The sequence below is a fragment of the Oncorhynchus clarkii genome, chromosome 4 (genome assembly GCF_045791955.1).
Source record: "Oncorhynchus clarkii lewisi isolate Uvic-CL-2024 chromosome 4, UVic_Ocla_1.0, whole genome shotgun sequence".
In the NCBI taxonomy this organism is placed as follows: Eukaryota; Metazoa; Chordata; class Actinopteri; order Salmoniformes; family Salmonidae; genus Oncorhynchus; species Oncorhynchus clarkii.
The window spans coordinates 27,107,263-27,167,076 of record NC_092150.1 but is presented as its reverse complement, the minus strand read 5'-3'; the positions used below and the strand labels follow the sequence as shown (position 1 = coordinate 27,167,076).

Sequence of the window (59,814 nt, the reverse complement as noted above, 5' to 3'; positions counted from 1 at the left end):
CTAGTCCAGACCTACTACACTACTGTAACAGCCCTGAAATAGTATGTTCTGGTGTTTGTAAACATGGAAAAGAATCAATGAAAGAATTAAGAGAATTTGTAGAATGGCACACCAGAGGCCCTGATGAGAGCAACAGATGACCCCGCGCCCAAGAGTGACTCCAGAGCTGGAGCAAGGCGGATGAAGGAATGGAGATGGGTATGCTAGAGGAGGATGAGGAGAGGAGGAAGGAGGTTGGATGGTGAGAGGAAGATGTAGAGAGTGTGGTGAAGATGGTGAGAGATTCCTAAAGAGTAAAAGTAACATATGACCATATATATACTTTGTTGTTTGTTGTATCTACTATAGATGATACTTGACATCTCGTTTTGAGATTAGATTGAGATGGTGTAGATTATTGTAGGTTTATAATTTGAAATGTACAAATGTTGAAAACGCACAGAAACCTATCGAAGTATGAATGTTTATTTTTGTACAATATAGATGTGGCTGCCCATGAATTTCTAGAATCACATTGTATTTATCAAATCAAATCCAATTTTATTTGTCACATACACATGGTTAGCAGATGTTAATGCGAGTGTAGCGAAATGCTTGTGCTTCTAGTTCTGACCATGCAGTTATATCTAACAAGTAATCTAACCTAACAATTTCACAACAACTACCTTATACACACAAGTGTAAAGGAATGAATAAGAATATGTACATAAAAATATATGAATGAGTAATGGCCGAACGGCACAGGCAAGATGCAGTAGATGGTATAGAGTACAGTATTTACATATGAGATGAGTAATGTAGGGTATGTAAACATTATATAAAGTGGCATTGTTTAAAGTGGCTAGTGATACATTTATAACTATTTAATATGATTATTTATAAGGACATTTCTAAGTGACCCCAAACCTTTGAACGGTAGTGTATATATATAGATAGATAAATAGATGTACTTTTACCCCCTTTTCTCCCCAATTTCATGATATCCCATTGGTAGTTACATTCTTGCCCCATCACTGCAACTCCCCTACGGACTCGGGAGAGGCGAAGGTCGAGGGCCATGCCTCCCCTGAAACACGACCCTACCGAGCCGCACTGCTTCTTGACACACTGCTTGCTTATCCCGGAAGCCAGCAGCACCAATGTGTCGGGGGAAACACCGTCCAGCTGGCAACCCGAAGTCAGCATGCAACCGTCCCGCCATAAGGAGTTGCTAGAGTGCAATGCGACAAGGTCATCCCGGCTGGCCAAACCCTCCTCTAACCCGGACAATTGGGCGCCGCCTCATGGGTCTCCCGGTTACGGCCGGCTGTGACACAGCCTGAGATTGAACCTGGGTCTGTAGTGATGCCTCATGCACTACAATGCAGTACCTTAGACTGCTGTACCACTCGGGAGGCTAAACAGGCGGATTTTATGGGGATTTTTAAATTATGTTAATTATGTTAATTCAATTTTCTTCGATTTGATTTCATCAAAGCTGGGACCGAGATATAAACAGCTTCTATCTCAAGGCCATCACTGTCAAATAGCCATCAAGAGCCAGCCTCCACCCAGTACCCTGCCCTGAACTTAGCCACTGTCACTAGCCAGCCTCCACCCAGTACCCTGCCCTGAACTTAGCCACTGTCACTAGCCAGCCTCCACCCAGTACCCTGCCCTGAACTTAGCCACTGTCACTAGCCAGCCTTCACCCAGTACCCTGCCCTGAACTTAGCCACTGTCACTAGCCAGCCTCCGACCAGTACCCTGCCCTGAACTTAGCCACTGTCACTAGCCATCTATCACCCAGGTACTCAACCCTGTACCTTAGAGGCTGCTGCCCCATGTACTGTACATAGACATGGAATCACTGGTCACTTTACAAGATAACTGGGACATTTCCTCCTGACCTGGAGGTCAGCAGAGGTCAAAGCCATATCCCTCTGAAGCGCACTTTATCACTAGCCCTCCTATCTCTCCTTTAGCCCTGTTATATACCTAGCCCCCCTCCCAGTGGTGTTATACCCCTAGCCCCCTATCAATTCAAGGGGCTTTATTGGCATGGGAACATGATACCCCCCCTATCTCCAGCCCTGTTATGGCCCCAGTGTGTGAGGCTATGGCCGATGCTAGAGCACTCACAGGTCCTCTCACAGCCTAGCGGCTCTGAGTAGGATACTCAATATGAAATTATGTCCTTACTTAAGACTGCTATGTACCAAAACACATTCCCATTCTAAATCTGAAAAAAGTCTGTCAATGATAATCACTAACAGTAAAATGGAAGGTGTTGAGGGAAATAAAACTTTCCATTTGACTTTTTTCATCATGGGTTATTGTCTGTTAATTCATTTATCCGGTGGTGTGTTTTTTCAGTCACAACATGGCTGTAAACAGATCGTCTCTTTAATTGGAGAAGTAGTCATATATTCTACTCTATGCCAAAACACACACCAAACAAAACAATGTACTGTATATATTTTTTACAGTCTATGATAAACACACAGTAAACAACGTTTAAAGTAATTGTCCAGTGAAAATCTCACTTTTAAAAGTTCATAAATGCTTAATTTCCTTATAGACTATGATGTCATACTCCTTTAGGAGGATGAGCTGGCCAATCAGCGGTCTACTAGCACTCATATTTTTAATGAACTGGATACGCCCACACCATTTCACTCATAATGTAATTAATTATAAGTCATATTTCATAGAAATCTGGACAGTTACTTTAATTTCAGGTATTTATGTAGACAGGCAGATGTGACACACTCACTCAAGCATGCACGTGCGCACAAACACACACACAGATGTTAACATAGGCTGGATGTGTCTGTGTGGCTTGCCTAATGTAAGTCCAGTGATTACATTGTGTTTAACAGGATTCTCTACCTTTACTAGCCTCCTCACAGAGATATTTATATGGACTGAGGCTCATAATGTTTACAGAGTTCCATGAAAGCCATTGCCCTCCCAATTCCTAGAATGCTCTCTCCACATAGCAGTACCTGGATAGATGTTGTGTAACTAACTTGACTGGAGCATTTTCTCAATTATTGTTGGCTGACAGCTGAATCAATGCATGGTGTTATAACAGTGTTATCATCATCACTCATCTTTGTCGTAGCTGTTAAACAGCAGGGAATGGGATGCAGTGTGAAAGTCCCTCCAGTCAGTCATTCCTGGTATGTGTAAGTGACCAGACTTGTGTGTCTGATGGCTGGTTCCTCATCAGGAAGGAGAGGCATGATTTCTCATGCCTCAGCCTTCAGAAGCAGACATCATCAATAACATGTTTACCGGTACCTCTCCAAACATACACGTGGGTGGACGGGAGACAGAAGTATTTCCACTGAATCAGGAAATGAGGAATGCTGTTGTGTTTAATTGTAAGGAGAGAGGTAGAGGAATGAGAGCGATACCACCCGTCTTCATGGGTTCTCTTCATCGTTAGGCCACCGGGGGTGCAGAGAGAGTTTGACGTGGTGTAGAGGTGAGTCTGTCCTAGCCTCCTGAATAATTCCCCTCTTTCTGGGGTTGGCTTCCTAACATACCAGACCTTACCCTGCCTGCTGCTAATTTACACCTGACTCTTACAATGGCGCTTTCTCAAATTACACCCATTCCCTACTTATGTCCAGAGCCCTTTGAGTAAAATAGTTTTAATTGACAGCTTCAAAAATATTGTGATGAATAAAAGCTTTGGTTTAACCCAACATTGTCTCATAAACCTCATGTTTTAGTAAAAGGGACTCCTGAATGAAGCGGGTCCAGACTGTTGGAGAATCACTTCAACATGAGGCAATATTAGGACTGAAATGGGGAAAAACAGTTGAGATCATCCACATTCCTACTAAATCCTGGCCTCTGGGTTTTCCTCCCTCCCTGGGATGCAAAGTGTATGTGAGCAGTGTTGTTTCTGCCTGAGAAAGAGGATGAAGTCCCCAACCAACCTGGTCTCAGAGCATTTCGTATTATTCGGTACTTAAAACCAATCCACTCCTCATGCACAGTATGATATGTTACGTTTCGCATGTATTGTATATAACATACAATACATAACATTCATTTGTGGATGACCAAGATTTACAATTCATATGACGTTACGAATTGCAATTCGTACGATATGTTATAAATTTGCGAAACGTATGTGTTACGTTACTTTTTCCAATTTGTTGTCGCCAACGTTGGCTAGGTGGCTAATGTGAGCTAGTTGGCTAATGTTATCTGGACTAGGGGTTAGCTAACATGCTAATTAGCTAAAATTGTCCATGATAAGGGTCGAACACGCAACCTTTGGGTTGCTAGGCATTCACGTTATACAACCATCCTCCTTTCGTATTTGCCTTAAGTAACCATACCAAACGTAACAAATACTAATTTGAGTGTCCCGGATTTACATTTACTATGTTACGTCTAGGCTATTTTTTATTTAACCAGGCAAGTCGGTTAAGAACAAATTGTTATTTACAACGGCCTACCGGAGAAAAGTGGATGAATTGCCTTGTTCAGGGGCAGAATGACAGATTTTTACCTTGTCAGCTCGGGGATTTGATCTTGCAACCTTTCACTCTAACCACTAGGCTACCTGCCACTATGAGATAAGGCTGCCTCAACAGTCCACATTAATCTTAGGTAAATCTAAGACACTGGTAACTATCCCAAGATATCTCATTGGTGTTGTTTCCAACGGTAGCAAATTAAGCATAGTGGGCAGAACAAGCAAGGAGGGCAGAGACGAGCACAAGCTAGTGAGATACTGTTAGCATGTATTTGCATATTTCCGTTAGGGAACGCCTTCTCGGTGAAGTGCGCACATGCAATACAAATTTCCCTTGCACTCCTAAACTATTTTTGGAGGGAAACTTTGGCAAAGGGTAAAGTCTACACAACTTTGTGCAGTGTTCTTAACAAACTCTAGTTTTGGGAACCATTGATGAGAAAACGTGTTGAATGTCGGGAAGATTTATCAAGCTCCATTCTTCTCCCACTTCCCGCCACTGGACTTCCCCTCCTCACTAAACAGATGCGTCAGATGTATGCATCCTGAGAGACATCTGGCTCCCATCTGTGGGTAAATGTTGTGTTTTCCCTCCTACGGTATTAATCTTGATATTCACATCTTGATACTGACATCTAGTGGTGCCATCTGCAACAACACGTTGGTTCTTTGGACTGAATTATGAGTTAAGACCGAAGAATAAACTACCAGTCACAGGTTCACTTTTTAACAGCATATTATTTTATTAGTTTCTTTAACCAAACCAAGAATGTAAATAAGACCGTACATATTTTAATACAGCGATGTACCCCTGTACAAGTAAAACTAAACTAATTATCATCATGATCACACCCTCCACCACTCCCTCCTACACAATTCTCATTCCATGTTCTGGTTAGAGTGGGGTGGGGCAACTGGCTCCATAGCCCCCTACCCACTAGGGGAGCATACTACTGTACATTTCTGAAGGACCCTTCTCACCATGGTAAACCCGAGATGAGTGAGCGGTGTAGGCTTGAGTGAGACTGAGTGAGTTGGAGAGACAGGAGAAGACAGGGTAGGGGCGAGCTCTCCTCTCAACACTAACACCTGTCCTTCTGCCCGGAACACAGCAGAACCATAGACTACAGTTCAACTCTGGAGGCTTTTTTCTCATGCTGTTCTCTTCCTCCCCCTCTCGGTCAGTCTTGTTTCCTCTTGGTGAGGGTTACACTGAATGATTTTCTGTTTCTACAGTTTTTAAAATTAAACCCCCACTCTCTAGCCCTCTCCTGATGTGTGTTCTGGCTAAGGGCACCAGTACTCACTCTCTCTTTCTGTCAGTAGCAGCAGGGTAGGGTGCCCGACAGTAAAGTGTGTGTATGAGAGACACTGGGGATGGGTGTGTGAACGGTGGTAGAGGAGTGTATTATAGGTGTATTCTACTCTCCTTACTCTTGAGGGAGGCAGGGAGGGAAATGGAAGAGGGGAGTGTGTGAGACTTATCCCTAGACTGGATTCAGGGTTTACCGACAACCCATAATAACTCCCCTTCCACTCTGCTGCCATAGAAACAGGGATTTCCAAAGGCTCTGTGACATCTTTGCGCTGTTCAACCTTTGGCTAAAGATACAGAGAACCGGGCAATAGCCTGCCCATGTGTGCAACACGCAAAACACAAAAACACACACACCCCCATACACCACCATGTCAGGCAAAGAAATGAGAGCAGAAAGCAGGAGGGAAGGCAGACTTATCAATAACTCAATCGATCAAGCAATCAACTGCTGCATCTTACATTTCCTCTCTAGGAAAACAAAAAAAAAAACTGAATTACTTCATAGTTTCTCTTGAAGTAATATTGGTGAAACCTTTGAGCACTAAGGGGAAGGTGTGTGGTGATCATGCAGAGATTGTACACACTCACATAGCTCTGTGTTAGTAATGATGGGAGGAGGACAGACAGGGGAATAGAACGTGTCTGTGCTTCACTAAAAGACATCGCTTTAAATAAGATTGTTCAACTACAAAAACAAAAGATTGATACATTCTTTTGTTAACAAAAAGGAGAGCCCTGTCTTCATGTGATTCAACTGAGAAAAGGAAAGGAACTGAAATCATGGAGCTATAAAAAATGGCAAAATCAGCAGCGAATCTCATATCTTTTCTTTTTTCGCTCCCTCTTTTTCTACCATCGCGGTAGACATTTGAAGTACAGCTTACGGCGCTGTCTTCCGCCGAAAACACACAGACCCCCAATAGTGGAGGACAGGAGAGAAGGAGAGGGGAAGAGAGAGGTGGGAGGTTTGAGCACACACAGTAGCCCTCTCATTCAGACTTATACACCCCACCTCTCCTCCCTTTCTCTCCCTCCCCCTCTCCAACAACAGCACGGGTGATGTGTGAGAGCGAGTGATTGTGTGAATGAGTGGAGCAGCTGGATTATTTCTCCACCTCTCCTTCTGTGGAGAATGTTGAGGCTCTACTTCCCCTCCTCTGGTTTGATGGCCTGGGGCTTGATAGGGCCGGTCCGGATGGGCTTGCCCACCGACAGAGAGGATTTGTCAGGCTCAGGGCGCTCCACGACTCCTACGGTCTGGTGGTTGGGGGGCAGGATGTCGAGGGGGGGTTTGCATCCCCCCTGGTCGAGACGAGAGGGTTTGGAGACTGACGGAGCCTTGAGCTGCTGCTCTGAGAAGAACTTATGAGTCGACTGGAGCACCTCGGCTCGCTGCTTCGCCTGAGGAACCGACAGGAGATCAACCAGTTAATACAGCTATCAAATCAATCACGTCGTACTGCTGGATTCATTTAGGATACATCAGGATTTCACCACCAGGCACATTCAGGTTCAACCAGTCAACTAATCAGCAAGCAGGACTAGAGCAAAAATGTGTCACATTGGGGTTACTCAAGGGCCGAAGAAACACGCTTGTACAGAGATCACCACACATGTAGAGCTCAAAGACATCTGCACTACAGTACCCATAACCCTTCAGTACTATACCTTGAGGTCCTGCTCTGCCTGGTTGCCTCTGGGTCCTGGTGGTCCTCGAGGTGCGAGGGGGGGAGGAGGCCCTCTGGGGGGGTGGGAGAGGTGCTGCTGGGAGAACTGCTGCTGCTGCGGTAGCGGCCGGGGGTGAGGCATCAGCCCTCCTCCCAGAGAGGGAGACATGGGTGGTGGGCCCATTGGCGAACGCTGCATCCCTCCACCAAACGAGTTAGCATGTTGGGTGTGGGGGGGAGGGCGCACCAGAGGAGAGACCATGTTGGGCTGAGACAGAATCTGAAAGGAGAGAGAGAAGGAGAAAGTGTTAATGTCAAGCACTTTTTCCTTGGATTTCTTTCTAATAAAATGGGTCAGTATTAGGCTCTGGTCTATCCCTCTCCAGTGTGTGTGTGTGTGTGTGTGTGTGTGTCTAATACCTGTGGGTTGAACTGTCCAGGGAAGTGCTGTGTGACCCTCATGGCAGCAGAGCTGGGCTGGAACTGTTTCTGGTACAGCATGCTGTTCATCTTACTGGACTGGCTGCTGGGAGATGTAGAGCTGGCCCTGACCAGACACAACAAAACATCAGCTCTTGGCACACTCATAAACAGGTGTGTGTGTTACCTGTAAGGATAGATGTAGGAGTAGTGTGTGTGTTACCTGTAAGGACTAGATGTAGGAGTAGTGTGTGTGTTACCTGTAAGGACTAGATGTAGGAGTAGTGCTCCTAGCGCTGTGAGGAGGAGTTCCAGGCTTCATGTCCATCCCACTGCCAAACAGCTTCAGGTCCATCTCACACATCTGGATAGAAACACACAGAGCAGACACATTACGTCATGTACTGCTAGCATCTCACCAACACAATGCTCACACACAGAACACAGGCAGCTGCAATATAATAAGGCTTGAAGACATACAAACAAGCATCTCTCTCTCTCTCTCTCTCTCTCACATAAGCAGAGCTTTTGATTGGTTCCCTGGTGTACCTTGCTGGAAGGAGGCTGCATCATGCTGTGTGTGGGTCCGGGCCCGAATGGACCCCTGTAGGGCTGGGAGATGGGGGGCTGGCGGCTGAGGCTGGGGGGCTGAGCCTGGGGAGGGGTGGGGGGCAGCGCCAGGAGGGGTTGGCCACCCCCAGAACCATAGTTAGGAAGACCTAGCTGGGAGCCCGGCAGAGAGACTTGCACCTAGAGAGGAGAGCGCGCGAGAGGTGAGTTAGTCCCAATGTCATGATTGTCTGTTTTGACAATCATCTGTTTGAAAGTGTGTAAATAAATGTGTATACCTGCTGCATGGCAGAGCTAGGAGACTGTGTGTTACTATAGTAACTGCTCTGTCCGTGTTGCTGCACCTGCCCCGAGTACAGGTTAGAATGCTGACTCATCCCCTGACGCTGGAGAGGGAACAGGGGGGGGGGGTTGTTAAGACAATATTCCTTACAAAGCTCTTGTATAGTCACATAGAACTCAAGCATTTACCAGGATAACATGAGTTCTCCCACTCAACAGTTATAAGAACATTGCTGCTACGTTGTGTACCTTTTCCCATACCTGCAGTAGGTGTGTGTCTATCAGCTGGGATCCTCCCATGCCAGAGGGCTGGTTGAGCTGTGGTTCAAACAGGATCGGGATGTGTGTGTTGGAGGGCTGCTGGTAGGCCAGGCTGGACTGAGGCTTGCCCAGGTCAGGGCCCCCAACCCCAGGGTAGCTGTGGAGAGACGGCCCTGATAACATCATGGGGCTGGGCTGGGACAGGCTGCTCTGCATAAAGGCCTGCTGAGACCTACAGGACAGAGAAGTGAGTTGAAATAGTGTGTGATCAAACACACATACACCTCTTACCAGTCAGTGACTACACATCCCCCAAACAGTATTGTTGGATAAATACACAAACATCAACATATCCTGCTGAGTGTGTGTTACCTGTAAGGCTGCAGTGAAGAGCTGAAGAGGTCCTGTGGCTGGGAGACGGGAGGTCCGGTGCTGAGGCCTAGCTGGGCCTGGTGAGAGTGTGTGTGTTGGTGTGTGTGTTGGTGCTGGCCCTGCAGGGGAGCATAGATGGGGATTGGAATCTGCTGCACCGCTGCCTGCTGGAGGGGAGAAAATAAGGCCTTATAAGGCTTCACAAGGGAAGAATAAGGTTTTATAAGGGGAGAGTAAGGCTACATAAGGGCAGTTTAAGCTTTAAGGCAAATTAAAGAGATCCTTGTAGTGTTTACCTGTGAGAGTCTAGGCTGGTAGCCCTGCTGCTGTGCCAGAGAGGGAGGTGCCAGGCGGGGGTTGCTGAACAGGTGACTGGTGTCCATGTAGAACGCTGGAATCTGGGCTGTAGAACCCACAGAGACAGAACGAGAGAGAGAGAGACAGAACGAGAACGAAAGAGACAGAATGAGAGAGCGACAGAACGAGAGCGTCAGAACGAGAGAGAGCGAGAACGAGAGAGAGCGAGAAAGAGAGAGAACGAGAGAGAACGAGAGAACGAGAAAACGAGAATGAGAGAGAACGAGAGAGAGAACGAGAACGAGAGAGAGAACGAGAGAGAGAACGAGAGAGAGAACGAGAGAGAGAACGAGAACGAACGAGAACGAACGAGAACGAGAGAGAGAACGAAAACGAGAGAGAACGAAAACGAGAGAGAACGAAAACGAGAGAGAACGAAAACGAGAGAGAACGAGAACGAGAGAGAACGAGAACGAGAGAGAGAATGAGAACGAGAAAAAGAACGAGAATGAGAACGAGAGAGAGAACGAGAATGAGAACGAGAGAGAGAACGAGAGAGAGAATATAATCAGGGAGAGAGAGAGAAAGAGAAAAGGGATCAAAACTCCTAAATTCACACTCACAAGAGAACATTTGAATCACTAGCATTACCTTCAGTAATAGCAGAGCTGTCTCCATCTCAGATCACATAAGGATTGTGAATGCAGTGACCTTTCTCTGTTCCTGTGGGCTCAGCTCTCTCTCTGATAGACGCTAATAGCTGACCTCCCTATGGGGCCTACTGTACTGCACTGTAGTCAGTTCTATAGCTAGCATACCAACGGGAGGGTCACTCAGCAGTCACTGATACGACAAGAGAGGAGCACAACACTCAATGGCTGTCTCGTCATAAAAAGCTAATAAGCCTCCATACCCACTCAACAGAACTGTTTTCATTCAGGTTTAGTAGTATCTGCTACATTAACTAACTAGGTACACACTTTTTCCTGGTGAGGTCACCTAGTTAGGTAAAAACCTCAGCCCTAGTCATTACCTCTAAGTGCATAAAAGCTTCAGATGTGTTGGAGGTCTCACCTGCTGCAGATTGGGAGACGTAGACCTGTGGAGTCTGTTGCTGCTGGGGCAGCAAGGGGGCCACACAGCTCAGCTGGGAGAAGCTGGTCCCGCTCATGGATCCAGTCTGCAGCTGCTGGGGTTTCACCTTGCAGATGTTGGGGGGGTCAGAGGCCGTGGTGGTCTTAGTGCTCAGAGAGGACGTGGTGTAGGTCCCAGCACCTGGGCGGGGGGGGGGGGGGGGGAGAAGATGTCACTACACCCGGTTGCTGTTGCAGTTTATGCGGGTGATGTTGCCCACCAATCCATTTATTAGACGGAAAACTATTTTTGTTTAAAAAAGTATTAATGTAACAAATACTTGTGTAAAAGCATTGTATAAAAAGCATTAAATCAGACAGAAAAATAAACACAGTACCTGTCAGAGAGGTGCTTGGCGTAACGGAGGCCACTGGTATCTGAGGCATGGAGGCGGAGGAGAAGGAGGAGTAGGAGGAGGAAGTGCAGGAGGTGATGGGAGAAGAGGAGGTGACAGGAGAGCTCTTCTCTACCAGGCTGGGGGAGTTCTCCCACGCTTTACGAGCTGACTCCATCTAAACAGAGAGAAGGTCAAATTAATTCATTAGAAGACCTTCTGTCTGAGGTGTGGTTCAATGTTTTCTCTGTTTTCCATGACTGAAACGTAAGTCGATCTCAGATCAACGGGGAAACTTTTTGGCTGGAGCGCCACACATTTCTTTATGACCGATTTGTCAAAAACTATTTGCGGGCATGAAAAAGGGCAGTTATTTAGAAATATATAGGTCCATTATAATTTCGACACACTTTCTATCTAGTTTAGACGTTCATAGTGTGGCCTGGAGTGTTTTTTAACCAATTTACTCAAACCTCACATGTTATCCATATGAGGGAAATCCGTTGCAGTGACAGAACTTTAACCTCTGACATCTGAATGTGCACCACTGCACCGTAGGGAGATGATGGGGAGAAAGTGGTAGCCGTGTGCTCGTGGCTATAATTTGCACATCACTGCTTGCTCTGTTTGATACTAATACACGTGGTAAGTCAGAGGTTCCCAAACCTTTCTGGCTCATGACCCCATTTCAATATTTTTTTATTTTTTAAAATCACGACCCCACTGTGTAATCAAAAGTGATGTCAATGAACAGCCAATGTTATCTTTCTTATTTGCAGCAAGGACAGTCTACTGCAAATCGGTCTGACAGTACTTCAATCTGAAGCGAGTATGGTTTGAAGTGAGTGAAACTGCAACAGAACGGAATTGGGAAGTTCAGAAAACCAGGCAATAATTGTGTATGATGTTTTTTTCCGCCCAGTCTGATTTGGTGATGGGTCCTGTCCACTCTGTTCTAATGAGTCCTGCACAGCTAGTGAGCACAGCTTGTCACAACCACATTTATGAGACCAAGCATATAAACTCCCACCAGTCCCGATACGAGACCAAGCATATTAACCCCCACCAGTCCCGATACGAGACCAAGCATATTAACCCCCACCAGTCCCGATACGAGACCAAGCATATTAACCCCCACCAGTCCCGATACGAGACCAAGCATTTAAACCCCCACCAGTCCTGATACGAGACCAAGCATATAAACCCCCACCAGTCCCCAATACGAGACCAAGCATTTAAACCCCCATTAGTCCCGATATGAGACCAAGCATATAAACCCCCACCAGTCCCCAATACGAGACCAAGCATTTAAACCCCCACTAGTCCCGATATGAGACCAAGCATATAAACCCCCACCAGTCCCGATACGAGACCAAGCATATTAACCCCCACCAGTCCCGATACGAGACCAAGCATATTAACCCCCACCAGTCCCGATACGAGACCAAGCATTTAAACCCCCACCAGTCCTGATACGAGACCAAGCATATAAACCCCCACCAGTCCCCAATACGAGACCAAGCATTTAAACCCCCATTAGTCCCGATATGAGACCAAGCATATAAACCCCCACCAGTCCCCAATACGAGACCAAGCATTTAAACCCCCACTAGTCCCGATATGAGACCAAGCATATAAACCCCCACCAGTCCCGATACGAGACCAAGCATATAAACCCCCACCAGTCCCGATACGAGACCAAGCATATAATCCCCCACTAGTCCCGATATGAGACCAAGCATTTAAACCCCCACTAGTCCCGATATGAGACCAAGCATTTAAACCCCCACTAGTCCCGATACGAGACCAAGCATATAAACCCCCACCAGTCCCGATACGAGACCAAGCATATAAACCCCCACCAGTCCCGATATGAGACCAAGCATATAATCCCCCACTAGTCCCGATATGAGACCAAGCATTTAAACCCCCACTAGTCCCGATATGAGACCAAGCATATAAACCCCCACTAGTCCCGATACGAGACCAAGCATATAAACCCCCACCAGTCCCGATACGAGACCAAGCATATAAACCCCCACCAGTCCCGATATGAGACCAAGCATATAATCCCCCACTAGTCCCGATATGAGACCAAGCATTTAAACCCCCACTAGTCCCGATATGAGACCAAGCATATAAACCCCCACTAGTCCCGATATGAGACCAAGCATATAATCCCCCACTAGTCCCGATATGAGACCAAGCATATAAACCCCCACTAGTCCCGATATGAGACCAAGCATATAATCCCCCACTAGTCCCGATATGAGACCAAGCATTTAAACCCCCACTAGTCCCGATATGAGACCAAGCATTTAAACCCCCACTAGTCCCGATATGAGACCAAGCATATAAACCCCCACTAGTCCCGATATGAGACCAAGCATATAAACCCCCACTAGTCCCGATATGAGACCAAGCATATAAACCCCCACTAGTCCCGATATGAGACCAAGCATATAAACCCCCACTAGTCCCGATATGAGACCAAGCATTTAAACCCCCACTAGTCCCGATATGAGACCAAGCATTTAAACCCCACTAGTCCCGATATGAGACCAAGCATTTAAACCCCCACTAGTCCCGATATGAGACCAAGCATTTAAACCCCCACCAGTCCCGATATGAGACCAAGCATATAAACCCCACTAGATCATGTAGAAGATATGGGAGGTTACTATTTTGATTATTTACAGATGGTTGGACGTCTATGAACACGATGTCATACATCAATGCAACGAGCCATCACATTGATGAGAAATGAAACATGAAGCCCCATGTACTGACAACTGAGAACATGGAGAAGCATAGAGACCCTAAAACAACATTAATAACATCGTTGCTGAGTTGGTGGGGGACAGCAGTAAGGTGAGTGCCGTCTGGTAGGTTGCCAGGACTGCAGCAGACTGAACTGCATTGCCCCATAGTAATCACACGCAGGAGCATGTCTGAATTACATCATTTTATGATATCCTTTAAAGAATACATTTTTGGGGCGGTTTAAAAGTTAACATTTTAACATTTGTCACATCCCTAGTAACTAAGCCTTGGACCCCTAGTGAGCGCAACATTATCCGTAGGCTAGTTATGGGTTTCGTAACATTACCTTCAGTGTGAGGTCAACGCTAGCAGGAGAGACAGTACTGAGGCTGGAGCTCTGCTGTAGCGCCTCTCTACGAGGGAGAGGCAGAGAGTGGGGCAGGGGCACGTTGGCTACCAGGCTCTCCTCCATCTTACTCCCTCCAGTAGGAACGCTGTCAGCCAGAGACGACGAAGGGGTGGTGTAATCAGTCACTGACTCCTGACGTGGGGTGAGAAACAACATTTCGTCAATATAATCGCAATGCAAGGTAACTGCCAAAATAATGGAAACACTTGATTATTTGAGGGATACACAGTATATTGAAAGCAGGTGCTTCCACACTGGTTAAGCAATCATCATCCCATCATGTATACAAATGCTGGGCAGGCCGTTATTTTGGCTACGGTAATTATGCCCCCATAGGATGACAAAGCCCCCATCCACAGGGCACGAGTGGTCACTGAATGGTTTGATAAACATGAAAACGAAGGAAACCATATGCCTCGGTCACCAGATCTCACAACCCAATTGAACACTTATGGGAGATTCTGCAGCGATGCCTGAGACAGCATTTTCCACCATCAAATACACCAAATTATGGACATTCTCGAGGAAGAATGGTGTCACATCCCTCCTATAGAGTTCCAGACTCTTGTAGAATCAATGCCAAGGCATATTGAAGCTGTTCTGGCTCATGGCTTTATGTTGGTGTTTCCTTTATTTTGGCAGTTACCTGTACATTCCTATTTAAAGCAGAGTTCTGAGGTGGAAAGACTGGTTGCCATATCGGGTATACCATTTCAACCAACCAACCCCATCCCCTCTCACCTTGGAACTGCTGCCATACTCCGCAGAAGCTATGGTGATCATCACCTCGATGTCACCCCCCAGCTCAGGAACAGAGGTGTCAGTGTTGGTGGGGCTGGAGTCCACCGCTCTGCTGGCCCCTCGTCCTGGTACGATCCCCCCATCCAGACTCTCTCCCTCCCCCCCGTGGATGTCCTTAGCCTTGCGGTTACGGAGGGAGCGTTCTTTACCGATAGGGCCAGGCTTGTACTCCTTAGGCTCCATGTCAGGGAGCTGGGGAGGGAGAGGGGAGAGATACAGTTAGAGTTTATAAAAAACTATGAAGAACCATAACGTATCAATCTATTGATTTTCTGAGGATTTCAGTCAGTGTGTGTGCACACACACATGTAATACCCTACCTTCTGTGTTTTGATAGGTCCAGCACGGGGCTGTTTCTGTCTCTGTTCTTTAGGAGCAGGTAGTTTGTTGTCAGGTCCAGTCTCTAGCATGGCTGGTACACCATCGCTGTCTGTACTGCCAGCTGAGGACGGGGCTCCAAACTGGATCCTGTCCATCCCCAGATCCACACTGCCTTCTGAGCCAGGTTTGACTCCCTACAACACACAATACTTTCTTTAGATCCACAGTGAAACAGAACAGACCCAGAGCTGGTCAGTCTGTTGTACAAAAGGTTGGCTACCAGGCAAAGAAAGAGGGAGGTTTGTACCTCAGGAGTGACGGCCCCAGTGAAAGTGGTGAGAGGTTTGTTCCAGGCACTGACTGAAGGAGGCTGAGGAGGGCTGATAGGTCCAACTGAAACACACACAACATATTACACAAAGCCTATATATGAAACACTAGCCTACCTAGTCATAAGTTGGAACGTTTTCACTAATACAATGCAATCTCTGGTGAAATATGACTGTGTCTTGAGGTTGTGTGACTCACGTTTCTTGACGTCGGGCAGGACGGTGGATCCGGCCACCTTGTTTTCCCAGAGTTCCGTACCCAGAGTGCTGTGGGGCTGCGTGGCCAGGGCCACAGGTGGCAGGGAGGTCTTAGAGCTGAAGTCCACGATGGTAGGGGTCAGGGCGGAGGGTAGGGGGGTTAAAGAGCCCTCCAGAGTCTGAGGAGAGGCAGCAGGCTGGGAAGGGGGAGGGAACTGGGGGGCAGAGAGATGGGGCTTGTTTTTTTTTGGGGGGGGTGGAGGCTGTGGCTGTGAGGCTTGCTGTTGTAGCGATGCTTGTTGCTGCTGCTGCTTTTTGGCGAATCTGGGAGGCAGCTTGCCTCCTCCTCCTCTCCCCTTCTCCCCTGATCCTTTCTTCCCATAGTGCTGTAAACAGACACACAATGCAACATACAGGTTAGGGATGTCAGATGTTATGGTCCTCAGTTTGAGGGGGTCCAGTCTTGTGTCAATGTGTCCCTACTCAATAAATTAGCAACTGCCTCCCAGTGGTGAAGTGCACACTCCCTCTCTCCCTCCTCCTTCTCACCTGTGTAGTCTGTTCTTCTTTCTTCCTCCTCTCCTCGTCCTGTAGTCGTTTCTGTTGTTTACGTGAGACCACCTCAGTGAAGCCGTCGTCTGCAGTGTTAGACTGGGTGTCCTCTAAGGTAGTCACCTCTGGATGGTCATCTATGATCACCACACCTACAGGACAGCACACAGGAAGTGACATCACATCAGTTCCACGGACATGGTACAAGTTCTAGAACAATAGAATTGGAAGAATTCTGTATTGGGCCAATATGATATTACAGTACTCGTGGCATATTGGGAAAAAAAAACATTTCAAGATGGACACTAGATAGCCTCAATGGGTATGAGCAGGTGTGTGTGACAGGTGTGTATAGGAGACGTGTGTGTGTGTGTGTGTGTGTGTGTGTGTGTGTGTGTCTCTCTCTCACTGGCGTAGTTGTTGAGGTCAAACTGCAACAAAGCATTCTCCTTCTCCTTGGGTTTCTGTTTGGTCTGTTTGGCCTCGTCCTTCCTGCGTCCAGATGGATCTTTACCCCCGGGGCGCACTGCTCCCCCACCTGGGGCGGAGTCTGGGTTAGGGGCAGCTCTGGAGGAGAGAAATGTTAGACACACAAGGCCACTGTACAGAGAAGCAGCAGCTTCATAAAAAAAGGGTGTCTAAAGACTACAGGATCATCAGTGGTCTACAGTCCAGGACGTAGTGATGTAACGGAGGACATTGCTTTCACATCAGTGCACGTGAAGGAGAGGAGACGAGGAAAGGAAACCACTTTAGACTACTGTGATGCAACCAGAAAGGGAGCAATGATGAGTACCCAGTGTATTTCTCCCCCAGAGGCCACAGTAGAGGGTAGCAGTCTGAAAATACACCCTGACTCGCTTCAACAATTAAAACAGGACACGAAAGGAGATGAAACATTTGTCCTTCAGGAAGATCATGTTTCCACACCTCTCACTCTCTCCCACACACACACGGCCTATGGGTTGTATAATATAATATTGTTCAATATGTTAACCGTGAGTAGATCTAACATGCAAACAGTCAAGGCATAAGACTTAAGGCCAAACCAAATCAGTGTGTATGACTCACCCTCTGCGTCCAGCCTTGGCACCTCCTCTCCTCTCTCCCTTCCCCCCTGTGTAGCCGCGGCCTGGTTTGGGTCCGCTGTTCCCCCTGCGGTTCTGCCGCTCCACCGGACGCTGACTGGAGAAACTCCTCCTGGCCCAGGCAGGCCCTGCTGCTTCGCGTTTGGGCGTCATCCCTCCCTCAGTGGGGGTCCTACTGGGGGGTGCTGAGCCTTGAGGGGGTAGCGGGGCTGGGGCCGAGGGCTGGGTAGCTGCGTTAGCAGCCTCCAGCGCTCCCCTCCTCTCCTCTCGTTCTCTCCGTTCGTTAAAGTCACTGCTCTCTGACGCCGTCTCCCACTCCTCGTTGGCCTGGTCAGAAGAGTTCTGGTTGGAAAAGTCAGGTGACTTGGTGCCCATGGCAGAGGTGGTGGGAGGGGTGGCATCAGGCAGGGCTGGGTCAGAGGCCAGGTGCAGGTCAACAGCTGTGGGTCCCCCCTCTACAGGCATGGTGACAGGGGTCCCTGAAGCTCTGGAGAGGGTAGGGGACAGGGAGACAGGGCCAGGCCCAGAGGCACGCACTAAGGCTGGGAGGGAGGCAGTGGAGGTGGGTCCAGGTCCTGTCTCTCCTCCAGCTAAGACTGCAGCCTCTCTTTCCTTCAGTCTCCGGAAGCGGGGGGGTTTGTCCTGTCTGGGGGGTCGGGCTGGGCGAGGACGACGGGGCCTCTCTCTGTCTCTGCTACTCTGGGGTCCCCCCTCCCCAAACTTCTTCACCTCGAAAGGACGGTCTCTGTCCCCTCGTACAGGCCGTCGGTCAGAGTGGGTGTCCCGATTGTCGTAGCGTGACGAGGGTTCTGTGTCCTCAGGGCGGAAGGTCTCCATGGGTTTAGAGGGCCACTGGGAGGACAACTCTCTGGTTCCTGGTCGTCTGAGAGGAGCTGACCTAGGACCTCCTCTCTCCCTGGCTCCCCCTCGCCTGCTGTACAGGCCCCCTCTCCCCCGCCGTGACGGCTCTCCTTTGGGCAGGAAGCCTGGCTTGGGCCTACCCTCCTCGTCTCCCCCCCTGAGCCCTCCTTTCTCTCCCAGGTGAGGGGGTCCAAAGCCAGGTTTGTGTGGTCCGGAGCGGGGCTCTCCTGGTAGTTCCCTGCGGAGCGGTCGGGGTGGTTTAGCGCTGGGCTCACGGTCTGAAGCCCCAGTGTCGCTAGCGGACTCCCGTCCTCCTTCACTCTCCGATTCGGTATTGGAGCCACGGCGCCTCCTGCGTTTGGGCATCACCTCGAAGTCAGAGCTCTCGCTGCGCGTCTCGCTCTCTTCACGGCAGCCGCGGAAGGCAATGCCGCCACCGGTGGTTGGGAGGTCTGAGCGCGAGCGCGGCTCCCGGTAAGGGTACTCCCCTCGACTACGACCCCGGCCACCTCTATTTCGACCACTGTAAGTCCCCCGGAAACTCCGTCCTCGCGAGTAGTACTCCCCTCTGCCTCTGGCTCGAAAACCATCAGCCGGCCAGTCTCTCTCTCTGTCCCGCTCCATCTCTCTTTCCCGATCCCTTTCTCTTTCTCGCTCCCTCTCCCTCTCTCTCTCCTCACGGCGGTAGGCCCTTGGAGGAAGGTTGGACTCCTTCCTACAGGATAGTTTAGGTTCGGGGTGTTTATCATTGGTCGTTGGTTTGTCTGTCTTGTTGTCCTGGGAGGCTGGTGCCTGTGCTCCTGATAGGGCTTGTGTGTCTCTGGATCTCTGGGGGCCATTCACAGGCCCTTCCTCAGTCTCAGGGGCCTCCCTCTTCCCATCCCTCTCCCTGTCTCTTTCTCCCTGGGGCCTGTCCCTGGGGCCCCCAGACACAGCAGCAGCTGCGAAGGCAGCTTTTACTCCTCCTCGCTCCTCCTTCTTGGGTCTCTCCCCTCTTTCCCCTCTCTCTCTGTGTCGCTCTCTCTCCTCCCGCTGCTCTCTCTCTTCCTTCATGTCTCGGAGTACAGGTTTCTTAATGGGTCCAGACCTGCGTACAGGCCTCTCACTCCCTGGCCCTTCCCTCCGGCCGGCCACTGACCTCCCTCCCAAACGCAACTCAGCCTTCTGCTTGCTAGGGACTGACAAGGGCAGCTTCTCTGGCTTGTGGAGGCTGTCGGATGGAGGGGTGGGCCTGTTGTTGGTCACAGCAGCCTGGGAGAAAGGCTCTTTCCTAGGCTTCAGTTCGTCTGGGCCTGGCCTCTCCCCTGCATCCTGGAGCTCAAGTGTCTTTGTGCCCAGGAGGAGGCTGTCGAACCTAGGCTCGTCCAGTTTGAGTGAGTGGCTGGAGCCCTGGGAGATGGTTCTCTGTAGCATGGCCTGTCCCAGAGCCTCAACTTCCTCTCCAGTGGGCAGGCCAGGCTCCTCTGGCTCAAAGGGGGACTCACCAGGCCCTCTCTCTGTCTGCAGGGATCCTGGAGCCTCCTCGGGGCCCGGGCCAAACCCTGACAGGGGTTCTGTGGGATTTCTGAATAAGTCAGTCTTGCTGCGGGGTTCAAGAGGACTAATATCCTGGCTGGGGTAAATAACTGGTAAACCCCGGTCCAGCTCCAACCCAGAGTCCAACCTGGGGAAAAGCGAGAGAGATGTTTTAATCAAAAACTCTGCAAACAACAGAAGTGGCTGCCTCTCATTCATATGCCCTGTGGAGGTGAGGAAACCAGGTGTGTACTGAGATGTAGCCTGATTGGTGTGTTGTCCCCTCACCTGGTGTCCTTGTCCTCCCATCCTTTAGGGGGAGTGGCAGAGGTTAGGGGATCAGTTTGTGCGTACGGGTCAGACCCCCACACTGTACGTGGTTCAGAGGGGAGACTGTGGTCCCGTATGGGCCTGGTCAGGTGGTCAAATGAGTCAGAACTGGAGCTGGACTTGTCCCCTGCTTCTCTACGAACTATCTGCTTAGGACCCATCCGCCCTGGAGACAAGATAGATAAGGGGACCGCCGGTCAAAATGATTACCTTTTACAGTTTATATACACTATTATAAATATATGTCTACTTACACCAAAACACACACAGGGCAACAACACCCACAGAAGACAAGCAAAACTAAACTCTGAAAACACACACGTATCAGTATATCATTATCTCCGTACCAGGGCCAGGGTGCATGTTTGGCATGTCGAGCGGTGGTCTTCCAGACATTATGCGGGGGTCCATGTATGACTGCATCATGAGCCAGCGGGGGTCAAAGCCCATGTTAGCCAGGTGCTGCTGATGGTGAGGGGGGCCGATGGGCTGGTACAGGGAGCGGTGCTGCTGCTGGGGGGCAGCTACACTTCCTCCTCCACCCGCACCTCCTCCTGATGGGGACACAGTCCCACCACCACCTCCTCCTCCTCCACCACCCTGCTGCTGTTGCTGCTGCCACTGCTGCTGCTTCATCTGCTCCTGCAAGGAGAGAGAGGTAAGAGTTGGATTCAGGGCATTTCTCTTCAAAATAACATGGACAACATTAAAAGTTCAGGATTCCATAGTCCAGAGATGGACTTGAACTTCATTTGGTAACTTGACTTTTCCCAAGAGGAACTTTGGATGTGACATTGGGTATAAAAAAAATCTAAGCAACACCAGTCCAATACCTGCTGCCTGAGGAAGCGTGGGGGCAGAGACTTCTGGAATTGTTTGGAGTATCCCGAGGTGAGAGAGGGGCGTATGGCAGCCCCTGCCTCTCCCTCCTGGTCTGGGGGGGCCACCGGGGTGTCCTCTCCAATGGGGGGGTCCATACGGGGCAGAGACAGGGGCACACGCCCCTCCACTAGAGAGAGAGACAGTAGTCAGTCACACTGTAAACCTTCATTGAAATATATAGAAAGTGTTGCTTTGCTGGGAGTGAAACTGTGGGAGGTAAAGCAACTGGTTCATTTATGTTGGTGCAAACACAGGGCTCTGACAGGGGGCTCACCTCTACTCTCATCGGTGCTGAAGTACTCTCGGATAGGCATGGGAATCAGTCTCTCAGTCTGGCTCTCATCCACCAGGGGGCTTACCTCGCTCAGGGGGCCCACCTCACCTAGGGTGCCCTCTCCGAGCTGAGGCTCTGGGGGTATGGACTCTGGTCTTTGAACCGGAGGGCTGGGCTGGCGAGGCACAAACTGACTCTCCTCCGCACTACGCTCTACTCTTTCCATCCTCTTGTTCTCGCTCTCCATCCTCTCTCTTTCCATCCTCTCTCTCTCCATCCTCTCTCTCTCCATCCTCTCTCTCTCCATCCTCTCTCTTTCCATCCTCTCTCTGTCTTGGAGAGGGACTGGTATGGTCAGGGGCTGTGGGAGAGGGTCAGTCTGAGAAGGTGCAGGGCTAGAGATGGGGGGAGGAACAGACAAAGGGGGTGTGTCTTCACACACAGCTCCCATCTCTTCATTGGTTGTCTCTCCGGCAGGGACGGACGTGGCCTCTGTTGCTGGGCGGAGTTTCTCGTTAAGGCGCTTGAGTTTCTCTGCGCAGGCGGCGAGTCTCTGCTCTTCCATCCTCTTCTCCTCCTCTTCTCTCCTCCGCCTGGCTCTTTCTACTGCTTCCGACAAGTCCTGCTTCTTGCGTTGCTGGCGCCAGGCCTCTGACTCCTCCTCGCCAGAGGGAGCTGCGGTGGGGGATTTGGCCACGCGAGGGGCTCTGCTGCCTACCAAGCGCACACCTGGCTGACCCTGGAGAGACGGAAAGAGATATGACATAAGTTCTCTAACATCCAAAAGGAACTTGTATAGTAAAGCTCTTGATGGCGCATCAGTCCAGGACTCCCTCATCAAGCCAAAGATACTCAGCCTCACCTGGTAGTCCTGTGGTGGGCCGGTCTTGTACTGCCCTATACTGCCTGGGGAGGGCGCCCTGGGGTCCCTTCCATCTACCCATGAGCCTTTGCTGCCCTCCTGGCCATCTGAGGGGCGCAGCGACCTCATCCGCTCCACTTTACCGATCCACTCCCTGAGAGAGCAAGCATGATGGTTAGTCGTTTGTTAGCGCTACATGGTAATGCCTAGGCTTAAGCTCAGTGGGCTAACAGTCTCAAGGAGTACAGATAACCCAGGACAAACCCAGTCTGTCACATCCAGATAGTGAGGCAGAAAAGGAAGCACCTTCGTCAGTGAGACTCACCAGTTTTCTCCTTTCTCCTTGGCGGCTTGGTTCTCCTCATCGTCACTGAAGTTGAGTTTCTCTGTGTAGTCTACCTCCATCTGAGCTCCTGGATAACAGACCGGGAGAGATGAGGGTTACCATTACATGCCGTTTAAATTAAATTCTATTAAAACATCATGTAAAAAATGGTTTTGTATAAATACAGATAAGTATTACCAGCCCAGCCCTCGTCAGCTTCAGTGTCCAGGTTGTCAAGCTCTTTGAGCTCTGTGGCGCTGATGATGGAGGGTCTGTCTGGATCCTTGAGCCAGGCCTGGGGGGGCCCCTGCTGGGGACGGACCCTCCTGGGGACACAACACACACAGGAGCGTCAGTCCACTGGGGACTGGATGAAGAGAGGTCTATGAACTCAAAGTGATGTGGTAATAATGATGAGTGTGTAGGGATGTAGCAGTGTGTGTGTGTGTGTGTGTGTACTCACCTGGTTCCATCCTGTGGAACAGGGTATCTTATGTTCCCTGGCACTGGAGCAAAGGGCATTCTGGGGTACGCGTGGACCATCTAGAACAGGAACACAAGGCCATTACCAGGAGAATCCTACTCTGCAAAGTCAGACATTTCTGGCAAACTAGCAACTACTGTCAAGACAACATCCCATATCAGGTAAGTAATTCCATGTTTCTTTATACCCCAAGTAAAATCAATAACCCTAGAAATCAATACAGCATTCGTTCCATCACTTACATAGGGTGGCATCATGCCCCTGAACTGGGGGTGGAACTGGGGAGGCATCCCGGCAGAGGCCTGCTGGCCCCCGTTGAGTTTAGGCTGGGCAGGCACAGAAGAGGAGGATTGTAGCTGGGGCTGGGAGGAGAGGGGTGCAGGCTGGACAGACAGGGGCAGCCTCTCCCTGACTTCTCCCTTTTCATTAGGGGGCACCCTGCCCCCCTCCTCCGTCTCCCCAGGGGGTGAGGGGGTGCTGAAAGCTGACCCTCCCTCCTCTGGCCCACGGCTGTCCATCTCAGAAGGGCTGGCTCCTGTGGTCAGATTCCTGCCCCCGCCCTCTCGCCAACTACCAACATCTAGGAGAGGAGAGCACGGTGGAAAATTTACTTTTTGTTCCACCAGCCACTTAGATTTTTTTACCAGGTAAAATATTAAATATTTCTCGCCATAATTACACACAACAAAAAAGAAACCCACAAATCGACAGATGAAGACGCTTTGTAATATTGATTTTTTTGTTTATGCTTTAGAATGTTCCTACAACAGGAAATGTATTACTAGTAATAAGTAGTGTGATATATAGCTCAATTCAATAAAATGTTTGTGACCCAAGTCTTTTAACCCATAACAGTCTAAGCCGGGGTAGAGTTATATGGAATTGTTTTACGAAGGTTATACCCATTTGATTTAGAATTTTAAGACCCCTTGAAGTATACAAAAAATAAATGCTTTGCAAAAAAACAAAAAAAACAAACAAACAGATTCACTGCAACGGAACCAAAATGTTTTGAAGTGTCTGTCCTATATCTGAGACCGTGTCAAGACTTGACAGTTTATGCAGCTTTAGTATTTTGATCAGAGTTCTGATCATGGAATTTCAAACGCGTCATGCATCTACACCTACTTCTAAATGCGTCTACAGTGTGTCCGGAGTCCCTATTCCCACGCTATACTCAAATGCCAGTAGGTATTCTACAAATGGTGGAATAGGCTAAATATGATAACACAACTGATGGCAGTAGCTAACTAGCCAGCTAATCTCTGTAGCTAGCTAGCAACGCTAAAGGGATTGCAAACAGGTTAGCATAACTTTAGCCAAACCCCAATTATTATTTTGTAAATTAGCTAGCTGGCTAGCATTTATGAGGAGGCCAGCAAACACGTTCCTCACACACTAGGAACGCATTTCCTCCAACATTATAATGAAAAAAGTGTTCTGGAGACTGGTGGAAGGAGTGCTGATGACGTAGCCCAATTGATCCAGACTGAGGAGAAATCTGCACAATGCATCCCTGAACACCTGAAGTTGTCAGCCAGATCTGAACACAATAAGACAAAAAAAGCGAGATTTGTGTGTATAGACACGTCTTTTCAATTTGATCTTTGTATTTTTGATAGCAGAAGTCGCATGTACATGTCAAGTGTAGACACAACCTGAGAGGTATAAGCAAGATCAGGAAACGTTTGATGAAACATTTACATTTGGCTTTACTGCTATTAGCCCATTCAAATGCATTGAATAACAGATTCACAACATGGAACAAAAAGACAGTCCTCCCCCCAAAAAATCTAAAGGAAGTCTGTTCTGAAGTGTCTGTCCTATATCTGAGAGATAAGAAATATCAGGAAGACCATGCATACATATCAATATATATACACTGCTCAAAAAAATAAAGGGAACACTTAAACAACACAATGCAACTCCAAGTCAATCACACTTCTGTGAAATCAAACTGTCCACTTAGGAAGCAACACTGATTGACAAATTTCACATGCTGTTGTGCAAATGGAATAAACCACAGGTGGAAATTATAGGCAATTAGCGAGACCCAATACAGGAGTGGTTCTGCAGGTGGTGACCACAGACCACTTCTCAGTTCCTATGCTTCCTGGCTGATGTTTTGGTCACTTTTGAATGCTGGCGGTGCTTTCACTCTAGTGGTAGCATGAGACGGAGTCTACAACCCACACAAGTGGCTCAGGTAGTGCAGCTTATCCAGGATGGCACATCAATGCGAGCTGTGGCAAGAAGGTTTGCTGTGTCTGTCAGCGTAGTGTCCAGAGCATGGAGGCGCTACCAGGAGACAGGTCAGTACATCAGGAGACGTGGAGGAGGCCGTAGGAGGGCAACAACCCAGCAGCAGGACCGCTACCTCCGCCTTTGTGCAAGGAGGAGCACTGCCAGAGCCCTGCAAAATGGCCTCCAGCAGGCCACAAATGTGCATGTGTCTGCTCAAACGGTCAGAAACAGACTCCATGAGGGTGGTATGAGGGCCCGACGTCCACATGTGGGGGTTGTGCTTATAGCCCAACACCGTGCAGGACGGCATTTGGCATTTGCCAGAGAACACCAAGATTGGCAAATTCGTCACTGGCGCCCTGTGCTCTTCACAGATGAAAGCAGGTTCACACTGAGCACGTGACAGACGTGACAGAGTCTGGAGACGCCGTGGAGAACGTTCTGCTGCCTGCAACATCCTCCAGCATGACCGGTTTGGCGGTGGGTCAGTCATGGTGTGGGGTGGCATTTCTTTGGGGGGCCTCCATGTGCTCGCCAGAGGTAGCCTGACTGCCATTAGGTACCGAGATGAGATCCTCAGACCCCTTGTGAGACCATATGCTGGTGCGGTTGGCCCTGGGTTCCTCCTAATGCAAGACAATGCTAGACCTCATGTGGCTGGAGTGGGTCAGCAGTTCCTGCAAGAGGAAGGCATTGATGCTATGGACTGGCCCGCCCGGTCCCCAGACCTGAATCCAATTGAGCACATCTGGGACATCATGTCTCGCTCCATCCACCAACGCCACGTTGCACCACAGACTGTCCAGGAGTTGGCGGATGCTTTAGTCCAGGTCTGGGAGGAGATCCCTCAGGAGGCCATCCGCCACCTCATCAGGAGCATGCCCAGGCGTTGTAGGGAGGTCATACAGGCACGTGGAGGCCACACACACTACTGAGCCTCATTTTGACTTGTTTTAAGGACATTACATCAAAGTTGGATCAGCATGTAGTGTAGTTTTCCACTTTAATTTTGAGTGTGACTCCAAATCCAGACCTCCATGGGTTGATAAATTTGATTTCCATTGATAATTTGTGTGTGATTTTGTTGTCAGCACATTCAACTATGTAAAGAAAAAAGTATTTAAGAAGAATATTTCATTCATTCAGATCTAGGATGTGTTATTTTAGTGTTCCCTTTATTTTTTGGAGAAGTGTATATATTTTCTTATACATGTATTGAACCCCTTATTTTTGGCACTTAAGTCTCTACATATACTTCCATAAATTTTTTCAACTGGTACCGGGGGCCCTTCAGACAAGTCACGAGGCCTGTGGCCTCCTTTAGCAAAGTCTCACCTTTCCACAGAGGGGTCATAATAGTTTGTAGGCCAAACAGATGCTACAGATGATTCTGTGAGAAGACCGATTTTCGGGATGTCTCAATCTGACAAACAACGCTCTAGCTCTGTCACCTTTCAACGCAGATACGGAAGTGAAACGTCGGCGATACGATGGATTGAGACTCATCCAATGCAACTGACTGACAGATTTCAATGGGGATTACTCTAGGGCTGGTATTCCCAAACGGGGGTACGCCAAATAAAAACGTGATTCACATTTAAAAACTAAAATAAAAAACAGAAAAAAATAAAAACAAAAAAGTTTCTTCACATTTTCAAACAGTCCATTTATATTTTACAACAGCCTCGTTTCACTGCCAAAAATAAAATCCATCTAGTGTTCAGCGAAATAACACAATGTCAAATAATGAACATCCAATCACATTAACCGTTACTCTCTTGCGGGAATTCCACTAACGGTCCGTATGTAGCCAAACGTAGCTGCTGCTCATTCCGTTTGCTCGTTAATTGATAAATGGCAAAAAAGGGCCCGCGTCCATAGAGACACATACCAGCTCTACTGGTAGTACTGCTACTACCTGCAGTACTACACCTGCAGCTGTCGATGACACAAGTTGTTCTGCATCCACGAGCACATCCAATGCTAGCATCAGTAATTCTACATTTGTTGTTAGACAGTATAGCTTCCGTCCCTCTCCATGCCCCTACCTGGGCTCGAACCAGGAACACATCGACAACAGCCACCCTCAAAGCAGCGTTACCACCCATGCAGAGCAAGGGGAACAACCACTCCAAGTCTCAGAGCGAGTTACGTTTGAAACGCTATTAGCGTGCACCCCGCTAACTAGCTAGCCATTTCACATCGGTTACACCAGCCTAATCTCGGGAGTTGATAGACAAAGTCATAAACAGCTCAATGCTTGAAGCACAGTGACGAGCTGCTGGCAAAATGCACGAAAGTGCTGTTTGAATGAATGCTTACGAGTCTGCTGGTTCCTACCATCGCTCAGTCAGACTGCTCTATCAAATCATAGACTTAATTATAACATAATAACACACAGAAATACGAGCCTTAGGTCATTAATATGGTCGACTCCGGAAGCTATCATCTCGAAAACAAGACGTTTATTCTTTCAGTGAAATACGGAACCGTTACGTATTTTATCTAACGGGTGGCATCCATAAGTCTAAATATTCCTGTTACATTCCACAACCTTTAATGTTTCAGAATTCTGTAAAATTCTGGCAAATTAGGCGGCCCAAACTGTTGCATATACACAGACTCTGCGTGCAATGAACGCAAGTGACACAATTTTACCTGGTTAATATTGCCTGCTAACCTGGATTTCTTTTAGCAAAATATTCAGGTTTAAAAATATATACTTGATTTTAAGAAAGGCATTGATGTTTATGGTTAGGTACAGAAGTGCAACGATTGTGCATTTTTCGCAAATGCGCTTTTGTTAAATCATCCCACGTTTGGCAAAGTTGGCTGTCTTTGTTAGGAAGAAATAGTCTTCACAGAGTTCGCAACGAGCCAGGTTAGCAGGCAATATTAACTAAATATGCAGGTTTAAAAATATATACTTCTGTATTGATTTTAAGAAAGGCATTGATGTTTATGGTTAGGTACACATTGGAGCAAGACAGTCCTTTTTCGCGAATACGCACCGCATCGATTAAATGCAACGCAGGACACGCTAGATAAACTAGTAATATCATCAACCATGTGTAGTTAACTAGTGATTATGATTGATTGTTTTTTATAAGATAAGTTTAATGCTAGCTAGCAACTTACCTTGGCTTCTTACTGCATTCGCGTAACAGGCAGTCTCCACCACAGACAAGGTGGTTAGAGCGGTGGACTAGTTAACTGTAAGGTTGCAAGATTGAATCCCCGAGCTGACAAGGTAGAAATCTGTCATTCTGCCCCTGAACAAGGCAGTTAACCCACCGTTCCTAGGTCGTCATTGAAAATAAGAATGTTTTTAACTGACTTGCCTAGTTAAATAAAGGTGTAAAAAAATAATAATAATTTAAACGGCCAAATCGGTGTCCAAAAATACCGATTTCCGATTATGAAAACTTGAAAAATCGGCCCTAATTAAATCGGCCATTCCGATTAATCGGTCGACCTCTAATTGGTAGTGCCTTTCCTCAGCCACAGTGTGTTATATGTGCAGAATTATGAAGACTTTCGAGTAGTAAGACATGTATAAGAGCAACAGATACCATTAGTAAGAAAGGGCTAGAAGCATCTTATATGGTGAGCTACCGAGTGGCTAGGACAGGCAAGCCCCAAACTATTGTGGAGGACTTAATTCTTCCTGCTGCCGTGGCTATTGCTGGGACACTGCTGGGGGAAAAGGCCCAAAAAACTATACAGACAACTCCTACATCAAACAACACTGTTTCACGACACATCAGTGACATGGCAGGAGCTGTTTTAAAACAATTACTGCTTCGCATACAAGTCAGTGAATTCTATGCGTTACAGCTAGATGAGTTAGACGTGGCGGGCCTGGCACAGCTCCTGGTATACAGTGGGGCAAAAAAGTATTTAGTCAGCAACCAATTGTGCAAGTTCTCCCACTTAAAAAGATGAGAGAGGCCTGTCATTTTCATCATAGGTACACTTCAGATATGACAGGCAAAATGAGAAAAAGAAATCCAGAAAATCACATCGTAGGATTTTTAATGAATTTATTTGCAAATTATGGTGGAAAATAAGTATTTGGTCAATAACAAAAGTTTATCTCAATACTTTGTTATATACCCTTTGTTGGCAATGACAGAGGTCAAACGTTTTCTGTAAGTCTTCACAAGGTTTTCACACACTGTTGCTGGTATTTTGGCCCATTCCTCCATGCAGATCTCCTCTAGAGCAGGAAAACAGCCTCAAAGCATGATGTTTCCACCCCCATGCTTCACAGTAGGTATGGTGTTCTTTGGATGCAACTCAGCATTCTTTGTCCTCCAAACACGACGAGTTGAGTTTTTACCAAAAAGTTATATTTTGGTTTCATCTGACCATATGACATTCCCCCAATCGTCTTCTGGATCATCCAAATGCTCTCCAGCAAACTTCAGACGGGCCTGGACATGTACTGGCTTAAGCAGGGGGACACGTCTGGCACTGCAGGATTTTAGTCCCTGGCGGCGTAGTGTGTTACTGATGGTAGGCTTTGTTACTTTGGTCCCAGCTCTCTGCAAGTCATTCACTAGGTCCCCCCGTGTGGTCCTGGGATTTTTGCTCACCGTTCTTGTGATCATTTTGACCCCACGGGGTGAGATCTTGCGTGGAGCCCCAGATTGAGGGAGATTATTAGTGGTCTTGTATGTCTTCCATTTCCTAATAATTGCTCCCACGGTTGATTTCTTCAAACCAATTCAGTCAATTCAGTCAACCAATGCAGATTCAGTCTTCCCAGCCTGGTGCAGGTCTACAATTTTGTTTCTGGTGTCCTTTGACAGCTCTTTGGTCTTGGCCATAGTGGAGTTTGGAGTGTGACTGTTTGAGGTTGTGGACAGGTGTCTTTTATACTGATAACAAGTTCAAACAGGTGCCATTAATACAGGTAACGAGTGGAGGACAGAGGAGCCTCTTAAAGAAGAAGTTACAGGTCTGTGAGAGCCAGAAATCTTGCTTGTTTGTAGGTGACCAAATACTTATTTTCCACCATAATTAGCAAATAAATTCATTAAAAATCCTACAAATGTGATTATCTGGATTTTTTCCCCCTCCTTTTGTCTGTCATAGTTGAAGTGTACCTATGATGAAAATTACAGGCCTCATCTTTTTAAGTAGAAGAACTTGCACAATTGGTGGCTAACTAAATACTTTTTTGCCCCACTGTATGTCTGTTATGTTTATGGGGGGTCAATTAAGGAAGACATCTTCTCTGCAAACCACTGGAAATCTGGTCAACAGGAGAGGATATTTTTTAAGTACTCGACAGCTTTGTGACATCAAATGGACTGGTCAAGATGTGTTGGTATCTGTACTGATGGTGCAAAAGCCATGAGAGTGAGACCTAGTGGAGGGGTAACGCGCTTCCAAGCAGTTTCTACCGTCTCTACTTGGGTACACTGCAGCATCCACTGACAGGCTCTTGCTGACAAGGGAATGCCTGACAGCTTGAAGGACGTTTTGGATACTACAGTGAAAATTGTTAACTTTGTTAAAACAAGGCCCCTGAACTCTTGTAACACTTTTACAACATACAAAAGTGCGCTGGTTATCAACTGGATTCATTATCCCTTTCATGCCCTGCCTCCAGTCCATTTACCGATATCTGAACAAGAAAGCCTCATCGAAATTGCAACAAGCGGTTCTGTGAAAATGGAATATAAATCAGAAGCCACTGCCGGAATTCTGAATTGGGCTGCACTCAGAGTATCCTGCCTTGTCAAAACGCAGTGTTCAGACACTGACGCCCTTTGCAACCACGTTCCTGTGTGAGAGTGGATTCTCAGCCCTCACTAGCATGAAAACTAAATAGGCACAAACTGTGTGGAAAATTATTTAAGACAGACTCTCTCCAATACAACCCAACATTGCAGAGTTATGTGCATCCTATCAAGCACACCATTCTCATGAACCTGTGTAGAGTTACACAATTTTCGATGAACAAATCAAGTTTTATATGTAAGATGAATAAATAAAGAGCAAAATTATTGACTATTATTATACTATTATTTGTGCCCTGGTCCTATAAGAGCTCTTTGTCACTTCCCATGAGCTGGGTATGACAAAATCTCACACTCGTTCTTATGTTTAATAAATGTATCGAATGGTGTGTGTGTGTGGCAGACTTACAATGATGGCAAAAAATAACATTTGAGAGTGCGCTGACCCTGGTGCTAGAGGGGGTACGCAGCTGGAGGTTGAATGTTTGAAGGGGTACGGGGATTATAACAAGTTTGGGAACCACTGCTCTAAGGGGTTAACCCATGTATGTTAAAATAAACAATTCAGATACAATAGTAACAATAGTAAAAACAGAAACAGTTCTACAACTAAACATCAAGAATCAAAAAATTGCCTGACACAAAATGCTGAGTGATATGGCTTATTATAATTATTATTATAGCTTTGGGCTCTACACTGACATTTAAAAAAAATAATAATAATTACAAGGAGTACATGTGCTCCTAAGTTGAAATTTAGGAGAACACTAAAAGTATGTGTTTTAATGATAAAAAATAACTAACTAAAAGTTCACGAATTAAAGTTTTTTGGAGTGTTCCATGCTCAACAGGACAAAGACCCTAAGCACACAGCCAAGACAACGCAGGAGTGGCTTCGGGACAAGTCTCAATGTCCTTGAGTGGCCCAGCCAGAGCCCAGAGTTGAACCAGATGAACATCTCTGGGAAGACCTGAAAATAGCTGTGCAACTTCCTGTTTCCATCACAGCTGTCACGACTTTACTGGCATAAAAACTGAGGATGGAAACATGGTTTGAGTGAGGGAAATGCTGTAAATTAAGAGGACTACAGTGCATTTCAAAAGTATTCAGACTTCCCCACATTTTGTTACGCCTTATTCTAAAATGGATTCAATAAATGTTTTTCCTCAACTTACACACACACACACACACACACACACACACACAATACCGCATAATGACAAAGCGAAAACAGGTTTTTAGAAATGTTTTCAAATGTATTAAAATTAAAAACAGAAATAACTCAAATAAATATTCAGACCCTTCGCTAACATACTCGGATTTGAGCTCAGGCGCATCCTGTTTCCATTGATCATCTTTGAGATGTTTCTACAACTTGGAGTCCACCTGTGGTAAATTCAATTGATTGGACATGATTTGGAAAGGCACACACCTGTCTATGTCAGAGCAAAGACCAAGCCATGAGTTCGAAGGAATTGTCCTTAGAGGCACAGATCTGGGGAAGGTTACCAAAAAAAACCTGCAGCATTGAAGGCCATCAATAACATAGTTGCTCCAGAGTTCCTCTGTGGAGATGGGAGAATCTCCCAGAAGGACAACCATCTCTGCAGCACTACACCAATCAAGTCTTTATGGTAAAGTGGCCAGACGGAAGCCACTCCTCAGAAAAAGGCACGACAGCCCGCCTGAAGTTTGCCAAAGGCACCTAAAGGACTTTCAGATGAAGAGAAACAAGATTCTCTGGTCTGATGAAACCAAGATCGAACTCTTTGGCCTGAATGCCAAGCATCACGCCTGGAGTAAACCTGGTACCATCCCTATGGTGAAGCATAGTGGCTGCAACATCATGCTGTGGGGATGCTTTTCAGAGACATTGACTAGAAGACTAGTCAGGATTGAGGGAAAGATGAACGGAGCAAAGTACAGCAAAATCCTTGATGAAAAGCGCTCTGGAGCAGGTTAGGAGCTCAGACCGGGGCAAAGGTTCTCCTTCCAACTGGACAACAACCCTAAGCACACAGCCAAGACAACACAGGAGTGGCTTTGAGACAAGTCTCGGGAATGTCCTTGAGTGGCCCAGCCAGAGCCCGGACTTGAACCCCCTGGAGAGACCGGAAAATAGCTGTGCAGCAACGCTTCCCATCCAACCAGACAGAGCTTGAGAGGATCTGCAGAGAAGAATGGGAGAAACTGCCCAAATACAGGTGCGCCAAGCTTGTAGCGTCATACCCAAGAAGACTCCAGGCTGGAATCGGTGCCAAAACTGTTTCAACAAAGTACTGAGTAAAAGGGTCTGAATACTTATGTAAATGTGATCAGTTTTTATTTATTTTTATAATTTTGTAAAAATGTCTAAAAACCTGTTTTTGCTTTGTTATTATGGGCATTGTGTATAGACTGCTGAGGGGGGAAAAAACAATTAAATACATTTTAGAATAAGGCTGTAACATAACAAAATGTGGAAAGAGTCAAGGGGTTGGAATACTTTTCAAATGCTCTGTATGTATTCTGAAAGGTGAGATGTTGAGGATTATAAATACCACTTAGATATAAGCAGTAAGAGAGCTAAAAAATACATTTTAAAAAGAGACTGACCAGGTAAATCCAGGTGAAAGCTATGATCCAAAATTGATGTCACTTGTTAAATCCACTTCAAATAGGTGTAGATGAAGGGGAGGACAGGCTAAAGAAGGATTTTTAAGCCTCGAGACAATTGAGACATGGATTGTGTGTGTGTGTGTGTGTGCCAAACAGAGGGTGAATGGGCAAAACAAAAGATTTAAGTGTGGAACGCTTTTGACACCTTGTGGAGTCCATGCCCTGGCGAATTGAGGCTGTTTTGAGGGGCAAAAGGGGGTGCAACTCAATATTAGGAAGGTGTTCTTAATGTTTTGTACACTCAGTGTAGTTGAATCTTATTTAAGCCAAAAGTGCAATGAAATTACTTAGGAACTGTGCACACTTGAGGTGTGTGGCCACTTACAGATACCAATTAGTACTCACTCAAACCCTTTATTTGTCTAATGTTGCACTTGCCCTACATATTCCAGGAAATATTATGTTACTGAATGTATCCAGAGTATTTTCAGATTTAAACAAATGAGGCGAAAAGGTAAAATGCACATCAAATCAACAGTGTAATGTTTGGATTGGATTCAGACTTGTGTCAGGGAAACGGTTGTGTCCTCACCTTTGGTATAATCATTCTCCCATTATCTCCAAACTGTTCCCTTTCAATTGCTACCATTGTTATGCATATTTCTTCTGTAAGAAATATTTCAATTTTGCCCTAACTATTTAGGTCAATTTCCAGGAGTGTAAAATGTTAAGCAGCCTTTTGGGTCAATTCAATTGATAAAGAGTGTTCCCAAACGCTCTGTGTGACCACCCGCCAACGTGGCTGGTGAAATAGACATTCTTACTCGCCAACGCCAAAATCTACCTGCATTTGGCAGGTGGTGGGTGTTAATTTCCCACCCTGGATGAGAGACAACTCAAGACAACACAGGTGAGTCATTTCTGTTGTAGAGTAACAACCTTTGGGTCAGGACGTTTGGTCCATGAGTAGCAGGTAGAAAGGAGTAATGCTCATGTTCTGAGGACTGAAACTGGGGAATGTGCATGTGTGATTATGTGAGTGTTCATACTCTGAGGTCTGAGACTGGGTCCAGGTCCATAAGGCTCCTCCTCCTGCCCCTCCCCTTTCTCCGCCTCCCCAGCCGCCTGCAAACTGGGGAACTCCTGGTGGAACTGGCTGCTCACACGAGGGGCTCCTCCTTCTAGCTGTGGTGGTGGCTTGCTGTTGGCCCAGGATCTGCTGCCCCCTATAGAAGACGAGACCTCTGGGGGTTGGGGGGCAGCGGGCTTAGGCTGGGGAGGGGGGGTCTCAGACTGCCTGATACACACAACAAAGAGGAGAGAGAGAAAGAGATAGTGGAGAGAAGTAGTTTTTTATTATTATTATCATCATTAGGGCTGAGAAACAACCTGAGGACAGGCATGGTAATAGTGTGTTTAGATTTCATTCAGGGGCAGCCCTGGTATCTCACCTATCGTCTCCTCCGTCAGGTCTGGAGGCCCAGCCACTGCCGTCCTTGGGGACGATGTTAACGTTGGGGTCGTTGCCCTTATTCTCTGCCTTCAAACTGGGCAGGTTGGCAGGGGGGGGCATGCGTCGACTGACGGCAACCTTTCCCAAACTCTGGAGCCCATGTCTGGCAGCAACTGGACCGAGGGAGAGGAGAGGGCATAGAACATTTAGACATTAAGCTAGAAGCTGAATTTATTATAGCAATCCCAAATCGACCCCTAGCCCCTGGACAAGATGAGGCAGACATGAAGTGTGTATGTGAGTGAGTGTGTGTTTAGCTTGAGCATACCTGCAGTTTTCTGGGTCTCCAGAGACTTGCCCTTGTATGTGTTGAAGAGGCTAAGGGTTGCATACTTGGTCTTGCCATCCTTTGCCTTGGTGCTCTGCCCTGACTTCTCTGACATTTTCCTGGAAACTCATTGAGTCTGGTCCTCCGGTCTCACCTCCAGAACCAGCCTCCTGCAATAAAATATCAAAAACTTTATTTAAACACTGATGAGTCTGGTTTTATTATTACTCATTGCAGATTGATGGGGCTTGTCATGTTCTCATGCCAACCTCCCACAAGACAACAGGGTTAACCAATGATGTGTATAAACCCTGGATGACTGGCGGGAGGGGGGGGGGGGGGGGGGGGGGGCGTATTGAAGACACCGCTCAGCAATCTTGGCACTCCCAACTACATTGTAAAATAGATTTGAAGCTATAGAAATGTTTTGACACATTTTATTACAGACTCCTTAATACATACTTTTAAAATGTGAGCTAAACACAAAAATGAAAATATAAAAACTATTTTCTTAAAGTATGCACTGCTACATTATGATGTAGTCAATGCCCAAATGGTAATTCAGGAACCACTAATTGTTGTGGCAGATATCTTGAATACAAAACCTAATGTTTTTATCTACTGAAATTGAATGGACATCTCCTCTAGGCGTTGAGCAAACTCACTGTATAGGAGCAAAAGCAAACTCGCATAAACACACAACTTCCTAGCCACCCTAAGATAGCAGACGTCTGCCAGCTGAGAATGCAGAGGAGCTGGGAGAGGGAAGGAGTGAGTGAGAGATAAGAAGCAGAGCTACTTCCTCCACAAGGCAGGCCGGGCCAGAACCTCAGCCCGTACATGCCAGAGCCACAGTGGTATTGGTGTAGATCTAAGCAGTGGTGGAAAAAGTACCCAACTGTCACACTTGAGTAAAAGTAAAGATACCTTAATTAATAGAAAATTACTCTAGTAAAAGTTATCCAGTAAAATTCTACTTCAATAAAAGTTTTAAAGTGTTGGGTTTAAAACATACTTAAGTACCAAAAGTAAAAGTATACATAATTTTTTTTAAATCCTTATATAAGCAAACCAGACAGCACCATTGTCTATTTGTTTTACAGAAAGACAGGGGCACACTCCAACACAGACATCATTTACAAACAAAGCACATGTGTTTAGTGAGTCTGCCAGATCAGAGGCAGTAGGGATGACCAGGGATGTTCGGTTGATAAGCGCGTAAATTTTGATTATTTTCCTGTCCTGATAAGCATTCAAAATGTAAAGAGTACTTTTGGATGTCAAGGAAAATGTAAGGAGTAAAAAGTACAATATTTTCTTAAGGAATGTAGTAAAGCAAAAGTAAAAGTAGTAAACAAATAGAAAGTACAGATACCCACCAAAAAACGACTTAAGTAGTATTTTAAAGTATTTTTACTCAAGTACTTTACACCACTGGGCCTAAGGAAGTAGGATAACTTTTTTATTTGTTTTATTTTTTACCTGCAACTGCTATTTCCTAAATCCTAGAGTATTAAATTACATCAACCAATATAGCCAACACAAAACATTTATCTAGGTAAAATTAAGGGATTATTCTAATTAAAGTAGGTGTCTATGTGGACATTCTGGTGAAAATGTAAACTGTCAAAATGTTGTTTAAGAAGCAATTCTTTAGAGTAATTAAATTACTGGCATTGAACATTTATGCAGACTTTTGGCCCCCCATAACTGGCTACGGGACTATTGCAGCTCCTGGGAAGAAAGGCTTGTTTTATAGAGGATGGGATCCACCCAAATCATTTGGGGTACTGGATCCTTTCACAGATTATAAAGCGGAGTTGAGACAATGACCCAAGCCCAGCTCAATTAATCCCTACCATTGTGCCACTGAGTTGTCATAACGCTTCAGCAAATGTACATTATCCCAGGGGCGTTGGAAGACAATGTAAGTAACCTAATTTATGTCTCTCTGCTGATCCTACAGCTATTGTATGCAGTAAATCATGTGCCTATGAAACACAGTTATACTGTTAGCACTGAGGCAGTGTGCCCTAGTAGGACATCCACTGTGGGTAGCTCACCCTGCACCAACATAAATAGCATGAGCACATCTACTTCTGCTAAGCTTTCCAGTAAGTTGGGAGATAGCTTAGCAGTTAGAGCGTTGGGCCAGTAACAGAAAGGTTGCAAGATCAAATCCCAGAGCTGACAAGGTAAAAATCTGTCGTTCTGCCCTGAACAAGGCAGTTAACTGATTGTTCCTAGGCCGTCATTGTAAATACAAAATTTGTTTGCCTTGATGACAGCTTTGCACACTCTTGGCATTCTCTCAACCAGCTTCATCTGGAATGCTTTTCCAATAGTCTTGAAGGAGTTCCACATTTGCTGAGCACTTGTTGGCAGCTTTTCCTTCACTCCACAGTCCAACTCTTCCCAAACCATCTCAATTGGGTTGAGGTCGGGGATTGTGGAGGCCAGCTAATCTGATGCAGCACTCCATCACTATCCTTGGTCAAATAGCCCTTACACAGCCTGAAGGTGTGTTGCGCCATTGTACTGTTGAAAAACAAATGATAGTGGGATGGCGTATCGCTGCAGAATGCTGTGGTAGCCAGAATGCTGTGGTAGCCATGCAAAGCACCCCCACACCTCCATGCTTCACGGTGGTTACCACACATGCAGAGATCGTCCATTCACTCTGTGTCTACCAAATAGGGATATCGTCTGTATACCACCCCTACCTTGTCATAACAAAATGTATTGGCTCAAACGCATTGATAAAACAAATTCCACAAATTAACTTTGATTAAGGCACCCCTGTTGTTTATTGAAAGGCATTCCAGGTGACTACCTCAAGAAGCTGGTTGAGATAATGCCCAAGAATATGCAAAGCTGTCATCAAGGCAAAGGGTGGCCACTTCGAAGAAACACAAATATAAAATATATTTTGATTTGTTTAACACTTTTTTGGTTACTACATGATTCCATATGTGTGATTTCATAGTTGAAGCTTCACTATTATTCCCCAATGTTTAAAAATAAAATAAAACCCATGAATGAGGTGTGGCCAAACTTTTGACTGGCACTGTATGTAACTTAAGAAACATGGTTCATGAAATAGAAAATGTGCTAGTAACAGATGACATTCATATTCTGACATTCTCTGAAACGCACTTAGATAATACCTTTGATGATACAGTGGTAGCAATACATGGTTAAGATCTACAGAAAAGACAAATGCCAAATGGTACAGGTTTTGTTGTTTATATTCAGAACCACATTCCTGTAAAGCTTAGAGGATCTCATGTTAAATACTGTTGAAGTAATATGGCTACAGGTTCATCTGCCTCACCTTAAACCTATTCTTGTGGGAAGCTGCTATAGACCACCAAGTGCTAACAGTCAGTATCTGGATAACATTTGTGAAATGCATATGATATCAACAGAGAGGTATATTTTCTGGGTGATTTAAATATTGGCTGGCTTTCATCAAGCTGCCCACTCAAAAAAATGCTTCAAACTGTAACTCATTCCTGCAACCTGGTTCAGTCAACATACCAGGTTAGCTACAAACAGCACAATAATTAAATAATCAACATGTATTGATCACATCTTTAATAATGCTGCAGAAATTCTCATTAAAAGCAGTATCCAAATCCATCAGATGTAGTGATCACAATATAGTAGCCATATCTAGGAAAGTTCCAAAGGCTGGAGCTAATATAGTGTACAAGAGGTTATATAATAAGTATTGTAGTGATTCCTATGTTGTTGATGTAAAGAATATTTGTTGGCCTGTAGTTTGTAATGAAGAGCAACCAGATGCTGCACTTAACACATTTACAGTGCATTCGGAAAGTATTCAGACCCCTTCACTTTACAGCACGATTCTAAAACGTATTATTTCATTTTTTCCCCAACAATCTACACACAATACCCCATAAAGACAAAGCAAAAACAGGTTTAGGAATGTATTACAAATAAAAATGAAATATTACATTTCCATAAGCATTCAGACCCTTTACTCAGTACTTTGTTGAAGCACCTTTGGCAGTGATTACAGCCTTGTGTCTTCTTGGGTATGGCGCTACACGCGTAGCACACCTGTATTTGGGGAGTTTCTCCCATTCTTCTCTGCAGATCCTCTTAACCTCGGTCAGGTTGGATGGGGAGCGTCGCTGCACAGCTATTTTCAGGTCTCTCCAGAGATGTTCGACCGGGTTCAAGTCCGGGCCACTCAAGGACATTCAGAAACTTGTTCCGAAGCAACTCCTGCTTTGTCTTGGCTATGTGCTTAGGTTCGTTGTCCTATTGGAAAGTGAACCTTCGCCCCAGTCGGAGGTCCTGAGTGCTCTAGAGCAGGTTTTCATCACGGCTCTCTGTACATTGCTCTGTTCAGCTTTCCCTCGATCCTGACTAGTTTCCCAGTCCCTGCCGCTAGAAAACATCCCCACCGCTAGAAAACATCCCCACAGCATGATGCTGCCACCAACATGCTTCACCATTGGGATGGTGCCAGGTCTCCTCCAGATGTGACGCTTGGCATTCAGGCCAAGAGTTCAATCTTGGTTACATCACACCAGAGAATCTTGTTTCTCGTGGTCAGAGTCCTTTAGGTGTTTTTGGCAAACTCCAAGAGGGCTATAATGTTCCTTTTACTGAGCACTTCACCGCCTGATTGGTGGAGTGCTGCAGAGATGGTTGTCTTTCTGAAAGGTTCTCTTATCTCCACAGAGGAACTCCGGGGCTTTGTCAGAGTGACCATCGGGTTCTTGGTCATCTCCCTGACCAAGGCCCTTCTCCCCCGATTGCTCAGTTTGGTCAGGTGGCCAAATCTAGGAAGTCTTGGTGGTTCTAAACTTCTTCCATTTAAAAATGATGGCGGTCATTGTATTCCTGGGGACCTTCAATGCTGCAGAATCTTTTGGGGCACCCTTCCCTAGATCTGTGCTTCAACACAATCCCGTCTCGGAGCTTTACGGACAATTCCCTTCGACCGCATGGCTCGGTTTTTGCTCCAACATACACTGTCAACTGTGGGACCTTATATAGACAGATGTGTGCCTATCGAAATCATCAATTGAATTTACCACAGGTGGACTCCAATCAAGTTGAAGAAACCTCTCAAGGATGATCAATGGAAAAAGAATGCACCTGAGCTCAATTTCAAGTCTCATAGCAAAGGGTATGAATACGTACGTTAATCAGGCATCTGTATTTTTGTACATATTTTTTATATATATACATTTGAAGGGGAAAAAAATAACTTTGTCATTATGGGGCATTGTGAGCAGTGCCATGTTAGAATAAGGCTGTAAAGTAACAAAATGTGGAAAAAGGAAAGAAATTGCCTATTCCATTTACTAATAAGCATGGACCCATTTCAAAAATGACTAAAAACTGATACATCCCTGTGGATTGATGAGGAATTGAACAACTGTATGGATGAGAGGGATGAGGCAAAATTCTGTCTGCACAACTGATTGGCAAACATGCTGAAAATGTAATAATCATGTGACTAAACTAAATTATATAAAGAATGATAGTAAAAAGGTTAAGCATCTTAACTTTTTATGGCTGCAGGGGCAGTATTGAGTAGCTTGGATGAAAGGTGCCCATATCAAACGGCCTGCTCCTCAGTCATAGTTGCTAATATTTGCATATTATTATTAGTATTGGATAGAAAACACTCCGAAGTTCCTAAAACTGTTTGAATGATGTTTGAGACTATAACAGAACTCATTTTGGCAGGCAAAATCCTGAATTGAAATCAAAACAGGAAGTCAGAAATCTGAGCTTGTATGTATTCACCAGAGTCCCCAATGAAATCCCCTTGAGATATGTATTATGTTGCACTGCCTAGGGGTTCCACTAGATGTCAACCATCAATAGAAATTATAATGAGGCTTATATGTTGTTGTGGGAGTGAATGAGAGCAGAATATATCAGATGTCCATCAAGCAGCCATTTTGTGATCGCGCTTTTTCCTCATGGTATTACTTGCGTTCCATTACTCACGTAGACAAGAAGGAATATTCCGGTTGGAACTTTATTGAAGCTATATGTTAAAAACATCCCAATGATTGATCCTGTACTTAGTTTGAAATGTTTCTTTGACCGGTAATATCACTTTTTGAAGTTGTTGTCCGATATAACGCTGACCAGAATTTGCGTTTGGATATGTATACCAAACACGCTAACAAAAGAAGGTATTTGGACATAAATAACGGACATTTTCTAACAAAACAAACATTTATTGTGGACCTGGGATTCCTGGAGTGCTTTCTGATGTAGATCAAAGGTTAGGGAATATTTATCATGTAATTTCTTGTTTATGTTGACGCCATCTTTGCGGCTGTGGTGTTTTTACTTGAGCGCCGTCTCAGATTATTGCATGCGTTTCTTTTCCGTAGAGTTTTTAAAAAATCTGACACAGCGGTTGCATTAAGGAGAGGTATATCTATAATTCCATGTGTATAACTTGTATTATCATCTACATTTATGATGAGTATTTCTGTTGAATGATGTGGCTATGCAAAATTACTTGATGTTTTTGGAACTAGTGAATCTAACGCGCCAATGTAAACTCCGATTCTTTTATATAAATATGAACTTTATCAAACAAAACATGCATGTATTGTCTAACATGAAGTCCTATGAGTGTCATCTGATGAAGATAAAATTAATCACTAACCTTGAATTATCTTTATTTCTGCTTTTTGTGAATGCAGTATTTTGCTGGAAAATGGCTGTGTTTATTGTGGTTTGGTGGAAACTTAACATAATCGTTTGTAGTGGTTTCACTGAAAAGCCTATTTCAAATCGGACACTTTAGTGGGATTAACAACAAGATTACCTTTAAAATGATATAAGACACACGTATGTTTTAGGAATTGTAATGATGAGATTTCTGTGGTTTGAATTTGGTGCCCTCTATTTTCACTGGTAGTTGTCATATCGATCCCAGTATCGGGATTGCAGCCATAACAGGTTAAATGGAATTCTGGGCAAAAAGGCAAACTCCACATCATCATTGATTGAATCAGATGACTCATTCATCACAAAACCCACTGATATTGACAATTATATTGACAATTATGATTCTTTCATTGGAAAGATTAACGAATTTAGGCATGAGACGCCAGCAACAAACGCTGACACTACACATCCAAGTATAACCGATCAAATTATGAAAGACAAGCATTGTAATTTTCAATTCTGTAAAGTGTGGAAAAGGTGAAAAAAATATTGTTGTCTACCAACAATGACAAGCCACCGGGGTCTGACAACTTGGATGGAAAATTACTGAGTATAATAGCGGACGATATTGCCACTCTTAATTGCCATAACTTCAATCTAAGCCAACTAGAAAGTGTGTTCCTTCAGGCCTGGAGGGAAGCAAAAGTAATCCCAATAACCAATAATAGTAAAGCCCCCTTTACTGGCTAAGTTAGCCAACCCATCAGCCTGTTACCAACCTTTACTAAACTTTTGGAAAAAAATTGTGTTTGGCCAGATACAATGCTATTTTCATGTCAACAAATTGACAACAGACTTTCAGTATGCTTATGGGGAAGGACATTCAACATGCATGGGACTTACACAAATGACTGATGATTGGCTTAGAGAAATTGATGATAAAAAGATTGTGGGGGCTGTCTTGTTAGACTTCAGTGCAGCCTTTGACATTATCAATCATAGTTTGCTGCTGGAAAACTTGTGTTATGGCCTTATACTCCTTGCTATATTGTGGATAAAGAGATACCTGTCTAACAGAACATCGAGGGTGTTCTTTAATGGAAGCCTCTCCAACATAACTCAGGTAGAAATCAGGAATTCCCCAGGGCAGCTATCTAGGCCCCTTACTTTTTACCAATGACATGCCACTGGTCTTGAGTAAAGCCAATGTGTCTATGTACACGGATGACTCAACATTATACACGTCAGCTACTTCAGCGAGTGAAATCACTGCAACACTTAAGAGCTGCAGTTAATTTCAGAGTAGGTAGCAAGGAATACGTCAGTCAAAAATTATTTCAAAAACTAAAAGCATTGTAATTGGGGCAAATCATTCACTAAACGCTAAACCTCAAATAAATATTGTAATAAAATGTGGAAATTGAGCAAGTTGAGATGACTAAACTGCTTGGAGTTACCCTGGATTATAAAATGTCATGGTCAAAACATGTCGAAACAACATGAAGAACAGGAGCTAAGAGGAGAAATATGTCCATAATAACACGCTGCTCTGCCTTTTTAACAACACTATCAACAAGGCAGGTCCTACAGGTCCAAGTTGTCGCACCTGGACTACTGTTCAGTTGTGTGGTCAGGTGCCACAAAGAGGGACCTCGGAAAATACAACTGGCTCAGAACAGGGCAGCACGGCTGGTCCTTAAAATATACACGAGAGCTAATATTAATCATATGTAAATCTCTCATAGCTCAAAGTGGAGGAGGGATTGCCTTCATCACTACTTTTTTTTGTAAGAAGCGATGACATGCTGAATGCACTGCGGTGTCCGTTTAAACTACTAGAACACAGTTCAGACACCCATGCATACCCCACAATTCATGCCACCAAAGGTCTCTTCACAATCTCCAAGTCAAGAACAGACTATGGGAGGAGCACAGTACTATATAGAGCTATGGCTACATGGAACTATTCCACATCAGGTAACTGATGCAAGCAGTAGAATCAGATTTGAAAAACAGATAAAAATACACCTTATGGAAGTGGGGACTGTGAAGAGACACACACAGACACATAAGACAAGCAATCTACACACAGGTGCACATGGATTTTGTATTGTAGATACGTGATAGTAGAGTAGTGGCCTGAGGGAACACAATTTGTTGTGAAAAGTGGAATGAAATAGAATGTATTTAAGTTTCCCCATTACAAGTGATTTCAATGGGTCTTTCTCCATTCTGTTTGTGTTATACTATTCAATCAAAAAGTCAGCATTTTCATCCATTTCTGCACTTATTTGAGATCACTTCCACGTTGCACAATATGGGCAAGCAATCTGGGGCTTATTTTTTTCCAAATGTTGCACTTGCGATTTGACTTGTGATTTAGAGCAAAACCCTTGGGTGAACGAACAGGTCTAATAATCATTTGACTTCCATGATTCCAATTCTATAGTTTGAATACAGCGTTGTTTGACATGACAACGGATGAAAATGCCAGGGTGGAGTTGTTGTGAGAGGGTAGGAACCAAAGTGTTGAAAAGTGTTTCTTAGGGAACCGTTTAATTTTGGCTACATGCAATGTTCTCTTAGCTACTTCTAGTAGCTAACATATTCATACTTTGCGTATTTCTCATTGGCAGCTTCATTAAATAGTACCCGCAAAACACCAGTCTCAAGGTCAACAGTCAAGAGGCAACTCGGCAGAGTTGCAAAGAAAAAGCCATATCTCAGACTGACCAATAAAAAGAAAAGATTGAGATGGGCAAAAGAACAGACACTGGACAGAGGAACTCTACCTAGAAGGCCAGCATCCCGGAGTCGCCTCTTCACTGTTGACATTGAGTCTGGTGTTTTTCGGGTTCTATTTAATGAAGCTGCCAGTTGAGGACTTGTGAGGCGTCTGTTTCTCAAACTAGACACTAATGTACTTGTCCTCTTGCTCAGTTGTGCACCAGGGCCTCACACTCTTTATATTCTGGTTAGGGCCAGTTTGTGCTGTTCTGTGAAGGGAGCGTTGTACGAGATCTTCAGTTTCTTGGCAATTTCTCGCATGGAATAGCATTCCTTTCTCAGAACAAGCATAGACCGACGAGCTTAAGAAGAAAGTTCTTTGTTTCTGGCCATTTTGCGCCTGTAATCGAACCGACAAATGCTGATGCTCCAGATACTCAACTAGTCTCAAGAAGGCCAGTTTTATTGCTTCTTTAAATCAGAACAACAGTTTTCAGCTGTGCTAACATAATTGCAAAATGTTTTTTTTAACAATCAATTAGCCTAACTTGGATTAGCTAACTCAACGTGCCATTGGAACACAGGAGTGATGGTTGCTGAAAAAGGGCCTCTGTACGCCTATGTATATATTCCTTTTTTTTAATCTGCCGTTTCCAGCTACAAGTCATTGACAACATTAACAATGTCTACACTGTATTTCTGATCAATCTGATGTTATTTTACATTGATTTTTTTTGTTGCTTTTCTTTAAAAAACAAGGACATTTCTAAGTGACCACACACTTTTGAACGGTAGTGTAGATGAGGGTGGATTCTCGGCCCTCACTAGCATGAAAACTAAATAGGCACAGATTGTGTGTGGGAAATTATTTAAGACAGACTCTCTCCAATACAACCCAACATTGCAGAGTTATGTGCATCCTTTCAAGCACACCATTCTCATTAACCTGTGGTGAGTTATTCACAATTTACAATGAACAAATAAGGTTTTATATGTAAGATGGATAAATAAAGAGCAAAATTATTGATTATTATTATTTGTGCCCTGGTCCTATAAGAGCTCTTTGTCACTTCCCACAAGCCGGGTTGCGAAAGACTCACACTTATATGTTTAATGTATCGTATAGTGTGTGCATGGCAGGCTTACAATGATGGCAAAAAACAACATTTGAGAGTGCGCGGACCCTGTTGCTAGAGGGGGTACGCAGCTGAAGGCTGACTGTTTGAAGGGGTACGGGACTATAAAAAGTTTGGGAACCACTGATTTAGAAGATACGGTTGGAAAAACATCTTGATTAAGGTCTACACATCACTTGTATTAACAGGCTGTATAATGAATTACGTTTGCTCTGACTCAGTTCATTTATAAGCTAGCTAGTAAGCTTACTAGCGATTAGCGGCTAACCATATTTAGGCCCAACTTGCTAAGAAAAGACAAACTAGCTCTTTGCAGATGTAACAAATTAAGTGTAATTATAGAACGCTAGTGGATTTATATTAACCTCTCTGCGCACGGAACCCGGTAGCGGGCTGAAATTCCACAACATACGGTGATCGCTACATAAATAGTCATATTAAACATTCATGAAAATACAAGTGTCTCACATGTATCGAAAGCCTAGAATCTTGCTAATCCAACTGCGTTGTCAGATTTAAAAAATAATTTACTGCGAAAGAATACGATAATCTGAGGATAGAGCCCCATAAAAAAAAAAAACTATTTCAACCAGCACAGGCGTAACAAAATCACAAACTGCATTAAAATAAATTGTTTACCTTTGACGATCTTCGTCTGTTTGCAATGCCAATGTTCATTGTTACACAATGAATGATCTTTTGTTTGATAAAATCCATTTTTATAGCCTAACACAAAACATTTTGTGAACCGCTTGTGTCGTGAATTCCGTCTCATTCCATTTGACGACACATTCGAGGGTAAATACCCACACAAAACGTGACTTTTCCAGTCATTTTTGGTTTCATTGCAATCAACTGGTTTGTTTGTAACACAACCAAACGTGATGGGCCATTTCGCGGGACGTATTGACTGAAAGAAACCGATTTGAAGACAACAAGTAATGACATCACTGTGCACCAATGATACGACCACTGTTTCGTTGATTGACTGTATTTTAACCCAATGACCACTGATTGTCTTGAAATCTAGCTGGGTAGATAGCCAATGAGCTGAGGTAAATGGCAATATGCAAATGGTTATGTGTTGGAAGACCAACCCATGTAGTAAACTCCGGCGTAAAGAGAGTAATTCGCTATTGAAGTTTTATACCGGAAGGAGCTACGCATATTACGCACAGCATTGTTTGGTAAACGCGCAGATTCAGCTGTTTACATATCAATCAGTATGGCGACTAAGTCAGGGAAAGCTAAATCTAAGTCTAGATATACAGAGTTACACACAATTTTAGAAGAAATTGATCGGAAAAGTGAGACAGATTGTTGTAGGATGATTCATTTAGCGATTCCCAAGTGGAGGAATATTTTTTGAACGGAGAGGACATGTTTTGGACTGGTAAATTCTTCTCATGCTAATGCCCTTGTTTGAAATTAATAATATAAAATATTATTTGTGATTTTTATTTTATTTTAGAAGCAATACATAAAAATGTAATGTAATGAAATGTGAGATGCGCGTGTCTGCCACACGACATTAAATAGCCTTTTTGAGGCTGTTGAGTGGAGGGCAGGCCCACAACAATGGCCAAAGTGAAATGGAGACAGTAGATCTAGCTGGTCTGTCATAATATAATAGAGACAGTAGATCTAGCAGGTATATAATAATATATTCAACCTTATGTTCCCTGTACTTATATATACTCCCTGTATATATATATATACTCCCTGTATATATATATATGTTTATTATACCTGTTGATATTCACTTTACAGCAGAAAGAGACTGCTATGGCACCTGGCATCAGCAGCACAATATTGTGTAGAGCTTTGGAAAAGTGGGTGGGGTTATATCCTTCCTGTTTGGCCCTGTCCGGGGGTCTCATCGGATGGGGCCACAGTGTCTCCTGACCCCTTCTGTCTCAGCCTCCAGTATTTATGATGCAGTAGTTTGTGTCGGGGGGCTAGGGTCAGTTTGTTATATCTGGAGTACTTCTTCTGTCTTATCCGGTGTCCTGTGTGAATTTAAGTATGCTCTCTCTAATTCTCTCTCTCTCTCGGAGGACCTGAGCCCTAGGACCATGCGTCAGGACTACCTGGCACAATGACTCCTTGCTGTCCCCAATCCACCTGGCCTTGCTGCTGTTCCAGTTTCAACTGTTCTGCCTGCGGCTATGGAAACCTAAACTGTTCATATTTACTCTTGAGGTGCTGTCCTGTTGCATCCTCTACAACTACTGTGATTATTATGTTTTGACCCTGCTGGTCATCTATGAACGTTTGAAAATCTCGGCCATGTTCTGTTATAATCTCCACCCGGCACAGCCAGAAGAGGACTGGCCACCCCTCATAGCCTGGTTCCTCTCTAGGTTTCTTCCTAGGTTTTGGCCTTTCTAGGGAGTTTTTCCTAGCCACCGTGCTTCTACACCTGCATTGCTTACTGTTTGGGGTTTTAGGCTGGGTTTCTGTACAGCACTTTGAGATATTAGCTGATGTACGAAGGGCTATATAAATACATTTGATTTGATAAAGGACTGAGGGTCTTCCAAATATTGAAAGTGTGTAAATACACTGCTCAAAAAAATAAAGGGAATCCTTTTTTATGAATGAAATATTCTTATTAAATACTTTTTTCTTTACATAGTTTAATGTGCTGACAGCAAAATCACACAACAATTATCAATGGAAATCAAATGTATCAACCCATGGAGGTCTGGATTTGGGGTCACACTCAAAATTAAAGTGGAAAACCACACTACAGGCTGATCCAACTTTAATGTAATGTCCTTAAAACAAGTCAAAATGAGGCTCAGTAGTGTGTGTGGCCTCCACGTGCCTGTATGACCTCCCTACAACGCCTGGGCATGCTCCTGATGAGGTGGCGGATGGCCTCCTGAGGGATCTCCTCCCAGACCTGGACTAAAGCATCCGCCAACTCCTGGACAGTCTGTGGTGCAACGTGGCGTTGGTGGATGGAGCGAGACATGATGTCCCAGATGTGCTCAATTGGATTCAGGTCTGGGGAACGGGCAGGCCAGTCCATAGCATTAACTGCTGACACACTCCAGCCACATGAGGTCTAGCATTGTCTTGAATTAGGAGGAACCCAGGGCCAACCGCACCAGCATATGGTCTCACAAGGGGTCTGAGGATCTCTCATCTCGGTACCTAATGGCAGTCAGGCTACCTCTGGTAGGGCTGACTGCCATGGAAGGCTGTGCGGCCTCCCAAAGAAATGCCACCCCACACCATGACTGAACAATCGCCAAACCGGTCATGCTGGAGGATGTTGCAGGCAGCAGAACGTTCTCCACGGCATCTCCAGACTCTGTCACGTCTGTCACATGTGCTCAGTGTGAACCTGCTTTCATCTGTGAAGAGCACAGGGCGCCAGTGGCGAATTTGCCAATCTTGGTGTTCTCTGGCAAATGCCAAACGTCCTGCACGGTGTTGGACTGTAAGCACAACCCCCATCTGTGGACGTCGGGCCCTCATACCACCCTCATGGAGTCTGTTTCTGACCGTTTGAGCAGACACATGCACATTTGTGGCCTGCTGGAGGCCATTTTGCAGGGCTCTGGCAGTGCTCCTCCTTGCACAAAGGCGAAGGTAGCGGTCCTGCTGCTGGGTTGTTGCCCTCCTACGGCCTCCTCCACGTCTCCTGATGTACTGGCCTGTCTCCTGGTAGCGCCTCCATGCTCTGGACACTACGCTGACAGACACAGCAAACCTTCTTGCCACAGCTTGCATTGATGTGCCATCCTGGATGAGCTGCACTACCTGAGCCAGTTGTGTGGGTTGTAGATTCCATCTCATGCTACCACTAGAGTGAAAGCACCGCCAGCATTCAAAAGTGACCAAAACATCAGCCAGGAAGCATAGGAACTGAGAAGTGGTCCGTTGTCACCACCTGCAGAACCACTCCTTTATTGGGGGTGTCTTGCTAATTGCCTATAATTTCCACCTGTGGTTTATTCCTTTTGCACAACAGCATGTGAAATTTGTCAATCAGTGTTGCTTCCTAAGTGGACAGTTTGATTTCACAGAAGTGTGATTGACTTGGAGTTACATTGTGTTGTTTAAGTGTTCCCTTTATTTTTTTGAGCAGTGTAGTTTAGTTACCCATGTTATTTTGTAAATGTATATATTTTTTTCTTCATATTTTTTTTCCATTTTTTTTTTGGGGGGGGGGGGGTGTGTGTTAGAATACCATTTTGGCATTTTGTATATAGTTATTTGTTTCAAAATGTATACCTTCACCAATTTGGCCACTTGGGTACATTTGGGCTACTTGTGTGGGACACCTGGGTGACTTCCTGATAAATGTCATGTAGCACACTCATTTTGGAAGTTATCAAGTACTGTTGCCCTCTTATGTTTTTCACTGAAATTGTCCCCATCATCCTATCTGAATTTTTTTTTAAATTTTTTATCTTGTTCATTTTAAAGATGATACAACAATAAAAATAAAAAACATATGTTTTCTTTCATTGTATTATCTAAACCAGATCTATTGTGTTATATTTTCCTACATGCAATTCACATTTACACAAACTCCAGAGTGTTTTCTTTCAAATGGTACCAAGAATATGCATATACTTGGTTCTGTGCCTGAGCTACAGTCAGTTAGATTTGGGTATGTCTTCAGGCGGAAATGGAAAAAAGTAGGGGGGGTAGCTCTAAGAGGATAATTATTAACAAAGTGAAAACAGCATTGTTGCATTGACCAGACACATGTGAGGCTCCCGAATGGCGCAGCAGTCTAAGGCACTGCATCTCAGTGCTAAAGGCGTCCCTACAGACCCTGGTTCGATTCCAGGCTCTATCACAACCGGCAGTGATTGGGAGTCCCATAGGATGGCTCACAATTGGCCCGGCGTCGTCTGGGTTAGGGTTTGGCCGGAGTAGGCCGTCATTGTAAATAAGAATTTGTTCTTAACTGATTTGCCAAGTTAAATACAATTTTTTAAAACCGTCTCGCGGTTGAGGAACAACACATGTGCTCGAGTGACAGGGAGCGGGAATAGGTCTGTGTGGAAAGCAGCATAGAGAGAGAGCGCGGTGAGAGATGACTCAAGTAGCGAAGTAAACTATAAAAATAGACGTTGCACACGTCGTATCACATTTAACAAACCAAACATTAAAATACCATTATAGAAGGTAAAAACACAAACCGGTCCGCGCAGCAATACAGGTATATCATAAAATACGGTATACTGCCCCCAGCCCTAATCAGTGGTAACAACAGACAAAGTGGAGAGCTTTAATTTGATTAGGATCCCCGTTAGCGACAGCTACTCTTACTGGGGTACGACACAACGATCTATCTGCAATATTAAAGCTGATCTACCACTAGTAAAAATAAAACACTGCCTTATTCTGTCAAGTCCCACATAACCCAGCCATGCCCCCAGAGGTTGTTGCCCACCTGCTCTATACAGCCACAAACCCAGCTTCAGTTCAAATCATGTCCAGTAGTTTCTCTCTGCAATTCAGTCTCCAGCCTTACCTTATATTTGGATTAAGACGTTTGTATCCAAATTGACACATACACTGAGTGTACAAAACATTAGGAACAACTTCCTAATATTGAGTTGCACTTCCTTTTGCCCTCAGAACAGCCTCAATTCATCAGGCCATGGACTACAAGGTGTCAAATGGTTCCACAGGGATGCTGGCCCATGTTGACTCCAATGCTTCCCACAGTTGTGTCAAGTTGGTTGGATGTACTTCGGGTGGTGGACCATTCTTGATATGCTCCACAGTTTATTGTGTGTAAGAAACACAGCAGCGTTGCAGTTCTCAAACCGGTGTGCATGGTGTGCAAACCGGTGTGCATGGCACCTACTATACCTCGTTCAAGGGCATTTAAATAATTTGTCATGCCCATTCACACCCTGAATGGCACACACACACACACACACACACAATACATATCTTGACTGTCTAGGCTTAAAAATATTTATTTAACCTGTCTCTTCCCCATCATATACACTGATTGAGGTGGATTTAACATCAATAAGGGATCATAGATATCACCTGGTCAGTCTGTCATGGAAAGAGAAGGTATTCCTAATGTTTTGTACATTCAGTGTATGGCCCTTATAACAGTAACCCTGTCCCTTTGCCTCCAGGGAGAGCTGAGAGAAGAGAGGAAAGATGAGGAGCAGAAGGAAGGAATGGGATGTCACCTCTAGGCAGTAAGCAGATAGATGTCCTGAATTATTCCTTTGTTATTTGCTTTCACCAAGTACTTTCAGATTGCTGGAAATTATGGAAATTAAACAAGGAACCCCTTTTACACTATTGAGATGGGCCCTGTGGCAGGAAGCTACAGCTGGACATAAAACTGTGCAGTGCACTGTGCCAGTTGAGGAGGTGGATATCAGCTGAGTCACCACTCACTGCCTCACAGTGATACAACAGCAGTCAGATGATAGAGATGTGCACCTTTCCCTTTCGAGGCAATTAAATATGCATCTAAATACATGGGCTCCGATACAGGAACCACTCACTGCCTCACAGTTTTAGTTTGAAACGATACAATTGAATTGGAGAACGAATTGATGCAATACACTAACATTTGTTGCATAAACACATTCATTTTCCATTCTAAATTAAAATCTGCTGCTGTGCTGGATCTGTCTGAGCTGACTGGTGTGTGTAAATTATGTATGTCTATGGTGTATGTAATATATAGGCACCTGAGCTGAGCCATATCAGATTAGGGGAGGGAAATGTAGCCTGTTTTTTATCCAATTTGGTTCTGAAATCACCATAACCCACTACTTGTCATTTTTTTTGGTTTACTAGTAATGTAGTGTTTACTAGTAATGTATCAATATTCATAATTTACAAATTATCTATGACATAGACAATGAATATAATGCACAACTTTGGATTTTACCCTTTTGGAAGTTTACTAAGTAATCTCTTCTCGCTTCGGCCATGCGCCCCGCAAAAGTGATTGCTGTCCTGGTTATGAAATTATCGATTTTACCCTATATAAAAAAACATGAGCATATACACTGTTTAAATTAGGGGGGGGGGGCTTTAAACGGTGAAACGAAATTAGGCTCCTTGGAAATCCCTAACTTAAAAGATAAACTTAGACTTAGAACTTAGAAAATAAAAATTTAACAAATTCCTTTGCCACACAGAGGCTCTAGTTTTATGACTGTAGCCTAGTGCCGGTTTGATGACTTGTCATTGGACGACAACAGCAAGCTACACGCATCACTTGTGAAAAGCAAGAGCACCAGCAGCCTAAATTATTAAATTATCTCTCCCCGCGGGAAGCACGATGTAGACTATCTGCATTGTGAATTCACACGGAATTTTCTATATTTCTGTTATCGCTTTAACGGAAAAATTATTTAAAGGCTGTTTAAACATTAACAAAAGTTGTCCATCCGTTACTTCCCTAGTTCAAAGCAAAACTACCAAAATTATTGTTGATGGTTAAGTTGTGCAATCAAAATAAAATCTATTTAAAGCCCCGTTCAGCAGGTACAGTATAGCCAGATGAGAGTTGTGTCTGGTAGCTTACTTTTATTCTTGTAAAACAAGTTTACAGCACATTATAACAATGACCTAGGCAAATTACATAGGTTGTCCCTCAACTAATAAAGCCTAATATCACGCAAGCCATATTAGCATTTGAATGCTGAAGGTGCCTCGCAGATGTGCAAGATCAGGAACAGGCCGCCTACCTTGCGTTGGTCAGCATGCAAAGCTGGGCACAGTGCGCAGTTTGACTAGGCTACTAATAATCGCCTGGGGTTGTTTGGCATGCAAAATGACTTGTAGATCAATTACTGTCAACACAGTTACATGTAGTTTGACACTGAAAGTTTTCACAAAATCTAAGGTATGTTTTAAAAAAGGTAAAGAATGCAATATGAGCCACAAAAAAAACTGAACCAGTGATTATAACGTTTGAATCGATTTTCTGACCGATGCATGCTACATTTGGATCGGTTTGGGGTCTGCGGACCCACGTACTTGAATACGGGATTACCGATACGCCATTACATGCCTACCAGAAAGCCATGCTGAACACACAAACCACACACTGATATGAAATAAATGGGGCTAGTAAGAGAGTCCCACAAAGGGCTTAACCTGCAATTTTGATTTGATCCATCTTGGTTTAAAAATCAGTAGACACAAGGGAGAGGAGATGCAGTGATGTAAGACACTTTATACTACTATTGCGATGCAGCCCATCCATAGTATTGAGCTGCAGCCTCTTGGGAGGAAGGAACATCAATATCTCCCAGTCCGTAGGGAGATGGAATTAGATGGTGCCTATCTTTCCCAGTAATTATGGAATAAGGCCTGCAGTCATCTTCATATAACAAATGACAGAAAATATGTAATTAAATATGGACTTCAACCTACTTTTGAGCAATAAACAAAGTTGACCTATGGGTGAACTATACACTTTTAGGATTTCCAATGTGAGGCTATCGTTTGAAACAATTTACTCTCCTATGAAATGGCCTCAACTGACCAACTCTGGAGATTCGGAAAGACACGCACACAAAAAACCTTGGTCAGACAGGGAGGATGAATCACTTCTTTTCACCATCTCCTCTGACACAACAGTCTGCACATTCACAGATGCACTCACTTCCTTATACACCCAAGGCCAGGTCAAATCGCTGCCTGGTCATTTGCATACCAGTCACATACCAGAGTGCTCAATAAATACATCTGCATCGTCAGTCATTGGGATCACTGGTACCTGAGGTTATCAACATACATTGTGGTTCATATAACTTACTAATGGACATGTCCGGCAGTCAGGATCATTGTCAACACAAAACATGTTAAAACCGGTTGACTGTGTGGTTACCAATTGTTTAGGTTAATGTGTATGAGTTGTGCATCATCGATGTATAAAGGATAGTCAAAATAATAATAATTTCTAAAATGGGGGGGGACATGGACACAGTCACGTCCAAACCACAATAGTTATGGTAATGTCTATGCAACGTGTTCAACCCTCAAACACAAATTTGTAATATCAGCCATGTTCAAGGCTTTAGAGATTTTTGTAGAATCTCGGTGCAGCCAAGTAGTGAAATGGTAACTAGTTCACCCGCAGGAAGATGCCTGGCTTCATGGACCATTTTAGGCAGGGTGGGTCACATTGGCCCGACGCAGGGGCCTCTTCTAGCCCAAAGCACCAAACCTAATCGAACACAAATTCACGATATCAAACATGATTCCTCACCCCAGTAACAGTATATTGGATTGTTAACGGGCTTCAACCGTTCAGATTTAAACTACACACTGCAGTATGGTGGGTTAACCATCTACCTAGTTGAAAATAGTCCGAACGTTCAGTTTCGGTTTTGAATTCTATTTGCCATCACAGCCACATTCGGCTTCGCTAACCTGGCTTTCACCACTAACTATTTAGCTAGAACATCATTGACATGGCGACCTACCGTCACCGCCGGTCCCTTTCTTCTAGTCTGTCGTATGCCTCGTCTGGGTTCGGCCTGTTTTGTGCGAGTGTGTGTGTGGCCGGCGGATTACAAAAGCTACCTTGCTAGTTCGGCTAACGATACTAGCTAGCGTGGAAGCTAGCATCCAACAAGCTCCTCTCGACTTGCACGGGCCTGATGCGTTTGTTGCCTACACCGTGCCCTTTCTTCTTCCCCGACGTGTCCTCCGTTATTTGGACGTTAACATGCTCTCGGCTTGTGTTTCTGTCTTCTTGCACACCCGTTGTCTCGTATGAGACAGTATTGAGTGAGTGAAGGCGCCGCGGCCTGTCGCACAATCAAAGATGGCAGACCGCCAGTCCACGATCGTCACTAGTTACCACAGCCACAAAGTCATAATTATGTCTAAACTCCGCCCCTTTCTACAATTTATCTTCTTAAAATCTGATTTTAAACCTTAATCACACTACTAACCGTAGGCCTAACCTTAAACGAAGACTAAAACTCTAATTTTAGTTTTCATAAATTTTTACGATATAGCCAATATCGACTTTGTGACTGTGGTAACTAGTAACAACCCCAGTTCCACGGGTGTCTGACATCATCACCCACCCACAGAAGACGGCGGCTGCGGAGCAATTCAATTCAATTGCGGAGCATCCGTCTTGAAAAATATTAATGATATACTGACAAGATACATGTCTCTCCGTCCTAACAATGGGAGTCGTTGTCCACAAAGCGGCGGTACTAGCCTCATACCATGAATATTCATGGTCATCTCGAGACAACTCCGTTATATAAGAGTTTCTTCTAAAAGTGGCCGGGATCTCACGTATCCTACATATCAGTACATTCCTAACAACTTTATCATTACGAAACTTCCAATAGATCAAATAAACCTCGTAGCAAATAAGCCATACATTATTCAGTTTACTAAATTCGACACTCTGATTGACCTCCGTACAAAAACTCCTTGCTTGGTGAGCGAAACAACGAAAAAGCGCCACCTGCTTGCTGGAAGAAGACAGTTATTCCGCCGAGTTGGGCCTGTTCTTCTTCCTCTCTGGTTTAAGTTTTAAAACTCTGTGGTAGTATGAAGCCACAGGTGAGCAGACACTGGCCGTGTTCGAGAAGATCAAAACCGTAGGGTAAATTGTGACTGTAGATTATTATTTATGATGCAGGGTTCTTTGCGGATCTGTCAGTCTGCAGTTGCCTGCAATGTCGAACAAGCCCACTGCAGTAAGGTTGGTTTGTCATTTTTACTATTTAAAAATGAAAGACTAAGGACAGTGTCGGGAGAATGAACTGATCTTCGATCAGTGTCTAAGGGCAACTTCTAGCTGGAACAAATTGTTTGGAGTGCTTGGCTTGGTACCCTACTGTACCTCATCTCTGCACCATTAGCCCACATGTCATAAGAACACCCCGCTGTCAGGAGTGGATTGGACATCTGGCAAATAGCAGATGGGATAGACCATTTTTTTGTTGGGTGGGCTGGTCGAAATTGACACACACACAAAATATTTGTATATACACTACATGACCAAAAGTTAAACATGCCATCAGCAAAGAGACCTTCTTACGACTCTCAAAAAAACATAAAGGGTGTGTATAAACGTAGAACGAGCACGTTCTACGTTGTCACTTCACTCTCCTCTCCCCCCATGCACTCAATATTTGTTTTTATCTGATCGTATAACATTTCAAAATGCCATTGCAGGAAAAACGCAAGCTTTGGAAGCCTTTCCCTGTTGAAGATAGGAGGGTCTCAGCTTTCTGTTGGTATAATTTGTATTTCTCAACTCTCAATATTCAGCTAAATACCAACTATTTTACAACCAAGATATTTGATATGGCTTTGAGATGTGGAGTTTTTTGTAGGACATTCACTGTACTGTTGGATGAATACATGGCTACTATAGCAGTGTATATTATATTTAGAGTTAGCGATCTAGTTAATGTGTTTTGAGTTTCCACTTCCTCGGGTGTTGAACCCCAAATTAATTAACCTATGATATTAATTAGTGCACATAAAGATGTATGTAATTCATCTCTATTTTGACATAAAATATTGCAACTATAGTCCAGATTGTCAACTCCAAATTCCTGACAATCTGGACTATGTTGCACATCAAAATATCTTGAATCATGCATTCCTGCTTAGACTTGTTAGATTAAACAATTTAATTATTGAATACCTCAGGAGTCAATTTATTATAGTTTTTTATTATAGCACTATGAATCAAATCATAGGCTGGCGCCACCAACCGTAAAAGTTAGTGGCATCAGTAACACCAGGGGAAATGTTAGTGTAGAGCCCTGTAATAGTAATTAACACCTAGGGTAAGTGTTGATTCAGGGGAGCACATATGACAGCCATTAATTTGCAATGGAGCCTAAGTCGTTAGGTTTAATTTTAGAACGTGTATGGCTTAAGCGTACAGACAGAGAACAAGAAGACGTGTGGCTAAAATGCCAGGGCCAAATTCTTGTCCAAGTCCGCCCATGCCTCCTGTACAGTTAAGGTGGTTGTTTCTAGTGAGGGGATGATTGATACATACAGGAGCTCCTCCTCCTTCTTCTTCCATGGTGCTTTAGAGGTGCTTGATGCCACCTACTGTATGGGCTGTGTCTTGCCTACTGTCCTGGAGTGTAAATTCATTACACTATGTGACACAAAAAGTGGAGGGAAAAAGGAAAGAAAAATTGCCCTACCAACTAACTCTACACCCATTAAAACATCACCACTATTCCACTACTTGGCCCTATTTGATCCTACACCAGACCTGCACACTATCGTTTAACACACCTTGTAACTCTTCTGCAGTAAAATCTTGTACACTCAAGTATTTCTCTGCAGCTGCCACCACAAAATCTATTTTCTATCATCATGACTATGAACGCTAAGAAGCCAACCTTACTGAATCACATTATTATTCCTATCACTCTCTATTGGCCTCTGCCTACTCACAGGGAGCCTCTTAGGATCCCCCACGCTGGACCCATCTCCCTCTACTACTCTCTTCACTGCCTCAGCATACAATATATTCTATACTACTCTGATCCTTGCAACCTCAACCTGCTTTTCCCTCACCGGACACTTCTGATCTCCAGCAACATGGGTACCCCTACAGTTAACACACACAGCTTTTTCCACCGATACTACATATTCCTTTGCCTCATGTCCTCCTGCATACTTCTCACATCCAGGAATCTCCCTCCTACAAATTGCTGCAATATGCTTGGCACTTAAAACACTGTAATGGGTTCGGGACAAAGCTCTCACGGTATAACTGGCACATCCTAACTTGACTTTGTCAGGTAAAGACTCTGCTACAAAACTCAGCAGGACAGACAGTGTCTTCTCTGTTACACCACACTCTCCACCGGGTCTGCTTCGCACCAAATGGCGGGTGTCACAGACACAGGGAATCTTACATTTCAGTTGGTCCTTCTCAACACTTAACACCACCCCAGTTATCACTTCTTTCAATGGTGCCCTGCTCTGGAGAGCAAACCCAGCTGACAACAAATGTTCCCACAACATTAGAGAACGTTCCCTTAAGAGTCTCATTAGGTCATAAACTAACATTTTCATAGGAATGTTCCCATGAATTCCAAGGAATGTTTCCAAGAGACCATTCGCTTAATGCCAAATAGAACTTACCCAGAATGTGGTTACCATGTTCTCAGAACTTAAGATACTCATGTTCTAGACACGTATTATGGTAACATTGCAAGAACATTCATGTGTCCAGTTTTTTGTGGGTTAGGAGAATATTCCATCAACGTCCCACCTAACATACACAGAACAAGTGTGTAGACATGTGTCATGGGAATGTTACAAGAATTCATTACACATCACATATTGTTACTGTTGCCAAGCCAATCAAGGCCCTGATTGGTAAACCACTGATTCATTCATAGCTTTTTATCTATTGGCAAGGTTAGTGATACTCAACAACATTGTCTCAGAGCATTTCGTATTATTCTGTACGTAATTCCGATGACACTTAATTTATAGTACTACGATATGTTACTCTTCATATGGTATGTATTAATTTGTGGATGTTCATCACCCATCTAGTTTGATATGTTACAAATTACAATTCGTATTATAAGTTACGAATTTGCAAACGTATGATATGTTATGAATTATAGCTAGGTGGCTAACGTTAGCTAGGCTAGGTGTTAGGGTTAGGATTAAGGTTAGGGTTAAATTTATGAGTTAGGTTAAAGGGTTTTACGGTTAAAGGGTTAGAGGAAGGGTTAAGATTAGGGGAATGGTTAGCTAACATGCTAAGCACTTGCA

General features: G+C 44.8%; 1 protein-coding gene across 7 annotated transcripts; it reads right to left on the bottom strand.

Annotated features, from left to right (window-relative positions):
• Positions 1 to 5,198: 5,198 nt before the first annotated feature.
• On the bottom strand, positions 5,199 to 55,869 carry LOC139406662 (proline-rich coiled-coil 2C). Of its 7 annotated transcripts, none has more exons than XM_071149515.1 (32): positions 55,500 to 55,869; positions 35,504 to 35,673; positions 35,174 to 35,348; positions 34,772 to 35,019; positions 23,372 to 23,709; positions 23,109 to 23,188; positions 22,844 to 22,971; positions 22,646 to 22,733; positions 22,321 to 22,474; positions 21,459 to 22,197; positions 21,136 to 21,311; positions 20,650 to 20,944; positions 20,261 to 20,468; positions 17,580 to 20,120; positions 16,918 to 17,075; positions 16,506 to 16,660; positions 15,958 to 16,342; positions 15,737 to 15,822; positions 15,429 to 15,623; positions 15,049 to 15,300; positions 14,245 to 14,439; positions 11,139 to 11,313; positions 10,742 to 10,942; positions 9,667 to 9,773; positions 9,371 to 9,567; positions 8,987 to 9,230; positions 8,734 to 8,841; positions 8,435 to 8,635; positions 8,146 to 8,249; positions 7,886 to 8,012; positions 7,467 to 7,745; positions 5,199 to 7,199 (listed from the first exon to the last, which is right to left on the bottom strand). In XM_071149515.1, the coding sequence occupies exons 2-32, from the start codon at positions 35,616 to 35,618 to the stop codon at positions 6,942 to 6,944; spliced, it is 8,712 nt and encodes a 2,903-aa protein (XP_071005616.1). In that variant the 5' UTR covers positions 35,619 to 35,673; positions 55,500 to 55,869; the 3' UTR covers positions 5,199 to 6,941. The 7 variants fall into 7 exon arrangements, with proteins under 7 accessions (XP_071005616.1, XP_071005619.1, XP_071005618.1 ...); XM_071149518.1 differs by having other exon boundaries at positions 7,886 to 7,988; XM_071149517.1 differs by having other exon boundaries at positions 8,999 to 9,230.
• Between the last annotated feature and the right edge of the window lie 3,945 nt (positions 55,870 to 59,814).

Excerpts from the sequence above, each read along its gene's own strand:
- LOC139406662 (XM_071149515.1), bottom strand. The coding sequence starts at position 35,618 with ATGTCAGAGAAGTCAGGGCAGAGCACCAAGGCAAAGGATGGCAAGACC. Across the intron at positions 35,349-35,503 it reads GGAGACCCAGAAAACTGCAG|TTGCTGCCAGACATGGGCTC; the intron begins GTATGCTCAAGC and ends CCCTCGGTCCAG. Across the intron at positions 15,823-15,957 it reads CCTGCCCGACGTCAAGAAAC|TTGGACCTATCAGCCCTCCT; the intron begins GTGAGTCACACA and ends TGTGTGTTTCAG.